At 43.5% G+C, this 72,089-nt stretch overlaps 1 protein-coding gene across 1 annotated transcript; it reads right to left on the bottom strand.

The window, feature by feature from the left end:
* Positions 1-33,450: 33,450 nt before the first annotated feature.
* Positions 33,451-63,142, bottom strand: LOC132389359 (NACHT, LRR and PYD domains-containing protein 3-like). The gene is made up of 10 exons (XM_059961874.1): positions 63,093-63,142; positions 51,342-51,433; positions 47,432-47,598; positions 42,128-42,299; positions 41,970-42,035; positions 36,582-37,345; positions 35,578-35,873; positions 34,109-34,195; positions 33,783-33,953; positions 33,451-33,625 (listed from the first exon to the last, which is right to left on the bottom strand). The coding sequence occupies exons 2-10, from the start codon at positions 51,349-51,351 to the stop codon at positions 33,451-33,453; spliced, it is 1,908 nt and encodes a 635-aa protein (XP_059817857.1). The 5' UTR covers positions 51,352-51,433; positions 63,093-63,142.
* Positions 63,143-72,089: the final 8,947 nt, after the last annotated feature.

The following is a 72,089-nucleotide window of genomic DNA, read 5'->3' as shown; positions in this document are numbered from 1 at the left end:
TTATTTTGTGGCTACCTGCAAGGATGCTAATCACAAGGTTGTGTGTTGTATTCGTAGGCCAAATAAAAAAAATGAACCAGGTTTGATTGGATCTTGAGTTCCATTTGTTATGGACTATGCCTTTAAGGAGAGAGAGCGAGAGAGGGAGAGAGAGAGAGAGAGAGAGAGAGAGAGAGAGAGAGAGAGAGAGAGAGAGAGAGAGAGAGAGAGAGACAGAGAGAGAGAGAGAGAGCGAGACAGAGAGAGAGAGAGAGAGAGAGAGAGAGAGAGAGACAGAGAGAGAGAGAGAGCGAGACAGAGAGAGAGAGAGAGAGAGAGAGAGAGAGAGAGAGAGAAACTGAATACAGCGTTACGAAAAACAGCTGTCCTACTGCTGACTGCGTTGCTGGAGAGAGAGAGAGGAGGAGTTACATGATGGACCCCTGGTGTTCAGCGTGTGTGTATTTAAACAAGATCAACTCTTCCAGTGCACACGAGGGTGGGCTGAGGATCGATCAGTGGCCATCAGGGTGTGGGTCAGGGTGACCCTGTGCCAACTACAGGTGTGTCTAACCCTCGCCTGAAGACGATACCTTAGTGTAGTCATATTTGGCTAATATGACGGATTAGGAATACAACGTGAATATCAAAGACAACTTTTTAGTTGGATTACAAATAAGTCTCTCTTACCTCAGTTCCGGTGGATGGAACGGAATTTTCTTACATACCATCGGAAGACTGTAACTCCTGCCACCTGAGCTTGATTGAGTTTGGGAACTTTATTTTTACACCTATATATGCAGAACACTGCTAACCCCTGGTTAACATGTTTTAAGTTAATATATTACGCAGATCTTATTAAAATAGTGATTGCTAATAGCACAACCGGGCTCCAGGAGTGTTCTATTGCGGAAGATACTTTTACATTGTTGCGTGCACGTGACACTGGGCTTTGCCTTTGAAACGCCACCGGAGGAGGAGAACCAGGAAGCGTCGCACCATCTCTCCATCTCCACCCGCCAGACCGTCTCTGCTCCTCCCCGCTCTGCTCATTCAGTCTTTCAGCCCCTCAACACTTCCCTCACCAACAGTGACCCTAACCACAACTCTCCTCTCCCTACAACTCTTACTTTTCCGCTCAACCCACCCAGTTCCCTCGATCCTGCGCGCCACTCTTTTCTCTCCCCCTCTTTCTCGAGCTTTACGTACCAATCTCCCTTCTCTTTCCATTTCTCCCCATCTGTCGCCCTGTCTCTATAGCTTCTGTACACCGGTCTTTCTCAAACTCTTTCCCCCTCCACCTCATGCTCTCTCACTATCTCCCATATGCACCAGATCTCTCTCGCCCTGTTTCTCTCGTCTTTCTCCACTCTTCCTCTCCCATCTCGTCCCTCTCCCGTTACCCTCTGTCTCTCCATGCCTCTGGTTCATCGGGATATTTTCTGATGAAGGTACGTTTTACACCTGAACCAAATAGGAGCCATCATCGTTGTTGGCAGGTTTGCTAGAGCTGCTCGGGAGGGTTCAAACTAATTTGTCAGAGGGAATGGGACCGGGAGAGTCGGGCTGACGACGGGGTAGTTGGTTTAAAAACGGACGCCGTGCGCAGTGATCCTGTTAGCAAGAAGTGGCCGATGACAGGGCAAAGGTGTAGCCAAGGCGATGTTGCAAAGTAAGAACTGGACAAAATCAGAACGATTGGTGAATACAGGACTGAAGATGTTTTATTCAAAGCACACAGTGTGCGGAATAAGGGAAATTAATTTGCAAGCGTGACATTTTGCGCATCACCGAATCGTGGCAGAAAGAAAGTTATAGCTGGAAGCTGAACGTATAAGGACACATATTGTATCGAAAGAACAGGGAGATAGGCGGTGTTGATGGGATGGCTGTGTTGGTAGAAAAGATGAAAAACAGTGAAATAAAATCATGGAGAAGAGGTGTTATAGTATCGGAAGTAGAAAAAATCTTTCCGGGTAGAATGAGAATCTGCAAGGGAAATGGACACGGATGGAAGTTCCACACAGACCTCAGAACAGTAGCAAAGACCTGGATCACACATTACAATGGGGGAATAGAAAACACATGTCAAAAGGGCAATCTAACTATAGTCATGGGGGATTTTAATATGAATGTTGTTTGGGAAAAACAGGTTGCCTCTGGATCTGAAGAGAGATACTCCGCAGAAGAACAACGAGATGGCATTTCAGAGAAGCTCGTGTTTGATCCACAAGGGGCTGAGCTAATCTGGATAGGGCGTGTGTACTGACCCGGATTTGATCAGAGAGGTTTCGGCAGAACACAATAAGATAACTTAAAAGCCATAGGGGGAAATGTCAAATATGAAGGAAAGCTAGCCAACAATAATAAGGAGGATACCAAAAGGATTTTCAGATATATGTGATGCTGTAGTTAAGATTACTACTGCGAACGCTGCAGAGGGTTACATTTTGTAGCTTTCTGTACAAGCGATCTGTCCTGTTGGTAGTGTTTGGGTTTCAGTTGCACAAAGGGAAAGTGATGCTCAACCAATGTGTCAGCCAATCAGGTTGGTGGAAAGCGAGAAGGTTCTAGAGAAAACTGGGCGGATTGAGATTCGTGAGAGACACTGGTGGGCGTCAGGGTCTCTTGGCTGATAGAGTACTGGGGAGAAAGATGGGCAGTGGGATTAGTTTAGGTGCAGACACCGTACTGTGCTGACATATGGGGCAGTTGGAACAGTTGAGAGGATGATAAAGAGGCGGGCAGTAATAACTGTTTAGAGGCTGATACTGCGGAGAAAGCGGGAACTGTGAGATGAGTTTAGGGACTGATACGGTGTTGTGGAAAAAGAGGGGGCAGTGAGATTAGTTTAATGGCTGAAACAGTACTGTGGAGAAAGAGGGGCATTGGGATTAGTTTACGGGCGGATACAGTGAGATGAGCTGTGATTACAACAGGTGGAGAATCAGAGTGGAGAGGCCGCTTTAATCTCAGTTTATCTGCTCAGTCGATGAACAGGAGTCGCACTGACACGAGGTGAGTTGGAGAGTTGGGTCTGATGGAGTTTGAAACAATGTCCCCTTTGCTGGAGGAATGACACTCAGAATTTACAACCCTTAGTCACATCACAATCTCCATTGTGTCAGTTTCACGATTAATTCACTGAGGTAATCACAGTGTTGTAATCGGAGATTGCACGCTGACGTAATCAGGTTGGAAAAGATGTTTATTTTTAAAGCTGTTCAAACCTGTCCCCGTGGAATCGCGGAATAGCATTAAAACCCCAGGTATAATTCATTCTCGACATTTCATTCCGAGAGATCTTCTGTAGCACACAGAGCCAGATCACTCTCCGGAGAAAATGCCTGCATTGTTTGATAGGTTCCGACCTGTGTATAAAATGTTGAACGTGTTTATTGTCGCTATTGGAGTTCCTGGTGAGTGAGCACAGATATTCGTGTCTGGCACTTTGTTCTGTTAACAGGTGTACGTCTGTTTGGGGACATTTTACAATCTTCCCGCTTGATGCTCGTGGCAGTAATATCCATCAGTGATATCGATCCAGACTCTTCAATATTCTGATTTAATGACAAACGGAATTAAAGTCCTGTCTCTCCTCTAACTCACGGGATTGACTCGAACGTTGTTCTTGCATTTGATGGAACTTTGTTCAGAGTGGTACCAATGCTGGGGACAGGCAGCTCTCCGGGAATGTGAGACTAGGAATGTTATACATTGTAGTCTTGGCTGTCTATGAGTTATTGACCGGAGTGAATACTTAGTCTTTAATTAAACACTGTCCATGTTGTGCCAGTGTTGGGAGCAGGGAATCCACCGGGAAGGTGTGACTGGGATGTTTTTCTGGCACCTTGTCCATGTTGTGCCAGTGCTGGGGATAGGCAGCTTTCCAGGAAGCAGAGTCTAGGAGTCTTTCAGTGACACCGTCTCCAGAGTTGTCCCAGTCTTGGGAACGGGCAGATCTCCGGGACAGTGTGACTGGGAGCGATTTCCAGAGACTGAATTTCAGTCATTGTGTTAGCGATCAGATTGAACCCTTGCTCCTGTGTCTCTCTTCTCCCTGTGGAACCTGTCACAGTCGCATTCTATTGTCTGTTTGTCAATGACTGGGTCTGATCTCCTGAACCTGAGATCACGGATCTACTGACGTGGATTATCGAAATGAGCTGCGCTGGAGAACTAATCCATTAACGGAGCCACTCGGCATCTGGTTATTATGTTGTCCCGCCTTTCCCTCAGAAACCCGACCCAGCACGGTGCACCATTCGGCCCTGACGAAAGATTTTGAGTGTCAGTTCAATATCGCAAAAAATGCTGAGTTCTGTGTTCCTGTTCCGGCCCCATCATGTCCCTGGAAATCAGTGAAAATGGCAGAATCAGCGACAAGATTCACGTTCAGTACCGATCGTTGCTGTTCTTGCAGCTCGTGTTAAACCCCGAAAATTACCGTCACATCCCTTATCTCCACATTGAAGAATGCACGTCGGAGAGAGGCCGTTTGGTTTTGGATGCCGTTCCCCGCATCTACTCTCCTGACCTCTGTCTGAAACCCGAACCTGTGTCCATTCCCGGAGAACGTGTTTAATAATGTCCGGTGTTTGTTCTCTACTCTCTCCCTGCAGTGAATTTAGCGGCGATTCTGATCCTGTCCCGTGGAAAGTGCGGCCTCTCTACCTGCACCACTCGCTACCTGGTGGCCATGGCAGCGGGAGATCTGCTGACCGTAGTCATAGAGGTCCTTGTGCGTCAAGTCTTAGATTATTACTTTCCGTGGAATTTTCTGAGGATTACACCTGCCTGCAGGGTTGTCGAGGTACTGAGGCTCACAGCCACATACTGTTCTGTCTGGTTCACCGTGACCTTCACTTTTGATCGGTTTGTCGCCATTTGCTGTCAAAACATGAAAACAAAATATTGCTCCGGGAAAACTGCGGCTGTGGTTCTCTCAACAACCGGCGTGCTGTCCTTTCTGAAAAACGTTCCCCGCTACTTTCTCTGGGAACCCGGACAGATAATTAACAATGTACCATGGTTCTGTAAACTCACAGCCAGCACTTCCACTGACCTCGGATGGGTAGTAAACCGTTGGCTCGATATACTTTTAAATCCATTCATCCCTTTCGTTGTGATTCTGATGCTCAACGCTCTGACGGTCAGGCACATTGTTGTGGCCAGTCGTGTCCGGAAGGGGCTCAGGGGTCAGAGCAAGGGGGAGAACAGCAGGGACCCGGAGATGGAGAGCCGGAGGAGGTCAGTGATTTTACTCTTCACCCTCTCCGGCAGCTTCATCCTCCTGTGGATGACGTGGGTGTTGAATTTCATGTATTATGAACTCAAAGGAATACGATTCAATTTCAATGATTCGGAATGGGTCTTTCACCTCGTCGGAGCCTTGCTGAAGAATTTCAGCTGCTGCACGAACACATTTATTTACGCGGTAACTCAGTCGAAATTCAGGGAGCAGGTGATCAGCGCAGTGAAATATCCGTTCACCTCGGTGATTCAGATCATTAATCAAGCCGCGCACTGAGCGGAGTCTGGAGGCGGCCGCAGTGACTCCAGTCCGGACCCCAGATACTCACATTCACCGCCGGGTCTCTCATGTGTTTATCTCATGGAGAGATCTCCCATGGACCGGCAGCTCCTGGACATTAGGAGCAGCAGGGATGTGGACCAGAAGCGGATGGAGCAGAACGGGAATAGGCCTTTCGGATCACAGCGTGTCCTGAACCGATTGACCTGGTAATTTCATGCCGAGCTGAACTATTCCCGTCTGCCCACAAAAATTCCATATCCCTGCATTTTCCTTATATTCCTGCGGATTCCAATATCCTCCAACGCTTCTTCCTCTACCATCGCCCCTGAAGTTCATCCCAGACACTCACCACTATGAGTGCGAAAACAAAACACTTGCAACGCACATCTCATGAAAACATTATGGTTGAACTTGTAAATTACTGTGTTGTACAGGTTGTTTTCTTTCCGCATCGATCTCGGGAAAAGATACAAAATGACACTAAACTAGAAAAATAAAAAAATAAATTGTGAGTAAACAAGTTTGACCTTTCTCCCTTGGGACAGGATTTGGCTCGAATATACACCCGTCGCTTTGCACATTCGCTGAAGGGTCTTTTTAACCGCCGTCTGTATGACCAAAACTTTACTATCACGCGAGCATACAAAACCATGAGGAGATACAAAAAATCTTTTAATTTTGTGTAAGCATGTGGCCGTTAAGGAGGTCGTGGTGGGTCTCTGAAAGAGCATTAAGCCAGATATGTTTCCAGTGCCTGGCGGGATTTACTTCAAGTTTTTGAGAGGGAGTAGATGGGTATACTGCAGATTTGACCAATGCATTTGGTTTCTCTTTACGCGCAAGCAAGATTCCAGAAAGCCAATAATAAATGTTATTGTTAATTTAGAAGCGAGATGGTTGCTCTTGAAAAACATAGACCAAGCTCACGTCACGGGTCGGTCAGTTACTTGGCAGGATTCTTAAGGAGAGTTTGTAGAGTTATCGAACAGTACGCACACAAACTGACCCCGGGAAATTATAGGCCGGTAAGTTTGACGTCAGTTGTGGGTAAATTATTGGAAAGAATACTAAGAGGCAGAACCTACAAGTATTTGGATAGACAGGAAGAGTCAACACGGTTTTGTGCTTGGTAGGTCATGTTTAACAGATCTATTAGAGTTTTTCGATGAGGTTACAAGGAAAGTGGATGAAGGGAAGGCTGTGGATGTTGTATACATGGATAGATTTCACTCACCCTCTCAAACTCGATCGAGAGGAGTTTCTACCCTGTTTGATCAGAATGTATTCAACATAATGTAAGTTCTGATACAAATGGGCGCTTTTTTATTGCTTAGGCTAGTCTTGAGAATAAACTAATCGTATTTGCGAATGTATACGCTCCAAATACAGTTGACCCCGTTTTCTTTGAACTTCTTTTCTCTTTTCTGCCTGATTTGAATCGGTATTCCTTATTGACGGGTGGAGATTTTAATTTTTGGCTTGAACCTATATTAGATCGCTCTTCAAGTAAAACCCCTGTCACTAATAAATCAGTCCTACTTTTTAAATCTTTTCTATTTCAATGTGGTATTCTCGGCGTGTGGTATTTTTACACCCCCAGAAAAAGGAAAATTCATATTTCTCTCAGGTTCATCATATGTACTCTCGGATTGACTAATTTTTTTTATAGATAGAATATTTTTTCCACTGGTTCGATACTGCGATTATAAGGGTATTGCTTTGTCTGATCATGCACCTGTGTTTCTGACTTTACGATTACCTGTTTACTCTGTACCAAATAGAAGTTGGCGTTTTAACTTATCATTGTTATCTGATAAAAATTTTCTAAAGTTTTTGGAAAACCATATTACTTTTTACTGTAAATAAAATTTTAAAAGAGATACTGCTGGTAATATAGTCTGGTATACTTTGAAAGCATATATTCGTGGAGAAATTATCTCTTACTCTACCTAAATATAGAAAAAAGCTGATAAAGAAAGGTCTGACCTAGCAGCGGTATTAAAAGATCTTGATCGAAAGTATGCCGTATCTCCGGATCCAAGTATATATAGTAAGGAGATTAAAATCCAATCCAAGTATAATCTTCTGGTGACTTACCCAATTGCACGACAGCTGTTGAGAGATAAAACTCAATTTATATTCACGGGGATAGAACAGGTAGTTTATTAGCCAATCGCTTAAAATCTTTTACAGATGATCGTCAAATCACAGAGATTTTTAAAGATAATGGCACTAAGATATCCTACCATTCTGAAATTAATAACGTATTTAAAGACTTTTAACTTAAGTTGTATCAGTCTGACTCTTCTTTAGATGATAGCTATATGAATGTTTTTCAGTAATATCAACATCCCTACATTGTCTGCAGATAGCCTAACACAGTTAGATCAGCCTATTTCCAATGAAGAAGTGGCTGAGGCTATACGTGCTTTACATTCTGGTAAGACCCCAGGTCCTGATGGCTTTCCTGGGGAGATTTATAAAACTTTCATTACATTATTTACACCTTATTTATCCTCTGTTTTATCAGAGTCCTTTAAATCAGGTAAACTCCCTCAATCTTTTTATGAAGCTTTTATTTCACTTACTCTTAAAAAACTAAATATTCAGCTGAATGTTCTTCATACAGACCGATCTCTTTATTAAATATTGATGCAAAAATTTTATCAGAAATCTTAGCTCGAAGACTTGAAAATATTTTACCATCTATTATATCACATGATCAGACAGGATTCATTAAAAATCATTACTCACATTACTCACATATGTCGGTTATTGAATGTGATATATTCACCATCCAAAAAATAACAGAGTGTATATTATCATTAGATGCAGAAAAAGCCTTTGATAACATTGAGTGGAATTATATTTTTAAGACCTTACAAAAGTTTAATTTTGGGCCTAATTTTATTCGTTGTGTTAAAATTATTTACTTGTCTCCTACCGCTCAAGTTATTCCTAACTCTCAAATTTCTAAGCCCTTTAAATTACAGTGGGGACTAGACAAGGTTGTCGTCTTACTCCTTTACTTTTTGCTTCAGCTATATGCTCTTAGCAATAGCATTTCAAGAATCTAAGGACATTTCTGGTATATTGAGGGAAGGTATGACTCATAAAATTTCATTATACGCTGATGATATTTTACTCTTTAACTCTAACACTGAAACTTTTTTACCTTCGGTTCTTTCCTTAATTTCCCAGTTTAGTTCTTTTTCAGGATATAAGCTGAACTTACATAAAACAGAGCTATTTTCTTTAAATGACCTAATGTCATCAAATGCCAAATTTCTGTTCCAAGTTGTTACAAGTCAATTTCCATATCTAGGTGTAACAATTACTAAAAACTTCAAGAATTTATATAAAGAAAACTTAAACTCCTTATTGAATTATGTGAAAAAGACGCTTTCTAAATGGTCTCCTCTTTCTTTATCCCTAATTGGCCGAATTAATTCGATTAAAATGAAGATTCTCCCTAAATGTTTCTATCTCTTTAAGGCCTTACCTATTTTTATTCCTCAGATCTACTTTGATTCTTTAGATTCAATTTAAACATCTTATATTTGGAATAATAAGCAAACTCGTTTAAGTAAAGTTTACTTACAAAGAAATAAAGAGATGGGTGGATTAGCCCTACCCAATTTTAGGTTTTACTATTGGGCTGCCAATATAAGGAACATTACTTTCTGGTTTTATTATAGTTATCGTAAATATTGCCAATCATGGCTCTCCTTAGAAGTTAATTCTGTAAAAAAATTCCTCTATTGTCTCTCTTCTTGGATCATATTCTTCTTTTTCAGCAAATAAAATAACAGATCACATCATTGTTAAGCAAACTTTAAGGATTTGGTCTCAATTTAGGAATTATTTTGGTTTAGCGATTTTTTCATTATCTTCTCCCATTCTCCTTAATTATTTTTGTTATCCCTTCCATGACTGACAAAGTCTTTAAGGATTGGGATGGACTCGGTATTAAGTGTTTTGGGGACCTGTTTATCTCAGGATCTCTTGCTTCATTTGACCAATTGTCAACTAAATTTGCACTCCCAAAGACACATTTTTACAGATACCTTCAAATTAGAGATATCTTACGTTTCCAATTAACTACTTTTCCTATAGGCCCTGATAAAATGTACTGGACGATCTTTAAACTTTAAAACCTTTTGTTAATGGTTCTATTACCGGTATCTATAGCTTGTTGATTGAATCTAGACAAGTCTTTTTAGATAAAATAAAAAAAGCTTGGGAGGGTGACCTAAATTGTCAGATTTCTAATGATAGATGGAATAAAATTCTTAAACGGGTTAATAAATCATCTTTCTGTGCTCGTCATACTCTGCTACAATTTAAAGTGGTTCATAGAGCTTACATTTCTGAACAGAAGCGGTCCAGTTTTTATCCGAATGTTTCGCCACTTTGTAATAAATGCAACTCTGCTGATGCCTCTTTAATTCATATGTCTTGGTTTTGCCCTAAATTTGAAAAGATTTGGCGGGAAGTATCCCAGCCCTTCTCACAACTTTTTAGGGTCCAATTTGACCCAATTCCCCTGACTGCCTTGTTTGGTATTATTGCAGATAAAGATATAACGTTAAATACTTCTAACCTACAGGTTTTAGCTTTTACCTCTCTTTTAGCAAGGAGGACAACCTTGCTTAAATGGAAGGAGTTTACTCCTCCTAAACATCTTCAATGGCTACGTGATATTATGTCTTATGTAAAATTAGAAAAGATCCGCTACTCAGTCTTAAATTCGAAACAATCGTTTTATGATATCTGGAGACCTTTCCTAAATTACTTTTCCAATTTTTAAAGTTTAACAGTGCACAGACTTTTATGTATATTTTTATCTTCTCTTCTTAAGCGATTATGTTTTCTTTTCTAATTTATCCATTATAATCCATCAGCATTTTTCTTTGGTAGTTGGTAGGGTGTTGACTTTTTAATATACAAAATGTATTTTATGATGTATGACCTATCTTTAAATTTTTGATTGCAGAGTGGTTTACCTTTATGTGTTATGCTATAACATTTTGATCAATTTTATCACAATATATGAATGTACACAAGTTATGTTGAGATGTAGCTATGTGCTGCACTCTTGTTTTTTTCTTCTGAACAAAAATATTGTAAAAAGAAAAAAAAGACGACTTGACCGGATTTGATAAAATGGTGCGGGCGAGGAAATGTCTCGCTGGAAGGTGACAGGTGATGCCAGGTCGGTGGGAAAGCTGAAAAGCAGAAGAAAATAGAGTCTAATAGGAGAGGAGAGTGGAGAATCTGAGAAAGGAATGGAGCGATGGTCCCAGAGAGAAGTGATAAGGAGGTGAGAGGACGTGAAAAGTCAGAGAGGAAAGGGGGGGGGGTGGAACGGTGTCAGGGAAATTTGTTCACCGGAAGGAGAGATCGATATTGAGCTATCAGGTTGTGGGAGGGTCTACCCAGACAGAGTATAAGTTGCTGTTCCGGACCCTGAGGTTGGCCTCATCTTGGCAAGGGATGGGCTGACACGGCGGAACAGGAATGGGAATCGGAATTGAAATGTTTGGACACCGAGAAGTTCCGCTCAGAGCGGAGAGTTCGAAGGTTAGTTTATTATTAAAACAGTTATCCATAAATAACGCTGAGTTCTTTCCTTCTCCAGAAAACCACGAAACAAAGAAAGACCATGAAAGTCGCACAGAGAGGAAAAAAAAAATGAAACTCCTAATGCCCCCGCATTAAAAAGGACGCCCTCCCGATCATTATCCCCCAAAACCGACCCCTCGCGCAAAAGAGGGAAAAACAAGATCGAACCCCGATAAAGATAGCACTCCCACCCCTCACAACTGCGGAGGAGCCGGTGTCACCAGTGTGGAGGGGCCGCATCGGGAGCAGCGGACACAACAGGCGACCCCAGAAGATTCACAGGTGAAGTGTCGCCTCACCTGGAAGGATGTTTGGACAACGGAGAGAGTTCGGCCGTCCGGCCCTTTCACTGTGACACCCCGAACTCCACATCAAATCCGTCCAAACGAATCTGGCTGAACTTTAATGACCAATAAATATAATTCCTGTCAGCGATCAGCTGTCTGAATGATCCCCTGACTCTGAGAGGAAGGGGTCTCTATGGTCCACACTGTCAGGGTGTTGAGTTTACCAGGAGACAAAGACTGCAAGGACGAGAGGTTTTCTGTTGACGAATACACGGTGTGTGGACCCCGCTGGCAATGTAGGCGTGTTGTAATATTTGTCAGTGAAAAACACGTTTACAGGTCATCGACTGTACAATGTTGGTTATCCACATTAATATGAAATTAGCAGATAGAGCGAATAGCAAAAACATTTACTCTCTCCGGTTCTTAACCTCTGGATCACTTTTGTTGTCTGTATTGCTGCGAAGCCCACGGCGAACTATATTCGCTGCTATATTGCATCTAGTGGTTAAAACGTTGAACAACAGAATTAAATCAACTGGTAATAATGGGGTCATGATGGTGTCAAATAACTCGTAACCTCTCCACAGGAATGACGTATAGTACTCGGTTTGGGGCTTCCCTGGTTCTCCTGCAAAGTAAAATGGAAATGTCTGAACACAGATGCCTCCGGCCACTGCCACGATCACCCCACGGTCGCTGTTCTCTCCGTACAATATCGGGGCCGCAGCTTCTGAAGGCAGATCGCGACGTAGCGATCGAAAGTGAAAGCGACAGTCAGCCAAACGGAAGAATCCAATGTTGCAGTCCCCAGAATAGGTTCCAGAGCTCGCAGCTGAGATTTCAACATGAAGACAGCATACATGTAAAGATTATTGATTTTATACAATACAACACCAAAGAGAACGACCATCAGATCTGCTGCCGCCATGGCCACGAGGTAGCGACTGATACATTTGGAGAGCCCACAACTTCTGCGAGACAGGATCAAAATCGCCGCTAAATTAACTGAAACAAAAGAAAAAATTTCATTGCTTAATGGGTCTCGAGTGCTCAGCGTGACTTTATTTGCATGCTAAGGCTGGTACTCCAGATCGCGCCTCTGCCCGAACTGGCAAGTAACCATCGTAAGGGTACTCATCAACACTAAGCCCCCGAATCTCAAGGGCACTGAATGATGTCAAAGGTAGATGTGTCAAATACTGCTTGTAAAAGCCTGCGCTGATTGAGCTGGTTTTTGGTGATCGATCACCCTGACACCCCTTCAGCGACAAGCAAATGAGCTCTCGCTGGTTTCACGCCGTGATGACAATGGTCAAGTAGGAATGCGGCTCGACCTCCGATGGTTTTATCATATAGAGAACAGACAGCAGTGTATTTGGATCAGATCAGTTGAGACATCCTTTATTATCTCCTGGCTCTGTGTCCTTCGCTCTGGTGTTGGTTTATGATGCTCTCGTGTTCTTTCTCCACATTTAGTGGGGACTGGTTGCACACGATTGGACAAAAGGCACAGGCAGAGAAAGCGAATAAGTACTTAGGCATGAAAATAATGAGATAGGAGATAAATTAATATCAAGCTGCTTAAGTGGTAATGGAATCATTCAATTCGTCTGGATTAAAAGGAGTGTCTTTTCCTAGAGAAGTTCAGAGTTGAGGTTGTCAGATGAATCTGTGGCTGAAAAATGTGGAAAGTGCAAAGGCAGTTTTTTTTAACATTGGCACCTCTTTACTCTGGAAGTGATCTGCACAAGGACAGTTTGCATTGTACGGTAGAGGGGCAATAACCCGAGGTTTGCTATGCTACGATTAAGTTGACCAGTGGATGGATTCAGCAGCACAAGGGAGGCAAAAGAAGCAGGAAGGCGATGCAGAAGTCAGTCGGAGTAACTTCAGCAGACAAGCAAGGCAGCAGAAAGTCAATGACTCGGGCAAAGTGATTTGAATGTATTGAGAGAAGAGATAGCAATGCGCCATTGTGGTAGTACACCCATTTCAGAATCGTTGCGGAAAAGAAGAATGTAAGACCATAAAACATACAAGGAGGATTAGGCCATTCGGCCCACGGGGTCTGCTACGCCATTCCATCATGACTGTCTCTATTATTCCTCAACCCCATTCTTATGCCTTCGCCCGGTTACCTTTGACTCCCTGATTACTCAAGAACTTGTCATCCTCCAGCTGAAATATAAACAAAGTCTTGGACTGCACATTCACCCGGGCCAAGGTATTCGAGAGATTCACCAGGTACTGGGGACTTTCTCCCCCTAATCTTTGTTTAAATTGGATGTCCTCTATGCTGAACCTGGGACCACTTGTCCGAGACACCCCCACTATCGGAAACATCCTCTCCGCATCCACACACTCACTGCTAATGGAACGGACTCTCTGTAGGTTTCACTGCTAATGTTTCTCTGTCGCAGCAGTGTTTGGGTTATAGCGAGAGATGGGGGGGGGGGCTTTGGAATTTCTGCTATCCAATGAGAGGCATGTTGTTTCTTTCCTGTGGGGCTGAGAAAAGGGATTCAAGTTTTTTGGCGAGAGATTAAGAGAGAAGATGCGAATGGAGGGAATTGGTAGACCGTCGTACGGAGTGGACTTACAGCGAGGGTCCGAGTGTCGGCAGGGAACGAATGGACGGAACCATGAGCTCCAACTTTGCACATTAGACTGTTTCATGAGAATGGGCCCTTTTCCTTTTCAGTTTCTTTACGAACCATGCGGTCAAATTAAGAATTATAAAGCTAAATCGTTTGATTGCATATTGTGTACTGTTTGTTATTTCCTGCTACTGATTTGTAACAGAATGAAACATCATGCAGCATCCACCCAAACAATATTTCTTAAGTCTGGCCGGGGCTGGGGCTGTCCTCCCCGAGATGAAGCCGCTAGCCGAACCTAGGATCCCAAATCTAGGGTTGGGAACAGTGGAATCTGAGTCAGCTGGAAAATAGTCTGCAAAATGGCCGATGAAATTTAATGCAGACAAGTGTGAGGTGTTGAACTTTGCGAGGACCAACCAGGGCAGGTCTTAGACGTTGAGATTTACCGCGCTCATGAGTGTGGTATAACGAGGGGATCTGGAAATACAGTTACAGAATCCATCGAAAGTGTCGCACAGGTAGATATGGCCGGAAAGAAGACCTTTGGCACATTGGCCTTCATAGATCAATATGCATAAGGCATTTGTGAGAACTCAGTGTATTGTGTGCAGTTTTGGATATCTGCCTACCGGAAAGGTTTAAATAAGTTTGAAAGTGTTCGAAGAAAATTTACAAGGATGTTGCCGGGACTACATGACCTCATGCTCTTGTACCCACTGCCCCAATCAATGAATGCAACCATGTAGTACACTTCTGCCACTCCGATTATGCGTCCATAGCGTTACGATCCAGCAACAATGAATATATAATTGAGACAGGTTTTTATAACTAATAAAACATTTATTAAACTCTGCTAAAAAAAATAACCAAACGACTAACTTAACTGGAAGACGGCAGCTTGAACAATTCTTAAATCGAGGAATGCGAACTCAGTTCTTTAAAGTAGTATTGCAAAAAGTCCAACATGATTTACAGTCGGTTATGAGAGACTTTCTTTGAAGTAGTAAATTCTTTTTCATGACCTTACAGCTGATCCCAGCCGGAGTAGGTCTCGCCCGAAGGATATACGATCGAAGGAAATAAAACGTCTTAAAGGCAATGACCTTTTCCTTTTGGCGAATAACTCACTGCCCAGTCCTTTCTGCTCTTACAGCAGGGACTAATACCTTCCGAACGAGGATCAAGTAAGGTCAAACTTGTTTACCGCCGACAAAAACAACTTTTCTCGATCTTTCGGGTTTTCCGAAATTCGATAATTCTTCACTCTCCGACTGGACTTCAACTGGCAGTACAAACAAGCTGGATGAACTCGGCAGGTCCGTTGAAAGGAGAAGTCAACGTTTCGAGACGAGAGCCTTCGTCAGGACTGAAGAAGGAGGGGGGGAGGGGCCCTATAAAGAAGGTGGGAGAGGGTGGAATGTGCCAGGTGAAAAACCAATCAGAGGAAAGATCAACGGAGGGAGGGGATAGGCAGTAGAGGTGAAGAAGGAATCTAAGTGGAAAGCACTATGTGCAGTAGAAGAAGGCCGAATCATGAGAGAGTTGATAGGCAGCTAGAAGAAGAGACAGAGTGAAAGTGGGATAGGGGAAGGGAGAGGGAGAGAATTACCGGAAGTTGGATAATTCGATATTAACACAAAGGGGCTGGAGACTACCCAGATGGTGTATGAGGTATTGATCCTTCCTCTGATTGTTTTTCACCTGCACATTACACCCTCCCCCCACCTTCTTTAGAGGACTCTGTCCCCTCCTTCTTTAGTCCTGACGAAGGGTCTCGGTCCGAAATGTCGACTGCTCCTTTCAACGGATGCTGCCCGACCTGCTGAGTTCATCCAGCTTGATTGTAGGTTTTGAGTTGACCACAGCATCTGCAGTGTACGTTGTGTTCAATTGGCAGTGATTTTAAGAACTGCCGGCACAACAATTCTTACAGTAGAAATTAAAACTCCACTTTTCAAATGAAACTGTGCCATAAAATCAAGTACGCAGCATAACAGATTCACTGACGACTTAAGCCACGAACTGACCTGCGTCACAGGGAGGGGTTCTCCTTTTATACCCTGTTGAAGAAAACAATCACATGACGTCTCACAGGCGGGAAAATTACATCACTCCACCATCACAGGACCATTACATCATGTCCAGCAGAGCCTCAACTACATCATGCGACAGTCACAAGATACTCACGGGTACGTAACACCTCCCTCCAAATAAAAAAAATGATCTGTCATGAACAAAATTTTAACAATTAACTATTTACAAAAGAAAGCATGCAAATGTATAAAATTTACAACCTACACAGTATACATCGTATTATACAGCATTTTATAACATAGTATACAGGAGTGTTACAAATATTACAATATTACTCCATAAAAAAATACATGGTACATTCAACATCGAGATAAACAATCAGCTATCACATTATCTTTGCCATTAATATGTTATCAAAATATTGTACTCCTGTAACATTAAACCTTTGTTGCTAAATTGGAGTTTAACGTATTTCCTTAATCAAGTCCGGACCTACACCATAACTAAGTTAAGTCACAGTGGCATTTCGGAGCTCACTTTTTAGCGAAATTAATAATTAAGTTGGCCTTTAAAAGCTTTTCAAATAGTTTCTCCACCGCAGTAATGAGTGCTTCCCAAGTATTATTTCCTGTAACTAAATCGTCAATATAAGCATCTGTATCTTTTAATCACAGAGTTTATCAGCCGCTGGAAAGTACCCGGAGCATTCTTCATCCCAAAAGGAAGAACATTATATTCATATAACCCAGATGGAGTTACAAATGCAGAAATCTCTCTACCTCTATCTGTGAGTGGAACACACCAATGCCCTTTCAATAAATCAATCTTTGTAAGGAACTTTGCTTTTCCAACTTTATCTACTCAGTTGTCCACTCCAGGAACTGGATACGCATCTGTTTTCGTCACAGCTTTCACCTTCCTGTGGGCCGTACAAAACTGATACTACCGTCTGGTTTTGGCAGCATAACACAAGGTGAACTCCAATCCAAGTTAGAAGGTCGAATAATATTATTCCCTAGCATATATTTAATTTCTTTCTCAGCAAGTTCACGTTTTTCTAACTTCATTCTATGTGGATGTTGATTTAAGGGGTTGCCTTCTCCAACATCTACATAATGTGAAGCTGCAGTGGCTCTTCTAGGTACGACTGGAAAACAATTCATATATTTAATAATTAATTGTTTCAACTGCTGCCTGTTCTAGCAGTAAATGAGCTAATTTCTCATTAATATTTTCCACAACGGCTGAGTTTGTAAATCTGACAGAAACAACGTTGACTTCAGAATGAGTTTCAGATGAATCATCCATTATGTTCCTAGTGAGATCAGACTCATTATTATTGACCACAACAGTCACAGTCGCAGACGAATATGGTTTTATCATATTTATATGGCAACGTTCTGTTGACCTTCGACGATCTGGAGTTTTTATCACATAATCCACATCATTGATTTTAGACACAATTTCATAAGGACTATGAAATTTAGCTTGTAAACGATTCGTTTGCACTGGGAAAAGAACCAGCACCTTATCTCCAAGTTTAAACATCCTCATCCAAACTTTTTTATTGTACAAGGTTTTCATTTTCTCCTGAGCCAATTTTGAATTTTCCCTGGCTAAGCTACAAGCTTTATGTAATCTGTCCTTAAAATTTAAAACATAGTCCAACTAATTAGTGTGTACGTCTTTATTGATCCATTGTTCTTTTAATAAAGCCAAAGGTCCTCTAACTTTATGCCCAAACACGTTCAAATGGACTGAAACCTAATGAATCTTGTACCGTCTCCCTTACTGCAAATAGAAGTAAGTGTATACCCTCATCCTAATCACTTTCATTTTCCACACAATATGTCCTAATCATAATTTTGAGGGTCGAATGAAACCTCTTCAAGGCACCATGCGATTCTGGATGGTATGCAGACGAAGTGATTTGCTTAGCTCCCAATTTATAAACTATCTGTTCAAACAATCCAGACATAGAATTACTCCTTGATCAGATTGTATTTCCTTAGGTAACCCAAAATAAGTAAAGAATTTTATAAGAGCCTTTGTTACATTTTCAGTTGTTATATTCCTAAGTGTTTCAGTCTCTGCAAACCTAGACGCAGTGCACATGATAGTCAGCAAGTACTGATAACCAGTTTTTCTGTTCGGTAATTGACCTACACAATCCATAATAACTTTAGAAAGCGCTACACCAAATGCTGGAATAGGTTGTAATGGAGCCACAGGTGTAACTTGATTTGTTTTACCCACAATTTGACATGTATGGCACGTTCTGCAAAACGTCGGCACAGCTTTTCTTGAACCAGGCCAGCAAAAATGTTTTTAAATCTCGTCCACATTTTCCTTTACTCCTTTATGTCCACATTTTGATAAACTTTCGGGACAACTACCTGGTGAACAACATTCCATTCATCACTTGCAGCAATTGTAGGCTCATCAATACTCCTTTCTCAAAATAATATGCAACTGGCACCTTAACAATTTCACTATCTAGAAGAGCTTGTTCTTCTAATTTGATAAACTCATGATATCTACTCTGCTCTGCTATCATTGCCTTCCGAGACAGAGACAAATCTTCATGGTCAGACTTACTCCAAGAATCTTCTTCAAACAATGAAGGTAAAAAAGTTTCTGACACATCCTCAAAACTCGAATCCTGAGTTGAACAGTCATGGGTAACAAACTTATTCTGCTCATGAATCTTTTTAGCCATAGCTCGAGTTGCAACACAGGGAGAATCTGTGTTCGAATCTATCTGTGGTTCCTCTGACACTATTGTCAAATACCTCTCAGGAAATACTTGGCCACCTGCAAAATCATTTCCTAACAATAAAAAAAATATCCTTCACAGGTAAGCTAGGTTGTAGCCCGACTTTAACAAGTCCTGTAAATAACACTGATTTTATATTTAATTTATGCAAATGTACAGGCATAATGGCACTTCCAACACATAGTATATAATTTATCTCATCAGTATCAGACTCTTCATTAAACTTTAACACACTGTCCAACATCAGTGATTGAGAAGCTCCAGTATCCCTGAGAATTTAATTGGCACCGGAGTAGATCCTTCTTCCAAGGATACAAACCCTTCAGTTATAAAATGATTATATACCCTTTTAACTTGGCCAGACTAAAAAAAAACTCATTTGTTTTTATCAAACCCTGTGAGTTTACAGGTGTTTCAGTATGTTGCACACAAACATCACGGACTGCTTCCTTTTCTTTCTTTTTCAATCGGAAACAATTAGCTATTACATGACCAGGTTTCTAACAATAATTACAAATGGGACCAAATTGTTTTTCCTTCACAGGTTTTCCTTCATCCTTACCTTTCTCACTAACTTCTGATTTAATTTCTGATTTACCTTCATTTACTATGTTATTTTTCCTTTTAAAAGTTCTGCCCTGAGGAAATTTATTCTTATGGATTAAAGCATACTCATCATCTAATTCAGCAGAGTCCTGCAAGTGTAGCAGTGTCTCTCTCATTTAAGTATGTCCTTACTTCAACTGGGATGCACCTTTTAAATTCTTCCATTAAAATCAGCTCTTCCAATTTATTATATTCCCCATTTACATTTTTAGAGGAAACCCGCCTCTCAAAACACAGAGTTGTATCGTAGGCAAATTCCACATACATTTTTTCCACAGATTTCTTCAAATTTCTGAATCTTTCTCTATATGCTTCTTGGACTAAATCATACGCCTTAAATATGTGCAGTTTCACAGTATTATAATCAAGTGCTTGCACAACATTTAAAGTTGTATAAACCTGTTGTGCTTTGCCTTTAATTACACTCTGCAACAACACTGACCATTTCTCTGTCGGGCACTCTGAAATCAGAGCAATCGTTTTTAAATGTTGAAAATAATTCTCTACCTCTGTTTCACTAAATGGAGGGAACAATTTAATTTCCTGACTAACAAAAAACGTTTTCTAGAAACAGGAGACTGATTGTCGGACCTTAATTCCGCAGTAGCAAATTCAAATTCCCTCTTTTTTATTTTCAGCTTCTTACCTACAACGCAACAAGTCAGCTTTACTTTGTTGTAATTTCATTTGTTCGATTTGTAGCTGCATCTCTAGAGTACTTATTGGAAACATATCTAAAATAGACTCATCAAAATCACCCCATTCTACATAGTGTGTCGCAATTTCTCTCTGAATGACAGGCTTCGATGAGGTTCTTGAAATACTTTTAAGTTCCAACCTACTAGCAATCTCAGATACAACACTCTTCTTCACCTTCACTAACAACACCGCGTCTGGCGATTACAGGAATTCGTCAATATTCATTGCTGCCGAATACCACTCACAAGGCAATCAAACAAAAGAATCGGGTATTCCCCTTTTACAAAACACCGATTAAATATTAAACAAGCATTTAATTTGAGATATGTTGCATCCCGGACGAGCCCCCAATTGTTACGATCCAGCAGCAATGAATGTATAATTCAGACAGGGTTTTTATAAAAAATAAAATATTTATTAAACACTGTTAAAAAAATCCCCAAAAGTAAACAAAACGACTAACTTAACCGGAAGTCAGCTGCGATACGGCAGCTCGAACAGTTCTGAAAGCGAGAAATGCGAACTCAGTTCATTAAAGTAGTATTGCAAAAAAGTCAAAATGATTTACGCAGACATTAAAGCAGAGACTTTCCTTGAAGTAATTAAAATCCTCTTTCGCAACGTTACTGCTGATCACAGCCAAAGTTTACTTTGCCGAGGGATTTACGATTGAACGAAATAAAACAGCTTAAAGGCACTGAAATTTCCCTGACGAAACTCTGCATCCAGCTCTCTGCTCTTTTGGCAAACGGGAGTTATCATGGACACAAGTCACTAATTCCTCGTACAGATTAAATAAAGATCGAATCTGTTTCACCGTCGACTTCAACTTTTCTCAATTCTTCCAGCTTGCCGATCTTCGATAAATCTTCACTCTCCGATTGGACTTTAACTGGCAGTATTGTAGCAAACCTGCCGGTAATAACCTTTGAAACTTACGGCAGAAAGTAAAACTCCACTTTAAAACAAAACTGCGTCATAACATTGAATACGCAGTAGAACGGAGTCACTGGCGAATTCAGCCACGAACTGTCCCACGTCACAGGGAGGGGCTATTCTTTTATACCCTTTTGAAAAAACTATCACATGAAATTAGGTTACTCCACCATCACAAGACCATTACATCATGCCCAGCATAGCCTTAACTATATCAAGGTCATGTGGCAGGCACGAGGTACCCACGGGTACGTAACACTTGACAGAGCTGCAGAGGATCTGGAGTTGTGTAATGAGCCTGATCTCAACGACAATTTGACTCCTTAACAACCCTATCAGCCTATGTAGCTACTTGCAGAAAGCGATGAAATTGGACCCATTGATCCCTCTATTCATCAGAACTTGGTAAGTGTGAGACCATGTTCTTTTGGGTTTTGTCCTGAACAGTGTACACTTCTAATTTGGCTGGGTTAAACTGCATCTGCCACTTCTTTGCCCATATCTGTAACAGTTCAACAGGATATCCCACTGCATTCTTTGCCAGTCAGTGATGCTATCAGACCACCAATCACAGTATCATCTGCGTATTTACTGATGCACCCATGTACATCTTCATCCAGGTCATTTATATACATCACAAACTGCAGAGATCGCAGTGCAGATCCCCGTGGAACTCCACTAATCACAGACCTCCAGTTAGAATCAGCCCCTTCAACCATTTCCCAGTGAACTTGTTCTGAATACAATCCCCAGGCAACTTAGGTCTGGATCAAACTCCCCTGACTAAAATTCATGCCGACAACATCTATACCTCATCCTTCACTAATTAACCTCGTCAGCTCATCAAAAACTCCATCGTTAGTGAGTCTAGACTTGCCCTGCACAAAGCAATGCTGACTGTCCCTAATTAGGCCATGTTTTTCACAAATGACCATAAATCTGTAAGAATTCTCACCATTAACTTTCTCACCACTGATCTGAGACTCACCGGTCTATAGTTTCCAGGTTCCCTTCTTGAATAACGGATCAAAATTAGCTATTCAGTAGTCCTCCAGGACCTTGCCTGTAGTAAAGGTGGACACAAAGACATTGGTCAAGACCCCAACAAACTCTTCACTTGTCTCTCTCAATAAGCTGGTTTATATCCCATCAGGCACTAGGGAATTGTCCAACTTAATGCTATTTACGAGACCTTACGTTCTTCTTTACTTTCAAATGCTCTGGCATAGTAATACTCTTGGCACTTGTCTGCCAATATCTACCTCCTTCTGCTTAGTAAATACTGATGAAAAGTTCTCAGTAACGACCTGACCAACATCCTTCGCATCCAAGCAACTGTTTGCCCTTTATCCTTCAGTGGTCCCACCTTCTCCCTAGTTCCTGATGTATGTGTAGAATGCCTTGGGATCGTCTGTAATCCTACTTGCCTAGGACTTTCAATAGCCCATCCTGGATTTCGTAATTCCCTCTAGCGTTCTTGTTTCTTTTTAATTATCTAGTCTCTGCTTGATTCTGGCTTCTGAAGTTTTATATATTTTTCCTTTTTTATCTTGACATCCCTCGACATCCCTAGCTCGCTGACCTTGCGATCTTTGTCATTCTTTCTGACGGTAAGATAGATATCCTGTGTTAAGTGCATTTAGACTTCAAACACCCTCCAAATGTTGAATGTGGACTTGCCCCAAAACAGTTTTTATTCCCCTTATTATGTCTCTCTAGTTCCTGCCGATTGTTCTCGTAATTTACCCTTTTCAGTTTGTTACTCTCTCGCATGGTCCAGGCATATCCTTAAAGAGAGTTAGATAGTTTATTGATGCTAAAGGAAATTGCAGAGCCACAGTAGCATTACAAGTGCACAGATATACAAATATTAGAAGATAAGTACGAAAGAATAATACTTTAAAAATAAGATGTACAATTTTACAATTCAAAACTGACAAGATTTCCAAGTTTGCACCATCCAGATAAGAGGTAATGGAAGTATTGTACTGGTTGTCGGCGATAGCAGTGTCTGGTAAACAGAACTCTGGTTAACAGATGTTAATAACAGTCTGACAGGAGGGCGTCATCACTTCCCTGGTTACAGGTTGACTAATTTCAGTGACCTCATATAGCAGTCTTTGGAGCAGCGCGGTTGTCTTAGTCTATTACTGGAAGTGCTCCTCTGTTCAGCCAAGGTGGCTTGCAGAGGGCAGGAAACTTTGTTTAGAATAGCCAGGATTTTCCTGAGGGTCTTCTGTTCGACCACAGACTCCAGTGTGTCCAGTTTAACTCCTATAATAGAGCCAGATTTTCTCATCAGTTTATTGAGCCTGTTGGGATCACTGTGTTGACGTCATTGCCCCTTTTTAACCACCCTACCTTATGAAGAACCATTGAGGGATCTATGGATTTGGACCCTGTTATGCCTCTGTTCCTCTACACTGCGGACAATTTTACCATTAGCACTGCATTCTGCCACAAAATGCGTCCATCTAGAGTGAGGTTCTTCACGCCTTTCGAGGTTGAAGTCCATCTGCCACTTTTCAGATCAATTCTGCATCCTTACGCTGTATTCTATGATAATATTCGAAACTATCCACAACTTCATCAAGCTCCATATTATCTACAAACTTACAAACTCCTCCTTTCTACTTTTCCTCATCTAAATCATTCATATATATAAAAAAACACTAAAATTAGGGGATCCCGGAACAGATCTATGCAGAAAACCACTGGTCAACAAGCGAGAACCTCTAGCGAGAAAATGCCTTTCTGTGCCTTCCATGGACAAGTCAATCCTAAATCCACCAGAAGGAGACTGTCATGCTGAACCTTATCAACTGCTTTACGAAAGTCGATTTATACCAGATCTACTTCTCTATCTTTATCAATGTCCTCGACGAGACTCGTGAGACTTGACTTGACCCTCACAAAGCCAAATTGACCTTCCCCAATCAGGTTCGGTTTCGCCAAGTTCGCGTAAATCCCATCTCTAGTTTGTCCACCACTGAAGTAAGACTCACTGGACTATAAACTTCCCAGCATCCTTACTCACTTCCTTGAACAAAGGGATAATACTTTCCACGCTCTAATCTCTTGGCACTAAATCTGCGGACAGTGATAACACAAAGATGGTTGTCAAATGCGCAGAAATCTCTTCACCTTCTTCCTGCAGTAACCTGGGGTTATCCTGACCACACAAGAGTACTTCTCTATGCTAATGTTTTTCAAAAGACCCAGTTCATCCTCTCTTTTGATCTCGACATTTTCCAGCAGATCTGCCCATTTAACACTGTCTGCATAAACGGAAAGACCCCTTGACTGATAAATATTGAATTAATATCTTCATTAAGAACCTACCCTATTTCCCTGGACTCCAGGTACGTATTCCAACTTCTATCCCTGCCAGCCCTGCCCTCACTCTAGTCATTCTCTTTTTCACATAATTGTCGCACGCCTTGTTTTTTTTTCTCACAAAGACATTCTGAAGACACTAACCCTTTCCTCCTCTTGGCCAGATGTTGCACATCTTTTGTGAACCATGGCTCCTTCTCCCGACGATCATTTCATTGCTCAATGAACAATCCTACCCAGAACCCCATGCAAGTGCTGACTAAAAATACGTCCATATTTCCGTTGTGCATTTCCCAGAGCATATCCCATTCCGATTCAATGCTCCAATGTTCCAGTCTAACAGCTTTATTATTCTACTCAATTAATAACTTTTGAGAATGACTTGTGGCTGTGGTGAGGGAGCGGGGTGGTGGGATCAGTTTGGGACTGGCGCAGGGCTTTAAGGTGTGAGCGGAGCCGGAGACTAGTTGGGGACTGACATGGACCTGAAGGAAATGAACAGGGCAGTATGTTTTGTTTGAGGACTAACGGTAGTGTGAGTGAGACTGCCACGTGGCTGTGGAATTAGCGTGTGTTCCCTGTTTTGAAGAGATGCTGCTGGAATAAAGAGAATCTCATAATTCGATCATTCCATAATTAATCATAATTAGTCATTCCGTGAATGATTAATGTGATCTAGCGAGTTAAACTTAGACCAGGAGCTTCGCGTCAGTGCGCTGATCCACAATTTCGGGCTCTCATCCTATTCTTCTTCAGAGCGCTATTTGTCGGAATCCTCAGCTCTGGAGCAGCGCAGGTTCCACGAGTGCCGAGAACCCCGGGTCCCCACTCTCCCTTCTGCCCCACGCATCCTTGATCAGTCTGACGGTGAGGAAAATAAAGTCCCTGGAAAATTATACGCTTCCACCTCACCCCGCGGACCCTGCTTTCAGCACCCAATCAACTTCGAACACCTCAGAATGGCTTATCATTATCTCCCACTCGCTGGAGAAGCGGGTGAGAGGCTGGAAAGTCCCACGCACTTCGGTAAAGCCTCCTCCACCACGCGGGAAACCGAGGCCGAGAAAAACGCCCCAAATGGCGCCTATTCCTGTTGGGTCTGGAAGGGGAGAGAATTTATTTTGTATATACTCCTGGGGCAATCCCGCTCCTTCAGCATCCTTAGCGCCTGGAACAGCAGCCCGCGGTATGTCCGAGAGTTTCGGGTGTCTTCGATCCCGGAACAGTGGCTAGGTACCAGCAGTTCCCCAATTTGAAGGAGAGGTAGAAGGCAGCGACGGGGTAGGGTGCTGCTCCGGGGTGTAGGCCAACACGACCGGGGCCAGATCCTCGCTAAGGGAGGCGACGCTCCCTCCTGAACTTTGCCGAGCTCACGTACACAGACATTTTTTACACAGACACAGAGAGGAGTCTGAACAACACCCTACAGTTGTGCGAATCTCTATTTCGAGCACACATGGAGTATCCTGTGCGTTTATTGTCATCTCTCGTTTATTGTCGGGAGAATGTGATTAAGCGGGAGAGGTGCGAAAAAGATCCACAGGAATGTTGCCCTTGTCTGACTGTTTGAGATACAAGGGTAGATTGAATGGGCTGAGATTGTTTTCATTTCCCTTGGAGCACAGTAGGCAGATGGGTGGCTGGACAGACGGTTATAAAGCTATCAGAAATGGAGAAAAGTTAGAAAATCAGAATAATTTCCCTCAGTTTGCAGATGTTAAATACAAGAAGGCACACTGTAACTTTAAAATGATAGGGTCAAGTAACATTTCTTTTCGTATTTTTATACTACAGAGTAACGGGGGCCATGCATGGGCTGCTGTGGGAGTGATGAAAGGAGATATGATAATATTTTAGTGGCTTTTAGAAAGGTATATTTAAATGCAGGGATTGAAAGTATATGAAACACACGAGAAGATTAATTTCCATTTGGCATTGTGTTCAGTGTAGACATTCTGGAAAGATGGACTCATTCCAGTGCTGCTTTGTTCTATATTCCTGATGAGTAACACTGACAGGAACATTTGCCAGTGACTCAGACAAATGTATCTTTAGCAACGAATGTGTCAGCGGTATGGTGGGTTACCTCCCTGGTCTCTGAGCCAAGGGAGTCTCTAACCGGTGCACGACCCATTCAAGAGAACTGCAAATAATTAGAGGTCGTGATCCACTCGCAGTTATTATCTATTTTCAGGAATAAACTTGAGTTGTGTGCTACCGAATTAAGAGGTAGACTAGTGCTGTGGTTAATTATACAGCTAATCAGATGATGCTGGAGCAAGAAATTCAGATCCAGAGATTATAGGACTTTATTTCCGGGCAGGTCGGACTGCGGTGAGGAGTAAATAGTACAGCTATACTGGAGTGGAACGAATATCCTCACAACCAGGTTTGCAGGTACTAGACCAGCAGGGTTTTAACTTGTAGCAGAGGGTGCGGAAAGGAACCCGAGATACGGTTCAGCAGGTCGCACTCAGTTTAAGTTATGGGCGAGGCCATGTCATGATGAACAGAAGTCCGACTGCGGCCAGTTTAACGGTCATGGTGTATACAGGGATTGATGTATGTTTATTTCAATGCAGGGAGTATTGCGCTTAAGACAGAAGAACTTAGCACAGTGATGTGTCCATTAGAGAGACTTGTGTGAGAGACGTGCAGGATTGGCAACTCAGCGTTCCACTTTACAGAGGATTTAGATGGTCCATATGGAGGTAAAAGTGGTGAGGGAGCTGCACGGTAGAATTGCCCGGCGGCGGTGGCATCCCGAAATGAGAGAGGTTTAATTGCAGAACTCCCAATAACCAGGAAGAGAGAGAGAGAGAGAATAACAGATGTGTCGGCAGGTTACGGGGTGAATTAAAGATATCAGAGCGTGAATACTCTCTCCAGAATCACTGGGACACCTTAAAAACTGATCCAGGCAGAACACCACTTGAGAGGGGAGTGGGAGGTGATGATGCAGAAGGCTCCACAGTGGTAGGAGAGCAGAGCTGTGAGAGACAGACGCGATAATGAGAGGTTAGAGAGAGTGAAGTGTTGATAATCATGGAGGGATGCGAGCTGAAAGTGAGAACGGGAAACCTGAGGCAGGGAAGGTGCTGTATGGCACTAAGTGACACATGCTGATCGCTGAGCAGAAGTGCAGAAGCGGTCATGCACAGGTCTGCACCTACACCCACCGTGGCAATGGCAGAAAGCAAAGGGCAGCTTTTCTGATGCAGTTGCCGCATTCTCCATTTCGCCACGTCAAACTGCAAAGCACAGAAGAAGCCATTTACAGTAGAACTTATTCTTCGAAACCCCAACAAGTACAGACCGATCACTTCGGTTCAGTCACTACCGCACCGACCGGAGAGAAATCTCACCTCTTCCACCGAGCACGCGCTGCCTCCCCACCTCCCCCCGCCCCACAATTTCTCTCCTGTCCATCTGCTGCGAAACAAAATGTCAGAGCCTGATGTTCCCGCTATCACGTCAGCACCTAGATGTCCTTTACATCGCTGGAGGTCACGTGAAAGGGAGACAGCATCCTTGTAGGAGGGGCAAAGTGAGCTGTCCATCACAGGAGCCGCCAGGATCCTACATATATTCTAGACTACGGAACCTCATAGATGAAACAGGGCTTTGCCGAAAAACATTTGAATTCAATATCTGTGGAAATATCATAAAACTTACATCTCACAGAGAAATCTACATTGAAAACCAACATATCAGAAGGCAAGTTACAAGCTGCACTTCAGATATTTGACATGCGTATACTGGTTTCTAAACAATATTGACACTCGGTACCTGTGACATGTACAGTGAATCTGAAGGGCCCTTAATGGAAAAGTAGGCGATAACAGTCTCAGCCTATGAATTCCGAACAACGTTTTATGAGCTGGTTGAATTTGTTTGTATTTGGCCGATATCTCACTAACCCAGAGGTTCACGACCAGGGGTCCATTGACCCATTGGTTTATTGCATTATTGCGGTGAACCACGAACCCGAGGTCTCTGAGAAATCTACTGTCATTGGTACTCAATATAATATTGTCAAATACACTGCGATACAGTGAAAACTTTGCTTTCCAAACATTCAAGCATTTCACTCAAAACATAAATCTACTACAAACGGAAAAAGGAAACAAATTAAGAATATATTACTACAGATACAAAGAAATTGCAATGAAAGGAAATCACACAGTTCATGACCACACCTTTAGCAGTGTTGCTGAACAGAAGCATCATGGTGTGCAAGTCCCTCTCTATCTGAGGGTGCATGTACAGGTTGATAGGGTGATAATGAAAGTGCATGAGATCTCTGTCCTTATTGTTTCAGGCATCAAGTTCAAGAACTGAGAAGTTATATGGCAACTTTGATGTTTCGTTTTAGGGATGCACAGTTGGAGATTGAAGGGTGGACAGACAGAGATTTATAAGGTTATGAGAGCCCGTAGATTACACAGATTTTGTCTCAGCCCCGATACTGATATCACGTATTGGCCGTGTAAGTGGGGAAGTTCGAAGAAGATGTATGGGGAATATTTATACGGAGAAAGCGGGAGATGTCTGCAATATGCTATCAGGAGTGTTTGTGGCAGTAAATACGGGTCAGGCTCTCTGATTGGCACTTGCACTTCAGCATAGGTGCCATATGTAAGCAGATTTGATCAGCTTAGTTTAGTATTTAAATGTATGTTCAGCACAACAACATGATCCGGAAAACCTTTTTGTGCTGTATTCTCTGCGAGCACAGAAGGTACAAGGACTATGATAACTAATGCTGGGAGATCAAAATACATCACGATCAGACAAGAGCATCATTCAAGGATCTTATGACAAGACGATACATAACTATGTTGTCCGCTGTACATGGCAGCGGGGAATTCAGAAAGATTCATGGATGGAGGCCCGTCCGCGTTCGCAAGTCCTACTCGGGTTTGATTTCACAAAATACAGCATCTCTGTCACGATGGGCTCTCATAGTATCGGCACGTAAGTGCAGAGGACAGACAGACTGCGATGCAGAGGCAGCGACGAGAGTTTATTTGCTATAATTCCAAAAGATCATTTAGCTGATTGAAAACCATTTCCCATTCCTCAGCCTAATTACCTCGCTGATGAAGATCCTCTTGGAAGTATTGATAACTTTGGTTACTTCTCTTCCGCTAGGTCTAAGATAGTGCTGGTCCACAAGTCAGGGTTCTAAGCGGAGGGCGACTAATTATGGGGGAATTAGATAGAATCTCGCATAGCTTGATTGTGTGAGCCTGTTTGAAGGGAAACGACTGAATGGTAAGTAAAAGTCTTAAATGAATGGAATAGAAAATATTTACCAGCAGCAGGTTCCTGTTAGCGTGAAGGGTAAACATGACGAGTTGGGGCAACATTATCTGACGAGTTTCATTCATTATCTGGAAGTGGAAGTTACCAGGAACGTTGATGAAGGAAAGGCTGTGGATGTTGTCGATATCGGGAATACACTCTTTCGGTTTTAGGCGGTTGGGATCGAATGAATTCGTGGATGAATAAAAAATGATTACTATGCTCTTTGTAATGCGGAAGCAATTCAGCCCAAAACGTCAACTGTTCTCTTTTCAATAGATGCTGCCTGGCCTGCAGAGTTCCTCCAGCATCTAGTGTGTGTTGCTCTGATTTCCAGCATCTGCGGAACCTGGCAATTCAGATTAAGGAAAGTCGAATGAGGTTCTACAGCTGTATTAGGAATAAAAAGGTATCCAGAGATAGCGCCGTCCCCTGAGGAATCATTAGGACAGCCAGATTGGGATACGCGACAGGGAACTGTGCGTGGTAAAACACCCGCTGTGGGATAGATGAATAATACTTTTTGCGTTAAAATACCCGGTGTGGGATATGGAGACAGGAAACCGAGTGCAGCAAAACTCCTGGTGTGGGATAGGTGACTAGTACCTTTTGTTTTAAAACTCCCTGTGTGGGATAGGTGACTAGTACCTTTTGGTTTAAAACTCCCTGTGTGGGATAGGTGACTAGTACCTTTTGTTTTAAAACTCCCTGTGTGGGATAAGTGACTAGTACCTTTTGGTTTAAAACTCCCGGTGTGAGATTGGTGACTAGTACCTTTTGTTTTAAAACTCCCTGTGTGGGATAGGTGACTAGCACCTTTTGGTTAAAAACTCCTGCTGTGGGATAGGTGACTAGTACCTTTTGTTTTAAAACTCCTGCTGTGGGATAGGTGACTAGTACCTTTTGTTTTAAAACTCCTGCTGTGGGATAGGTGACTAGTACCTTTTGGTTTAAAACTCCCGGTGTGGGATAGGTGACTAGTACCTTTTGTTTTAAAACTCCCGGTGTGGGATAGGTGACTAGTACCTTTTGGTTTAAAACTCCCGGTGTGGGATATGAAAGCAGGAAACCCAGTGCAGCACAACTCCTGGTGTGTGATCTGGAGATCATAAACCTCTTTCTGATCATCTCTGACCTTTAGGAAAATGGGCCGTAGTTCTTTCACTCCGATCATGTCCACTGTGTCCGCCAGGGGTTTGGGACCTATCAGTCCTACAAAGTCGTCAACATCCACACAACCCCCGACTGCGGGAGCATGTGTGGGGACAGAGAGTGTGGAGAGAGAGGTACAGGAGGGAGGAGAAGAAGAAGAAGAAGAAGAGAGAGAGAGAGAGAGAGAGAGAGAGAGAGAGAGAGAGAGAGAGAGAGAGAGAGAGAGAGAGAGAGAGAGAGAGAGAGAGAGGAGTAGAGATTGTGGGGGAATTAAGAGGATTGAAGGACTAGTTATGTGTTGGGGAAGGACAAAGTTTGGAGAATAATGTGGAGAAAGGTGTGGAGAGAGGGCGCTAGTGAGAGGGGGTTGTGACAGAGAGGAGGGAGAGCAGTTTAGAGGGAGGAGTGGAAAGAGACAGGGGAACGAGGTGGGGGGGTAAGAAGAGATAAGCAGGATAAGGGGGAATACATAATAACGGGATGATAAAATATTCTGTTGAGTATGTATCTAAATCGTGTCCCGGGAAGGCTCAGTGCCCATATCAGGATAAACTTGGTGGGAGACGAGGAGCATGGAGAATGTCGGTGGGTGGTGTGGGGAAGCGGGGAGATCGCGGGGGTATGGTAGCAAGGTGTGCTAAGGCGAAAGGGAGCTTGGAGAACGTGGGGAGGTGGTGTTATGGGAGAGAGGAGAGGGCAGGATCTGTGAGTGTCGGGTGACCAGATCCTGGGTACCAGATTCCATGAGCCAGATGTGAGATGCGACCGTGCCAATGTGAGGAGCTGTGGACCACTGTCATAGTTCACAGGGTGGGAGGGCCAGCAGTAACCTCGGGTCAATGATTCTCCTCAAATAAATGTCCAACACCAAGACAGGAAGTGACAGCGGTTTATTGATTTCATCATGACAAATGTAAATTCAACAATGTTTGACCTGTTAAAGTGCGGGAATAAATAAGCAGCTCCCAACTCACTCACAGTCACAAACAATTAACTGACCGGCGACAATAAGTGACAGGTTGAATGAGTGACAGTCCCATTTCTCAACGTAACTCTGTATCCTCCCTGCGTTTCTTCCTTTCATCATCAAGATCCAGTGTCACGCAATCCTGCCACTTGGAGATGGCCCACGCCTTCATTAACGAGGCGCAACACTTGCCTATCTTGGCACCTGTGTTCGGGTTTGAACAGTGGGAAATCATCTCTCTTGTGCTTCTTCAAATCAGTGTCACACAATCCTCCCACTTTGACCTGGCCCACAACGTACCCCTGATGGAGAAGTCAGGTGAGTTTTTTTTAATGCAGAGAGTGGCGAGTGCATGGAATGGCCTGCCGTCGACGGTGGTGGAGGTGGAAACGATAGGGTCTTTTACGAAACTTCTGTACGGCTACACGGAGCTTAGAAAAATAGAGGTCTATGGGTAGGCCGAGGTTGTTCTAAGATAGTGAACTGTTCGGCACAGCTTTGAGGGCGAATGGCCTGTATAATGCTGCAGGTTTTCTATGTTTCAATGATTTCATTAAACAGGTCCTACATTTGTCTTTATTGGGATCTTCTTCCTTCTTACACAAGTGAGCTGGATTGTAGGGATGTGGCGAGGGCTAGTCGGGTGTGGTCATTGTATCGGGCAGATGTCGGAATGCACTGTCCTCAACAGAGTGAGCAAAAGTATTCTCTGCCCCGACAAACAATCCCAGTACACTGGTTCCCAATCTGAGACCCACCTCTTGCTTTTCTTGTGTCTGTATTTCTCCAGGACCTCACTTGGGGGAGCGCTCAGACCGGACAGCCGGCGAAACCAACGCCGCTGAACCTGAGGTGGAATTACACGTCTCAAAGACCATCTCTGACGTTAGAGAGCAAGAGGCTGGAGATGGGGTCCGTTAGAACCGTTGAGACGTAAACCTGGCGCGTGGCTATTAAACGGAAGGACTATTGTTTAAGTGTGGGCAGGAAATTGGCCGCCCTGTCTCCATCTCGCGGAAAGATACACATTCACATGTTCACAGGATCACTCTCAGTCCAGGTCTGGGCTCCTGCAAAGACCTCAGCTCTTTCTGTGCAGTCCAACTGATTTGATTCTCGTCCAGCCTGAAACAGATGGAAGAATAAAGAGGGAATCAACAGATCACACAACAGTGTTAGGAACACGGGACTGGGGTTAACGTATCAAAACCTTGACAGACCAATATAATCAGAAAGCTCGTGCATCTGTTGATATTTTATCATATTTAACATCAAAACAAACACTCACTTGATCCGCTCCAGACTTGGGAGCGTCAGTATGAGACGGCGGAGAGCGGGGACAGATCGGTGTGTGAACGAGTTTGATCCCAGGTCCAGCTCCGTCAGTGATAGTTTTGTACTGAGAGCGGCGACAAGATCCTCGGCACCAGAATCTGTGAGACCGACCTTCTCCAGCCTGGAGATGAGAGAGAGTGAGGGTGAAGGACACAGAGAGACAGGAGACGGTACAAATCCCCACTGTTTATCAGTAACACAATTACTGATCACATTAATGTTCAGAGTCAGACACCCAGTGACTGTAAACACAAACTCCCACAGTCTGATACTTACTCCAGTTTCTGTATTTTACACTCCGGGTTCCTCAGAGACGCAGACACCAGTTTCACTCCTGAATTTCCCAGTTCATTATCACTCAGGCCCAGCTCAAACAGTGATTGGTTTGTACTGAGAGCGGAGACGAGATCCTTGGCACCAGAATCTGTGAGACCGACATCCCTCAGCCTGGAGATGAGACAGCGTGTGAGGGGGAAGGACACCGAGAGACACGAGACGGTACGAATTCTCAGTGTTTATCGGTAACACAATTACTGATCACATTAATGTTCGGTGCCAGACACCTAGTGACAGTAAACACAATCTCCCACAGTCTGGTACTTACTGCAGTTTCTGTATTTTACACTCCGGGTTCCTCAGAGCCGCAGACACCAGTTTCACTCCTGAATCTCCAAGTTTATTCTCACTCAGGTTCAGCTCCGTCAGTGATGGGTTTGTACTGAGAGCCGAGACGAGATCCTCGGCACCAGCATCTGTGAGACCGACACGGATCAGCCTGGAGATGAGAGAGAGTGAGGGTGAAAGACACAGAGAGACAGGAGACGGTACAAATCCCCAGTGTTTATCAGTAACACAATTACTGATCACATTAATGTTCAGTGTCAGACACCCAGTGACTTTAAACACAATTTCCCACAGTTTGGCACTTACTCCAGTGTCTGTATTTTACACTCCAGGTTCCTCAGAGCCGCAGACACCAGTTTCACTCCTGAATCTCCCAGTTTATTGCGCCCAAGTCTAAGGACAAACAGACAAATTGATGAACAAATTGATTGAAAACGTGGGTCTGAGTGAATTTCTCTCAATTGGATATTTCAGGAAACATTAAACTCTTCAGTAAATCACTGATCGGAGTTCCCATCACTGTCAATGTCCCTCACTGTCCAGCTCCTGGGTATTCAGTAATGACAGTAATTTAGTCTGTCGGTGTATATGCCCCATATTCTGTCTTATTCCCCGACGGGTAGAAAAAATGTTGCATACGTGATAGTGATCAGTGAGGACTTGTAGGTAGGATTTTCTTTTTCCATGGGAGATAGCGAAAGTGATGGGAAGAGGGATCCCACAGCTGGAAGTGAGGAAAGAGACCGGGGAAGAGACAGCAGATAGGAAGAAGAGGGATGGGGGAACAGCAAATCCGCACAGGAGGAGGGGGGATGACAAGAGTGATTCAACAGAAGGAGGCTGGGGAAGAGAGGTTGCACTGAAGGAAGAGTGATGTGGAAGAGTGTTCCCACTGAATGAAGGGAGATGGGGGTCGGCAAACCCCACAGGAGGGGAATGAGAAGAGTGATGAGGGTGATGAGGAAGAGAGTTCCCACAGAAGGAATGGGCATGGTGAAGAGGGATCACACAGCAAGAAGGGAGATGGGGAAGAAAGATCCCCACTGGAGGAAGAGGGATGTGGAAGACAGACCTGAAGGAAGGATGGGGAATGGGAAGCAGATCACAAACAAAGGAATGGGAATGTAGAACAGAGACCCCCAACAGGATATAGCGGGTGGGAAACACAGAACCCCACATAAGGAAGAGAGATTCCGCAGGGAGGATAGAGATGAGAAAAGATTATCACGGAAGTAGATTGCACGAAGCAGGATGGTCTAGACTTCGACCCACGATCTGGAGATGAAATGCCCACATGGGATCAGGGTATCTGGTAGTGAGCAGTCACACAGGTGGACTGATGGTGATAGTCACACACGGGGAAGGGCAGGGGAAGACAATCTCTATGAGGGATTTCTCTCGCACTCACTGAGACTGTTCACTGACGCTCAATTGTCCATGACCTGGTAAAAGGCATGGACAGAAAGTCTGACCCACCTGCTTCAGTCAATGTCTGTAACAGTGAGAAGGAACATTGACAATGGACATGTTACAGGCAGCGAGAAACACAGCTATTGCTCTGATTTAACCAGTGGCTGTTGTTCACTGATCTGATTAAGCCTCCAACATTTCTTCACAAGGAAACCTCCCATCCTTGAAGAACTATTGACAGATCCCTGTTCATTTGTCACAATTCCTCACAATCTGATTTACTGTAGTTTTACCCAAATCCCTTCACATTGAAGCAACACAATTGAACAGTTTCACAGTTCACAGTGAGAGATAAATCAAGTTACCCCAGCTCCTGGCATTTGTGCAGCCCGGGTCCCAGCCGCTGGATTCCTTCACACTGAATGTGGCATTCGAAAAGGTCGAGGCGTTTTATCGTATCACAGAGTCCGATGCCATGAGACAGGACCGCACAGTCAATCGGGGTCAGTGTCATTCCACTGAATGAAAGTGTTTCCACAGATCCCAGTGCGGCCTGAGCCAGTCCACGATTCTGAGACTCAAACAGGTAGTGCAATGTGTTCAGGAGGCTCCTTTTACCAGCTTCACTCACCGTGTTTCCACTCTGGTATTTAACCTCGTCCTTCACCCAGTCAATCACCCGGCAGGTTGTTTCATTAGGAAATGGACCCAGAAACTCCTCCAGGCACCGAGCTGTCATTGGGGAGGAGAGACCAGCAACAAAACGGAGAAATACATCAAATCGCCAATCGGTCATGTTTTGGGTTTCAGTGAGGAATTTCAGGTTATCCCCGGGATGTGGATTCAGGAATTGTGCGACTGCAGCTACAAACTCTTGGATGGTGAGGTGTGGGAATGTGTACACCACGATCCGGGCAGAATCATCTCTCTCCAAAAGCTCCATCAGGAATCCGGACAGGAACTGGGAAGGCTGCAGATTGTACTTGATCAAATCTCCATCTGTAAACACAATCTTCCTCTCGAACACTCCTCTGAAGGCCATCTGACCAACCCTGAGTAACACATCACGGGGATTCTCAATCTCACGGCCGTGGTTTTTCAGGATGTTGTAAATATAGTAGGAATATAGTTGGGTGATGGTCTTGGGAATTCGCTGTGGGTCCCTGACACTTTGTGTGAAGAAGGGGCCCAGTGCCAGAGTGAGGATCCAGCAGTAAGACGGGTTGTAGCTCATGGTGTACAGGATCTCGTTCTCTTCCAGGTGTTTGAAAACTGCTGCTGCCACCGTCTGATCTCCAAAATATCTGTTGAAATATTCCTTCCGTTCCTCACCAACAAATCCCAGGATTTCAGCCCAAACTCTGATATCCGCCTTTTCCAATAAATGTAACGCAGTGGGACGGGTGGTCACCAGCACTGAACACCCTGGGAGCAGCTTGCCCTGGATTAAACTGTACACAATGTCAGACACTTCACACCACCACTCCGGATCTGGGCACTGGTGTTTGGGTTCTGTATCTCTCCGACTGTCAGCAAAATCGATTTTGTGTTTGAATTCATCCAAACCATCGAATATAAACAGCAATCCCTCTGGGTTCTTCCAGACCTCTCTCAGGATATTCCCAAAGTAAGGATATTGATCCAGAATCAGTTCCCTCAGGTTTATTCTACAGTTAATGGTGTTTAAATCCCGGAATTTGAAACTGAAGACAAACTGGAACTGTTGGTATATTTTCCCCGTGGCCCAGTCATAAACAATCTTTTGTACCATTGTTGTTTTCCCGATCCCTGGGACTCCGGCCACGGCTGCTGAACATCCCGAAGTTGATGGTGTGAAGAATCTTTCCATTTTGTCCCAATGACTATATGAGTTAGTATTCTGAAACAGTTGATCAGTCCGGATTTTGTCCAGCTCTCTGCGGAGACGTTTCTGTCTCCACTCCTCGTGGTCTTTGCCTCTTGCCAGCAGCTCATGTTCCACCAGTGTCCGATCTCGAACAGTAGAAATGACCGTGAGCTCAACGTATCGATCAACCAGCTTGAAAACCTTCACCTTCTCCCTCATCAGGATCGTGTTCACTCTCAGTGTTTCAGTTTGTGTCCGCAGAGTCTCCTTGTGATTCTGTTGAACATCTTAGGATGGACAGAAATAGTTTGTCAATGCCAGATAGGATAAACACGAAACACTCTCGTATTTACCCTAATAATAAAGACATTGTTTAAGTGAAATTCGGAGATCAGAGATTAGAGTGTTTGAAAGAGAACGACAGCCCAGAAACAGTTCTGATCTGATTCAGATCCGTTGTTAAAGTCTCCACTTTCCCCTCTGTTGGTAGTTTCCCCGGTGTTCCAGCGAGCACCAAGTGCACACGTGATTCTGGAGAGGAGAGTGTTGTTGCTCAGCTTCTGCTGATCTGTGCAACCCTGCGCAGGGGGGTGGGAATGTCAATTTACCTGTTCTACAGACATTTACATTTCTCACATTGGACCTGATACTCTTGACACTCTTTTAAGTTTAAGCTGTCAGTACTGAGGCACAGAAAAGTAACATAGTTTCCATTTCCTTTCCAGGCCGAGCCAGTTAGGATATAACACACCACGCACAAGTCTACAGTTTCTTATTGTCCGAGGAGCTGGTGCATGATCTCAGACAATACGCCCCTACCACACCGCTACAGTCCCCTCTGTTCCGAGGAGCTGGGACGTGAACTCAGACAACTCCCGGATGATGCGCGGAAGAGTGGAATCCTGAAGTGGATGTCAGCAGTAATAGGGGACTCTATAGTCAGGGGGACAGATGGGCAATTTTGCGGACACAAAAAGGAGACACCGTTGGTACTTTGCCTCCCAGGTGCCAGGGTCCAAAATGTTTCTGGACAGGCCCACGAATGTTGAAAAGGGAAGGGCACGAGTCCTGGTAAAAATTGGTATCAATGATATAGGAAATGAACAGGGAGGAGCGTGGATAACAGAACATAGGGAGTTCAGAAAGAAGCTGAGAAGCAGGAAATCAAAGGTACTAATCTCGGGTTCACTGACTGTGCCACCCGACAGTATAGGAATAGAATGAGCTGTCAGATAAATGCATGGCCGAAGAATTAGAGCAGGGAAAAGGGATTCAGGTTTCCAGATAGCTGGGACCATTTCTGCGGCAGGTGGGACCTGTACAAAAGTACCGGGTTGCACTTGAATCCGAAGGGGACCAATATTCTTGCAGGCAGATTTACTGGAACTAATATGATAGGCGGATGGAAACCAGTATGACAGAGCCGAGGATGAGCCAACAGGATTAAATGCAGACACAGCCAGATGTTAAATTGTACCACAGAGTCCAAATTCGATTTTAGTTGGTATGACGCTGTGGGCATCACTGTTGTGGCTGAAGGAAGATCTTGGTACGGAGCTTAACATCAAAAGGTATACTTTGTATCGAAATGACCGGCAGGAAGACATAGGTGGTGATGAGGCTGTGTTTCCGAGATGGAATTACATCTTCAGGAAGAGGGGCATATGGTCCAGAAGGTTGAATCTTTGTGGGTGGAGATAACAAATTGCAAAGGTAACAAAAACGTTATGGGAATCATGTATAGGCCTCCAAATATTCGCTAACACGTGGGTTTGTGATTGGAAAGAGAGGGGGGAAAGGCATGTAATAAGGGTAATTGTACATTTGTATGAGCGTACTTCAATATGCAAGTGGAATGTGAAATCAAGCATACTTACTGTGTCGGTTCGCAGGAGAGGTTATTTATTGTGATTGTGCATGAGCCTACTTGGGGAAAGGCTAGCTTAGATTGGGTGTTGAGTAATAACCCAGATCTTGTTGTTGCGTGGCTCGCAGAGCTGACTTGTTAGCTTGTAGATGTGTCATTACCCAGCTAGGCAACATCATCAGTGCAACTTCGAATGAAATGTTGGTGATCTATATTGATCACCTTTAGTGTGTCCTGTGATTCGTCCTGAGTGAGTGAGTGAGTGTCAATACGGAAGCAAAAGTGAGTGGCAAGGTGGATTATTGGAAAGCATTTAAAATCTAACAAAAGACAACTAAAAGAGCTATAAGAAGGGAAAAAGATGAAATCTGAGGGTAGACTAGACAATAATATGAAGCAGGATAACATGTTTTTTTCAGTTATATAAAGAGAAAAATGGAGTTGAGAGTTGATATTGGGCCATTGGAAAATGATATTGGCGAGCTAGTAATGGGGAACGAAGAAAGAGCAGGTGAACTTAAGAAACATAGAAACATTGGAAACCTATAGCATAATACAGGCCCTTCGGCCCACAATGCTATGCCGAATACATACTTACATTAGAAATTACCTAGGATTACGCATAGCCCTCTATTGTTCTAAGCTCCATGTACCTTTCCTGGAGTCTCTTAAAAGACCCTATCGTATCCGTCTCCACCTCCGTCATCGGCAGCCAATTCCATGCACTCACCCTTCTCTACGTAAAACAGAACTTACCATTGACATTTTCTCTGTTACCGATAAGCACCTTCAATCTGTGCCCTCCCGTGCTAGACATTTCAGCCCTGGGAAAAATCCTCTGATTACCCACACGATCAATGCCTCTCATCATCGTGTACAACAATATCCGGTCACCTCCCATCTTCCGCCGCTCCAAGGAGAAAACGCTGAGTTCACTCAACCTATACCCATAAGAAGTGTTCCCCAATCCTTGTAAATCTCCTCAGCACCCTTTCTATAGTTTCTACATCCTTCCTGTAGTGAAGTGACCAGAACTAAGCACAGTATTTCAAGTGCGGACTGCTAAAGCATACTTTGCATATATCTTCAGTGTGGAAGACGGTCGCAGTGTGCCAGAGGTCCGTGAGTGACAGGGAGCAGGAGTGACTGCCATCACTATTAATCTGGTGGCAGGCACTGAAAATCTGCTGAGCAAACTGAAAGGTCTTAAGGTGGATAAGTCAACTGGGCCAGATGGACTATATCACAGGCTCCCAATAGAGGTTACTGAAGAAATAACGGATGCTTTGGTCATCATCTTTCGATAATAACTTGATTCTGACATGTCCCCGGAGGCCTGGAGGATTGCAAGTGTCACTCAACTCCATAAGAAGGGAGAGGGGCAAACATAAGGGGATTATAAGCCAGTTCATCGAGCTTTAGTGGTTGGGATAATGTTGGAGTCTGTTATTGATGAGGACTGATGATAAAATAAGTCAAAGTCAGCATGGTTTCTGTAAAGAGAAATCTTGTCAAACAAATCTGTTGGAGTTCTTCAAAGACAAAACAGACGCTGTGGATGTCACGTACTTGGATTTTCAGAAGGGATTTGATAAGGTGCCACACAGAAGACTGCTTAACAAGGTTAAATACTATGGTGTAACAAGAAAGAAAACGGCATGGGTAGCAAAATGGCTGAAGGCAAGAGGAGTGAATGGGAATAAAAGGGGGGCGATTTCTGATTAGCTCCCGGTGACAATGTGTTCCTCGGGCACCACTGTTTTTCAGGTTGTTTGTCAATGATTTAGATAATGAAATTGATGGCTTTGCGGCAAAGTTTGCGGATGATATGACCACTGGAAGGGCAGGTAGTACCTACTTGAAGAAGCAATGTGATTGGAGTAGGACTTGGGTAAATTGTAAGAAAGGGCAAAAATGTGCAGATGGAATACAGTGTTGGGAAATGCATGATATTGCATTTTGGTAAAAGGAAAAATTGTGTGAAGTTTCAAACATCAGAGGGGCAAGGGAATTAAGAGTCCTCGTGCAAGACTCCGGAATGTTAATTTATAAATCGAGTCTGTGGTAAAGAAGGCAAATGCAATGTTGGTATATATTTGAATGGGAATAGAATATGAAATCAAGGGTATAGTGCTGAGCCTTTATAAGACACTAATCAGGCCGCACTTGGTGTCTTGTCAACAGTTCTGGGCCCCATATCTTAGCAGGTATGTATCGTCATTTGAGAGAGTCCAGAGGAGGTTCATGCGGTTGGTTCCGGAAATGAAGGGGTTAACATATTTTGGCAACTTTGGGTCTGTACTCACTGGAATTTAAAAGAATGCGGGGATCTCCTTGAAACCAACCGAATGTCAAGCAGTGAACGTGGGAGTATCCACTGCTGGAGGGCGCAGCCTCAAAACTGAAAGGCAATCCTTTAGACTGGAGCTGAAGAGGAAATCTTTTAGCTAGCGAGTAGTGATTCCGCAGAATACTCTGCCTCAGACAGCGGTGGAGGCCACGCACATGGGTATATTTAAGATGGAAGTTGATAGTTTCCTGACCGGTCAGGCCATCAAAGGATATAGCGAGAAGGCAGGTTTATGAGGTTGAGTGGGATCCGGGATCAGCCATGATGGAATGGCGGAGCGGAGTCTGAATGGCCTAATGGTCTTATTGAGGATTAACAGCAAATCTCATCTCATCTTTGGAGCCAAGGCGGGAGGCTTCGCATGCTGGTGTTGGATGTTCCAATTCCAGAGGTTTAGCCTCGGTTTTGTCAAATCTCCAGATATTCGGCACCAGGGAGAGGGGAACGCCGAGACTTCCTGTCTGACCGACGGGAATGTTTGTTTCTACAACGGATACTGGCCTCTGGGTGCACAGCCCGAGACCCAGAAAGTGCCAGATGTGACAAATCCAAAGGGTTTCCTGTTCTCCAGGCACAGGAAAAAAAAAACAATCTTCCAAACTTTGACAATCTCAAAACAGTCCTCTTAATTCAGGTATTCAGACTCTCAGAGTGAAATAAATAAAGACTTTGAGATCTCCGTTCCATCACTTACCTTTCAGATCCTTGGGCACGACAGATAAACCCCGTTCAGTGTCCATGTAGGCGAACTGGCCGTCACCTGTTCAAACAGATTAAACGGCATGAAGTCTGTTCTGTGCAATACTATAAATTCATCAGCATTTACATCTGTAACAAAAGAGTTCACCCTACCACGTTCCTGTATTTCATTCAATATTCTGCTCAGCTTCGGTAAATGGTGATGTAGTTGCACGAAGGATTCCCACATCACCCTCCGAGCCCCGGAGCCCTTCTCCATCACCAGATCCAGGAGGAGTTTGGAAGCGCCCGATCGGTTTCCCTTCTCCGCGAGCACAGTCACGCTCTGCAATGAACAATGGGGAATATATTGAGGAGCGGAAGGATGGATACAAATCTAACCTGAACATGGACTGACCTGGTAAATTCTGCTCGCCACAGATCACTACCAGCCATTGAAGTGTTTATTGCAGGGGTAAGATTTTATAAGAAGTGGGTGGGGTCAGTCATTCTCTTCTGAACGCCATAGACTGCGTGGAATCATGCACTTGGCAAGTTTTAGTGGAACACACATCGCATGAGTGAGCCAGAAATAGAGTGGGGATCTGAGGCTTTGTGTCAGAGAGGGTCCAGTGAGGAGTGGTGGGGGCTTTAGGTAGATTTTAGATAGTTTTTATCTTTCCTTTTCACGGTTAGAACAGTGAGAATACCAGGAAGGATAGTGGAAAGCTGTTCCAACAGTGTGTGACAAGGCAGGGAGACCTCCACTGTCCCCGATAACTGCACCTTCTGGAATTTTATACTGCTGCACCTTCTTACAGACTGTGCTCAGGAATTGCTGGAGCTGGAGCAGGATGAATCGAGGATAATTCGAGAGCGGTTATACAGGGAGGGAGCTATATCCAAGGTGCAGGACATAGGTAACTGAGTCACCGTCAGCAGGAGGAGGGGGATTGGTCAGAAGGGAATAAACAAACACCGTAGGAAAACCCTCTGTAACAGGTATTCGGCTTACAGTTGCGAGGTATGAACCAGCAGAGGAAAGCCACCGCGATTGTCCCTTTGGCACTGAGTTTGGTTTTGTGACTCAGAAGGGGTGAGAAGAGAGAACTGCACTGATGGGGAATACAGTGGTTAGAAGAACAGACAGGGGATTCTTTTGACGAGAACAATATTTCTGGATGGTTTGTTGTCACGGCCAGTGATATCTTGCAACGAATCTGAAGCTTCCTTAAGGCCATGGTGAGCAGCCAGTGGTCGTAGTCCACGTTGGTGCCAATGACAAGAGTTGGAAGTGTAATGAGATCCTACAAATTGAGTTCATGGAGCTGGATGCTAAACTGAAGTGCAGGACCTCGGGGGTTGTGTTCATAGGATTGCTATCCTTACCTCGTGCTAGTGAGGCCTGAAATAGGAAGATAACGCATTTTAACACGTGGCTGATGTGATGGTGCACGATGGAGTGCTTCAGATGTTTGGATCTTTGGGCTCACTTCCAAGTAAGTTGGGGCTTGGACACACGTGATCGTTTTACACCCGAACTGGAGGAGGATTGCTACCCTTGCAGGAAGGGTTGTTAGCGCTGCATGGGCAGGGAGAGGTGTTAAACTTGAATTGCAGGGGGGATGAAGAACCAGAGTGGATAGTGGAGTGATTGTGTGGGAAAGATGTCGTTAAGCCGAAAAACAAAGTCAGGAGATTAAACAATGAGTATTGTGAAACTTTTTTTTTCCAAAATGCATATTATTTCAATGCAAGGAGTACTGTAGGAAAGACAGATCAGCCTAGCGCATGGATCAGCACATTGAGTTACAGCATTGTAATCATTGATGTGATTTGGTTGGAGGAGGTGCAGGACTGTCAGCTCAGCATTTCAGGGTTCCGTCGAGTTAGACACGGTTCGATAGAGCGGGAGGGATTACAGATGGAGGGGTGGCATAACCAGTCAGAGAAAATGTCCCTGCATTGCTACGACATGACAAACTGGATAGCTGGTCCAGTGAGACTACATGGGTTAAACTATGGAATAAGAAAGGAACTACCACGTTAGTCAGATTATATTATAGAGCACCATATAGTCAACGGGATTTACAGGAACAAATGTGCAGGGAGATCACAGAAACAAGAAACAAAAGATTCTGATTGTAGATAATTAAATTTCCATTTATTGTCTGGCACTCCGTGTGAAAGCACTGGATGGAATAGTGTCGGTCAAATGTGTCCAGGGGAGTTTCTGTAATCAATATATTCATGTGACAACTGGAGAGACGCACTCTGGAATTCCGATCAGGGTACAAGACAGGGCAAGTGACAGAGGTGTGTGCAGGGGAACACTTTGGATCTGGTTATCATAATGCCATTATTTAAGGATTATTATGGAAAAGATTGGCTCTTGTCCGCCTGTTAAGATCCTAAATTTGAGAAAGGAAAATTTTAATGGTGCCAGAAAGGATCTGACGAAAGCAGATTAGGACAGGTTGTTTTGTGGTACAGATGTGCTTGATAAGTGTGAGGCCTCCAAAACTGATATTTTGAGAGTACAGATTTTAAATCCATAAATGACCACAAGTGGAGAGTTTGTACGTTCCCGACAGAATAAAAGGCAAGGTTACCTTCGTGTAGGGAACAATGTTTTTTTTTGTGATATCACGGCCCTGAGCGCATCGCAAGTATAGGCTTGAAGAATCAAATGAGGTACTTGATGAGTACAAGAAGTGCAAGCGTTACTAAAGGAGGAAATCAGGAAGGCCAAAATACGGAATGAGTTTGCTCTAGCAGACAAGGGAAAAGAGAACCCGAAACCCAGACATAAATTCAAAATTCAACTATGTTTTGAACAAAAATATAGCAACGGACTAAATTGGTCCTCTTAAAGTTCGGAGTGGGCCTTTATGCATGAAGCTGGAAAAGGTGGGGGAGATTTTAAATGGAATGTTTTGCATTTACATTTTCTTGAGAGACATACAGTGTCTTTAGATTAAGGTGAAACAACAGTGAGTTCGTGGACTCTGTACAGATTACAGAGGAGGAGGTGTTTGCTGACTAATGCAGAATAGTGTAGATAAATCCCCAGGGTTTTCCTTCGTACCTTGTCTGAGGCTAGTGCAGAGATTGCAGGAGCTCCAGTAAAGATATTTAAAATGTTAGTTGCAGAAGTATTGGAGGGTATCAATGTTGTTCTGCTGTTTGAAAAGGATGCAAGAATAAGCCAATGAATTATAGGCTGGTGAGCCGAACACCAGTGGTGGTAAAGTTAATGGCAGGTATTCTAAGGGACTCGATATGAGTATTTGGATGGAGAAGGGTTCACTAGGGATAGTCAACACTAATTTGCTCCTGGTGGATCCTGTCTAGCCAATCTAATGGTTTCTCGAGGAAGTGAGTGGATGTTGTCAACATGGACATCAAGCCCTTTGATAAGGTTCCTCATGGGAACCAGGTCAATAAGATTAAGTCGCTTGGCATTCATGACACGGTAGGAAGTTGGTTTAGATATTGGATTCATGAGAGAAGCTAAGAGAGGTAATAAAGGTTTGCTTCTCTGACTGGAGGTCTATGACTAGTGGTGTGCTTCAGGGATCGGTACTGGGTCTGGTGTTTTATGTCACATATCTAAACGGTCTGGATGACATGTGGTAAACTGGGTCAGTAAATCTGTGGATGACATCAATGTAGTAACAGCGAGGAAGTTTAGCAGAGCTTACAGCAGGACTTGAAACAGTTGGAAAAAGGTAGAATGGAGATCAGCAGATAGAATTTAATCAAGACAAGTGTGCGGTTTTGCACTATTTGAGGACAAACCACGATAGCACTAAGGCATTGAGCAGTGCGGAAAAACCAAAAACAAAAACAACCAAAAACTAATCCAAAATTGCTTAGAAGTCTTGTCAGCCGTAGATGTTCTGGTAAAACCTTTAGGATATGGGCATTCATAAATCAAAATATTAAAAACAGAAGTTGAGATATTATGTCGAAAATGATGTTTTAGAGGCTAATTTGAAGCAATGTGTGCACCAACCTCTCGGAAGGATGTCAATAAGATTGAATGAGTGCAGAAAAAGTTACAAAGGGTTGTCAGGACTTGAGCGCCTGAGATATAGGGAAAGTTTGAATAGGTTAGGACTGTCTTAGAGTGCAGGAGGACCGGGAGAGATATGATAGAGGAATAAAAGTTTGTAAATGGGATAGTGACGGTAGATGCGAACAGGCATCTATTACTGAGGTTGGGTGAGACTGGAATTGGAGGTCTTGGATTAAGGGTGAAAGATGACAGAAAATTTGAGGCAGAAAATCTTCACTCAGAGGCTTGTGAGAGTATGGAACGAGCTGTCACCGGAACTGGCATATGTGCATTCTATTTGAACATTTAAAATTATTTGGTTAAGTACATGAATGAGAGGGATATGGATGTCTCTAGTCGCTGTGCAGGTCAATGTGACCAAGCATATAATAGGTCAGTGTGGAGCTGATGGGTCGAAGAGCCTGCTGCTGTACTGTAGAGTTCGATGACTATGGCTAAGTCAAGCTATGACAGGGTCACCGTTGATTTTCCCTGGGGTAATCCCCGGTGAATCGCAGCAGAGAACTGGCAGTGAGGAGCTGACAGCAATTGCAGGCCTTTTCTGCGTGTCAGAGAGACCAAAGTCAAATGGTGGTAATGCAGAGAAGGAAGTTTGGATTAAAATTGTCAGCTGTCTCGTGTGGAATGTTAGGGCTAGGGATCATGTTTGGCTCTTTACTAAAATTCAATCTGGTGAGCAATAGGTGAATGTGTCCCAGTAACACGAGGACCATTAGAAAGGCGTTTCTTGGTAATTCCAAGTTAGCTGCAGATGCTTGGACTATTTTCAATTGTAAGATTTTGCAGTTCCCAGTGTTAACATGACAGACTGTGATAATTACAAACTCCAAATGGAACAGTCACAAAGAACAGAAGGTAATTGAACCGTGAGGCATGTTTGGATATATGATCAAATGAACTAGGGTTAGTAGTTGAAAAGTGAGACGATATTCAGTACTGCCTGTGCAATTGACGATGTGGTTGAAGGTAGGCTGGAGAAATGAGCTGAGAAATAGGTCACTATATATTTGATTTGTGGGAAACGCCGGAGGTAATCAAAAGAGTCTGATGAATGGTCATTAAGGGCAAGCATTGGAAACATGAGTTGATGTCAGAAAGAGTGGTGTAAGGTGGTTCTCTGTCCACTTGCAATGTCTGCCAAGTGTCACATCACTAAATTCACTTCTCCGTCATTGTCTGTATCCTAACCTGTGTAAAAGTGAATGTGTTCAGAAAAATGGACAGAGGCCTATATTGTTTAGTAAGAGTTCAGGATTTCTTGAAACGAAAACTCCATTCTTGATGTCGACCACAAACATTGAAGGATTTTCATACCCCAGAGATGCCGTTGTGCCGGTTCTGTCGGTCTGTGTTAGATTCAGTCAGTCCAACACTCAGTCTATGTCCCTCCCACTTACGTGATACTCTGGCCCGGAGAAGTGATCCTCGCCCATTAACATGAAGCCGACTCCCTCCACACCCTCCTCAATCGCCTGCTCCAGTCGCTCCATGTAGAATCTCGACAACAGGAACAATTGGTGATCCTCACAATTTGACAGGAAGGCGGAGATTCCGGAGTTCAGATCTGTAGTCAATCATAGAACATAAAATAGTAGAGTGTACCTTGCGCCTGCGGACACGATGCTAATTTAAACCAATCCCATCTTCAGGAACATAGTGAATATCCCTCCGTTCCCGGCCGACTCATGAGTTCAAACGCCTCTCAGATGCTGCAGAGTATCTGTTTCCAGTCCCTCCCTCGGCAGCTCATTCCAGACACCGATCACTCTCTGTAGAAAACCTGCATCATAAATTCCCTTTACACTTGACCGTCTAACCTTACACCTATTCACTCCAGAGCTTGACATTTGCATCGAGTCACAGACTATCGAACTGCGCTATGCCTCTCATACATGTAAGAAACCTCTGAGATAAGACCTCAGTCTCCGACGCTCCAGAGAACGCAATCCAAGCTTGCCCGATCTGTCCCGGAAGCCAATATCCTGTAATAGACAACAGACAATAGACAATAGGTGCAGAAGTAGACCATTCGGCCCTTCGAGCCTGCACCGCCATTTTGAGATCATGGCTGATCAACTACTATCAATACCCGGTTCCTGCCTTGTCCCCATATCCCTTGATTCCCCTGTCCATAAGATACCTATCTAGCTCCTTCTTGAAAGCATCCAGAGAATTGGCCTCCACTGCCTTCCGAGGCAGTGCATTCCAGACCCCCACAACTCTCTGGGAGAAGAAGTTTTTCCTGAACTCCGTCCTAAATGACCTACCCCTTATTCTCAAACCACGCCCTCTGGTACTGAAATCTCCCAGCATCTGGATCATATTTCCTGCCTCTTATCTTGTCCAATCCCTTAATAATCTTATATGTTTCAATCAGATCCCCTCTCAATCTCCTCAATTCCAGAGTGTGCAAGACCAGTCTCTTTAACCTCTCTGCATAAGACAGTCCAGACATCCCAGGAATTAACGTCGTGAATCTACGCTGCACTTCCTCTACAGCCAGGATGTCCTTCCTTAACCCTGGAGACCAAAACTGTACACTATACTCCAGGTGTGGTCTCCCCAGGGCCCTGTACAAATGCAAGAGTATTTCTACTCTACTTCTACTCAATTCCCTTTGTAACAAAGGTCAATATTTCAGTAGCCTTCTTCACTGCCCGCTGTACTTGCACATTCACCTTCAGTCACTGATGAACAAGGACTCCTAGATCTCTTTGTATTTCTCCCTTACCTAACTCTACACCGTTCAGATAATCTGCCTTCCTGTTCTTACTCCTAAAGTGGATAACCTCAGTGTTATTCACATTAAATGTCATCTGCCAAGTATCTGCCCACTCACCCAGCCTTTCCAACTCACCCTGGATTCTCCTAACATCCTCATCACATGTCACACTGCCACACAGCTTAGTATCATCAGCAAATCTGCTTATGTTATTTCAATGTCTTCATCCAAATCGTTGACGTAAATTGTAAACAGCTGTGGTCCCAATACCGAGCCCTATGGCACCCCACTAGTCACCACCTGCCATTCCGAGAAAAACCCATTCACCGCTACCCTTTGCTTTCTATCTGCCAACCAGTTTTCTATCCATGTCAATGTCTTCCCCCCGATACCTTGAGCTTTGTTTTTACCCATCAATCTCTTTTGTGCGACCTTATCAAATGCCTTCTGAAAATCGAGGTACACTACATCCACTGGATCTCCCCCGTCTGACATCCTCGAAAAACTCCGACAGATTAGTCACACATGATTTACCCTTGTTAAATCCATGCTCTATCGGCCCGATCCTATCACTGCTATCTATATATGCCACTATTTCAGCCTTAATAATGGACTCTTGCATCTTCCCCACCGCCGACGTCAGGCTGACATGTCGATAGCTCTGTTTTCTCCCTCCCTCCTTTCTTAAAAGTGGGTTAACATTAGTCATTCTCCAATCCTCAGGAACTGATCCTGAATCTAAGGAACATTGGAAAATGATTACCAATGCATCCGCAGTTTCCAGGGCCACCTCCTTTAGTACCCTAGGATGCCGACCATCTGGACCTGGGGATTTGTCAACCTTCAGTCCTATCAGTCTTTTCATCACTGTTTCCTTCCTAATGTCAATCTGTTTCATTTCCGCTGTTACCCTATGTCCTTGGCACATCCAAACATCTGGGAGATTGCTTGTGTCTTCCTTAGTGAAAACAGATTTAAAGTACTCATTAAATTCTTCTGCCATTTTTCTGTTTCCCATAACAATTTCACCCAGCTCATTCTTCAAGGGCCCAAAATTGTTCTTAACTATCTTCTTTCTCTTCACATACCTAAAAAAAAGCTTTTGCTATCTTTATTTATATTCCTGGCTAGCTTGCGTTCATACCTCATTTTGTTCTCCCCGTATTGTCTTTTTAGTTAAGTTCTGTTGTTCCTGAAAAACTTCCAAATCATCTGTCCTCACACTCACCTTAGCTCTGTCATACTTCCTTCTTTTAATGTTATGTAATCTCTGACTTCCTTTGTCAACCACTGTGGCCCCTTTCCTCCCTTTGAATCCTTCCTTCTCTGGGGGATGAACTGATTTTTCACCTTGTGCATTATTCCCAAGAATACCTGCCATTGCTGTTCCATTGTCTGTTCTGCTAGGCTATCCTTTCAGTCAACTTTGGCCAGCTCCTCCCTCATGACTCCATAGTTTTCCCTGTTTAACTGCAACACTGACACCTCCGAGCTGCCCTTATTCTTCTCAAATTGCAGATAAAAACATCATATTATGATCACTACCTCCTAATGGCTCCTTTACTGCAAGATCGCTTATCAAATCCTGTTCATTACATTAATCGTGGTGAAACTCGTCTGCACTCTCGCCAGAGCCTCCACATCATTCTCGTGGTGGCTACAAGATCTGTTCACAATGCCGTGATTGTCTCTTAACCAAAGCTCATCCAGTTACAGCACAACTTTACATACTCACACCTCAACTCATCGTTAGCACGCTACCAGTTGTGTTGCCACTTGCAGGGAGCTATGCACATCCACCACAAGACCCGTCTGAACATCAGCCTTCCTAGTGGCCCCAGCATTCACTGCGCACATCGCTTGCGAACGTGTCCTCCCAAGTTGGAACTACTCACATTTGCCCGAATTAACTGTACCTGGTGACTCTCTGTTCATATTTCTAATTGGATGCTGAATATTTTGACAACAGTCCCAAGTTTACACAATTACACCGAGTTTGTAAATCGACGAATCAGTTCAACTGTGATTCTATATACGTAATTATTTTGAGTAATACATAGTTTATCATGAAGTTACTTCCATCCCACAAAATGCATAACGAGCCAGTGATCCTTGCAGAGACTACTGGTCACAGACCTTCACCCAAAAGAACGCTCCTCCAGTCCTGACTATATTTTATGTGACGAAGACAACTCTGAAATCAGTGTGCAAAGTCTCCGTTGAAGATTCTTCAACCCGGAACGTCGATTGTTCTTTTCCCTGTATAGGAGCTGCCTGACCTGCTGAGCTCCTCCACCATTTTGTGCACTGCCCTCTTTACTTACACTCTTGTTTTACTTTAATCTTATTTCCCAAGGACATTCATTGCCTCGGTGGCACAATCAGATTCCCTGTTTAAAATTTCTCTTGTTCACTGCCTCCTGCACCCAGCCCATTCTCCCACAATAGATCGTTCTTTAATTTGGCCACAGAAAACAGACACTGGGAACTCCCCTCACCTCCATTGAGCAAAAGCCGAAAATCCGGGGAGCGGATTTAATGAGAAAATGACAGCGTTTTAATGAGAAAGAGCCAAATGAACATACCTGTGTCCATTCTGACTCTGACTGACGTTGGTTAATTGTCGTCTTCTTGTCTGTCTTCCGGGTGGAAGAGACCACCTGCTGCTGGTGCTGATCTGAATTACACAAATAAAACGGAGTGTTTGAGTTATTCTGCCCTTCATAATTTAAAACACTTCTGTAAGGTCGCTGTCCAGTCTCCTACATTCCAGGGAGTAAAGACATAGAGTGGCATCCTCTCCGGAGCGCTGAGGTCTTCTGGCCCGGAAAACAGACTTGCAAATCTCTGCACTCTTTCCACTTTAACTGAGCCTTTTCAAACTTACAGCGGGTAGAACAATACTTTGTACTACAAGCACCCTATCACCAACGTCTTGTACAACGGCAGCACAGTGGTTAACATAAGTCTTTACAGTTCGAAGGACCCGGGTTCAATTCCCGCCGATGCATGAAAGAGTTTGCAGGTTCTCAACATGATCGCATGGGTTTCCTCCGGGTGATCCGGCTGTCCCTCCCCCCGCCCCACTCAGTCTTAAGACAAACCGGTGGGCTGGCTAGTTGGTCATTTTAAATTCTCCTGTGAGAAGACTAGTATCAAATTGGGGGACTCAATGCGCAGCGCGGCTCGCTGTATCTCAATAAAAAACAAATAAAATAACTCCCCAACTCCTGCAGTCGGTAACCAGACTGTTGAAGGACGCCGTGGTACACACCTACGCACCATCCTGTGTCGCCCCATTGAGCCAACTGTGCACTTAGCATCCTCGTTTCCTCTGTTCTCTGACAATCTCAGACCATGAGCTGCTTGTGACAATATTCAGAATGAAACTGAAGAGCACCAGGAAAACCAACGTACCAGCAAAGTTTGATGTTGGTAGCATCTCTCAAAAATATGCAGTGGAAAACATAGAAACATAGAAAACGTACAGCACAATACAGGCCCTTCGGCCCACAAAGCTATGCCGAACCTATCCCTACCTTAGAAATTACTAGGCCTAATAGGCCATGGGCCTCTATTTTTAAGATCCATACCGATCCAAAAGTCTCTTAAAAGACTCAATTGTATTTGGCTCTACCACTGTTGCCGGCAGCCCATTCCATGCACTCACCACTCTCTGCGTAAAAAAACTTACCCCTGACATATCTTCTGTACCTAGTCCCTCGCATCTTAAACCTGTATCCACTTGTGGCAAACATTTCAGACCTGGGAAAAAGCATCTCACTATCCATACGTTCAATGCCTCTTATCATCCCCACATGATCAATGCTTCTTATTATCAGGGGGGAAGAACAGATTCATGGATTAAAGCTGGTAGAGAGAAAGCCAGAAGAGCTATGGATAGCAATAAGGAGCATTATACAAGAGGTGAAAACAAAAAGAAGACCAGGGAAGCAAAATGGATTTCTCTGGAAGCTGAGCAACGAAGGGAAGGCCGATGGAGTTTGGGAAAAAAACCTCCAAATCAACACAACATTCAAGAAGATAAAATGTTGAGATAAGGAATCTTACTTAAAGGAGCGATGCAAAGAAGCTGAAAAAAAAAACTCAATTGGAGAAACAAGAGATCTATTCAAGACGATTGCAAAAATCAAAGGAAATTTTCATGCCAAAAAGTATAGTAAAAGACGAGGAAGGGGACAGAAGTAGTAAGCATTAAAAAGAGATGGCAGAAATACACAGAAGAATTGTGCAGGAAATATCCGAATAGTGAAGACACCTGTAACAACCCCTCGTCGATCTAGAGCCAGACGTTCTGGAAAGTGAAGTCGGATGGGCGGTGGAAAACATTGCCAATAGTAAGGCTGCAGGAAGACAGGACTCCAGTCGAATTGTGTAAAACCTTAAAAGGTGATTATGTAGAAGTGTTTCATGCAATTTGCCAGTAGATCTGGTAAACCTAATAATGGTCTTTAAACTGAAAAAAAAAAAATATTTATACCCCAATTCCCAAGGACCAATAGGCTCGGGGAAAGCTTCTTCCACCAGGCCAGCAGACTAATTAACTCACGCTGATTTGAGTATACACTATGTTATATAGACAGTTCAATTTATTATAAATTAATTTGTTTGCACATCGCACATTTAGACCGAGACGTAACGAAAAGATTTTTACTCTTGATGTATGTGAAGGATGAAAGAAATCAATTCAATTTAATGCAGTTCAATTCAAACTTGAGAATAGTACCATGTATATTCATATACAAATCAATGGCATAAATAGTGAATTACAGAGGTCTCAACACTGACCCACACATCCCACTCGCCACAGGCCTCCATTCGTTAAAACCATCTTCAAACATCTCCCTCTGCTTCTTGTTCCCAAGCCAGGTGTGAATCCAGCTCGCAAGCTCCCGGTAACTCCCACGTGACCGAACCTTCCCGATCAGCTGCCATGTGTGATCTTGTTACAAACTTTACCGAAGTTCAGATGTACAACATCACTGCCCAACTTCACCTAACTCTCTAGTTAACTCTTAAAGAATCTCCAAAATACTTCACAGTTATGATGTCCTATTGGGCAGTGTTCACGGTGATTTCCCCATAACCAATGCCCAACATCCCGGGATTTCAGCTTCACTGCAGACTGAGAAAATTCCGATCCCAACTGCAGAATTACCAACCTGGAATAAAGCCCGTATACTGCCAGTTCCATATCCTCAGATTCACCAGCCCAATATCATTATACATACAAATACGCTTTGGTGCCGGTGATTAGCCGTGGTGTTCCTGCCATTTCCAATTCACAAACTAAGGTGGAATTGCAACCTAATGACCCCCTGCCGGGGCCGGTGCTCAGACTGTTTCCCCGCTCTGTATAGAGGATGCGGATACAGTTCAGACTGATCCCAGCAGCTAAACCTAGCACATTTGATCACAATCTCTTGCTGTGTGGGATCTTGCCCAGCACAACTGGCTGCCATGTTTCCTGCAGTGTCGCAGGAGCAAAAGCCTTTGCCAATATTTTCACCTCCTTACTTTAAATTTCCTGCAACTATAGTATCTTCTCCATCTTCATTTTAATGCACAGATAGTAACTGATTGCCACCCTAGACTGTCAATACCATCCCACCCCAACTAATTTGTTAGTTCTGAGTTCATTCTGACCCTGGTGTAACACATCACATATAGTCAATGCTCACAGCATCCTTTCCTCCCACTATCATTCTGTTACGTTTGCCCCTGAGGCCACTGTCTCTACGGTGAGAAGCGATGACCACAGAGCGATAAAAATTGTAACACTTGCTGCACTTCGGGTGATTTTGATGAATCGATTTTAGAGTCGTTTCCAATAAGTAATATAGAGATACAGTTGCCAATCGAACAAATGAGGTTGGAACAAAGTAAAGCAGAATTGGAGGGTTGTAGTTTCGAATTTGATAATAAAAAAGGGAACCTGAATATGCGATGACGGAATTAAGGTTTGGGAATCAGTCTTCTGGTTCTAGAAAACCGGTTGTTGCTAGTCAAGAACTTAAATTGGTCCTACAATTTAGGGAAACCGAAGTGGAAACATATTTCCAAAATTTTGAAACAATTGCTCAGATTTCAGCGTGGCCGAAAGACAAATGGTCAGTGTTGTTACAGTGTGTAACTAAGGCAAAGCACAACAAGTTTATAACACTTTAACTGTTGAGCAAGCACTAGCTTATGGTATTGTGAAAAAGCATATTTTGAAAGCATACGAATTGGTCCAAGAAACGTTTAGAGAAAGATTCAGAAGTTTGAAGAAGTCTGTGGTAAAAACCTATGTGGAATTTTCCTATGATAAAGCTGTGTGTTTTGAGAGATGGGTTTCTTCCAAAAATGTAAATGAGGACTATGATACATTGAAAGAGCTGATTTCAATGGAGGAATTTAAAAGAAGCATCCCTGTTGAAGTAAGGACCTACTTAAATGAGAAGGATACTGATACATTGCAGGACTGTGCTGGATTAGCTGATGAGTATGTTTTAATCCATAAGAATAAATTTCCTCAGGGCAGAATTTTTAAGAGGAAGGAAAACCTGTGAAGGAAAGACAGTTTGGTCTTATTTGTAACTATTGTAAGAAACCTGACCATGTAATAGCTTACAAATTCCTACTGAAAAATAAAGAGAAGGAAGCAGTTCCAGATGCTTATGTGCAACATACTGAAGCACCTGTAAAATTGCAGGGGTCGATAAACACAAATGAGATTTTGTTAGAGTCTGACCAAGTTAAAAAGGGATATGATCATTTTATAACTGAAGGGTTTTTCTATCCTTGAAAGAAGTATCAACTCTGGTGCCAATAAAAATCCTTAGGGATACTGGAGCTTCTCAATCACTGATGTTAGTCAGTGTATTGAGGTTTAATGAAGAGTCTGATACTGGTGAGGTAAATTATATACGAGGTGTTGGGAGTGATTTTATGCCTGTACATTTACATAAAGTAAATTTAAAGTCAGGGTTAGTTACAGAATTTGTTAAAGTAGGATTACAGCCTAGCTTACCTGTGAAGGATATTTCTTTATTTCTCGGTAATAACTTGGCAGGTGGACAAATTTTTCCTGAAGTGCATTGGACAATGGAGTCAGAGGAACCAGAGATGATTTCTAACACAGGTTCTTCCTGTGTTGTGACTCGAGCTATGGCTAAAAAGATTGATGCGCAGAATGAGGTTGTTACTTATGAATGTTCAACTCAGGATTCGAGTTTTGAGGATGTGTCAGAGACTATCTTACATTCGTTGTTTGAACAAGATTCTTGGAGTAAGTCTGACTATGAAGATTTATCTCTGTCTCGGAAGGAGATGATAGCAGATCAGAATAGAGACCCAGAGATTATAAAATTAAGAGAACAGCTCTACTAGATAGTGAAATTGAGAAGGTGTCAGTAGGATATTACTTGGAAAAAGGAGTGTTGATAAGGAAGTGGAGATCACCTACAATTTCTGCAAGTGAGGAATGGAATTTTGTTTACCAGGTAGTTGTCCCTAACGTTTATCGAAATAAGATTTTGACTTTAGCTCATAGTGTGCCTTTAAGTGGACATCAAGGGGTAAGGTAAACTGTGGACAAGATTTTAAAACATTTTTACTGGCCTGGTCTAAGAAAAGATGTGGCGATGTTTGTAAAACGTGCCATACTTGTCAAATTGTGGGTAAACCAAATCAAGTTACACCAGTGGCTCCATTACAACCGATTCCAGCATTTGGTGAACTGTTTTCTAAAGTTATTATAGATTGCGTTGGTCCATTACCGAAGAAAAAAACTGGTTATCAGCAGTACTTGTTGACTATCATGTGTACTTCGTCTAGGTTTCCAGAGGCAGTACCAGTTAGGAATATAACAGCTAAAACTGTGACAAAGGCTCTTATAAAATTCTTTACTTATTTTGGATTACCTCAGGAAATACAACCTGACCAAGGCAGTACTTTCATGTCTGGATTGTTTCAACCGATACTTTATAAATTGGGAGCTCAGCAAATCACTTCGTCTGCATACCATCCAGAGTCGCAAGATGCCTTGGAGAGCTTTCATTCGACCCTCAAGAATATGATTAGGACATATTGTGTGGAAAATGAAAGTGATTGGGATGAGGGTATAAATTTTCTTTTATTTGCAGTAAGTGAATCGGTACAAGAATCTTTAGGTTTCAGACCATTTGAACCTGAGAGGACCTTTAGCTTTATTAAAAGAACAGTGGATAAGTAAGGAAGTACACACTAATTTGTTGGACTATGTTTTGAAATTTAAGGACAGGTTACATCAAGTTTGCAGCTTAGCCAAGGAAAATATAAAATTGGCTCAGGAGAAAATGAAAATTTTATGATAAAGAAGTTAGGATGAGGATGTTTAAGCCTGGAGATAAGGTGTTGCTACTTTTCCCAGTGCAAACGAATCATTTACTAGCTGGATTTCATGGTCCTTATGAAATTGTGTATAAAATCAATAATGTGGATTACGTGATACAATCTCCAGATCTTAGAAGGGCAACACAACTTTGCCATATAAATATGATAAAACCATATTTTGAGAAACAATCCGTTACTGTGACTGTTGTGGTTAATGATAATGAGTTTGATTTAACTAGGAACATGACAGATGATTCATCTGAATTTCATTCTAAATTCAATATTGTTTTTGTTAGGTTACCAAATTCAACCATTCTGGAAAATATTGATGAGAAACTAGCACATTTACAGCTAGAGCCGAAACAACAGATGACGAAATTAATGTTTAAATATAAGGATTTGTTTCCAGATGTTCCGAGAAGGACTACTATACCTTCACATGATGTAGATGTTGGAGATGCCAAACATATTAAACGACACCCATACAGGATGAACATAGAACAATGTGAACTTGCTGAGGAAGAAATTAAATATATGCTGGAGAATAATATTATTAGACCTTCTTACTCGAATTGGAGTTCACCCTGTGTTAGGGTGCAAAGATCAGATGGTCGTATTATGTTTTGTACGGACCATAGGAAGGTGAAGGCTGTAACGAAAACAGATTCATATCCAATTCCTAGAGCAGATGATTGTGTAGATAAAGTTTGAAAAGCAAAGTTCCTTACAAAGATTGATTTATTGAAAGGGTATTGGTGTGTTCCATTAACGGACAGAGGTAAGGGATTTCTGCATTTATAACTCCATCTGGGCTATATGAATATAATGTTCTTCCATTTGGGATGAATGCCCAACGTACTTTCCAGATGATGATTAACTCTGTGATTCAGGAATTGAAAGATACTGTTGCTTATATTGTTGATTTAGTGACAGGAAATGATACTTGGGAAGCACACATTATTGCGGTAGAGAAATTGTTTGAAAGGCTTTCAAAAGCCAACTTAACTATTAATTTAGCTAAGAGTGAATTTGGACATGCCACTGTAACTTACCTTGGTTATGCTGTGGGTCAAGGTAAGGTAGCTCCTGCTCAGGCAAAAGTTCGGGCAATTTTAGAGATTCCCATTCCAACAGGGAAAACATATTGCCACAGATTCTTGGGATTGGTCGGATATTATCGAAAATTTTGTAAGAATTTTGCTAATGTTGCCCTTACATTAACTAACGTTTTGCAGAAGAATGAGAAGTTTGTGTGGATAGTGCCTTGTCAAGAAGCATTCGAAAAATTGAAAAAAATGATATTTCAACAACCTGTGCTCAAGGCACCTGACTTTGAAAAACCTTTTTCATTAGCTGTAGATGCTAGTGATGTGGCTGCAGGAGCAGCATTAATGCAAATGAATGAGGGTGATGAGGTGCATCATCCAGTAGCTTACTTTTCCAAGAAATTTAATAAATATCAAAGAAACCATTCAGCAATAGAGAAGGAATTTTTATCTCTTGTTTTTTCTTTAGAATATTTTGAGGTATATGTTGGTACAACCAAAAATCGCTTATTATTTACACTGATAATAATCCGTTAGTTATTCTGAGTCAGATAAAAAAAACAAAAACACAAGGTTATTAAATTGGAGTTTGATGTTACAAGTGTAAAATATTGTGATAACTCATATTAAAGGTAAAGATAATATGGTTGCTGATTGTCTATCTCGATGTTGAATGTACAATCTGATTTATTTTAATGGAGTGTTTTTTTTTACAATTGTAACACTCCTACTGTATTGTGAGTTGTAAGATGTTATATGATGATACTCTATTGTATATTGTGTATGTTATAAAATTTATACATTTGATTTTCTTGTAAATAACTATTAAAATTTTTGTTCTTGACAGATCAAGATGTTTTTATTGGAGGGAGGTGTCAAGTATCCGTGACACGTGACAGTGGTGTACTTGTCACGTGACAGGTGATGAAGCTATACTGGACTTGAGGTAATGGTTATGTGATAGTGGAGTGACGGCATTTTTCCGCCAGTAGAGCTCATGTGACAGTTTTTTTACAGGGTATAAAGGGAGGACCCCTCTCTGTGATTAGGGGCAGTTCGTGCCTGGATTTGCCATGTTGACTTCATGCCACTGCGTGATTTAATGTTATGTCGCAATTTAGTTGAAAGATGGAGTTTTATTTAATGCTTAAAGTTTAAAAGGCCATTGCCAGCAGTTTTTTTATAACACTGCTAGTTAAAATTCAGTGGAGCGTGAAGATCGGAGTTCGGGAGTTAAAAGATCGAGGAAAGTCGATTTCGACGATGAAATAGGTTCGACCTTGTTTGTTTCTCAATCGGAAGGAATTCGTTGACTGTGCTCGTGTTAATCCCCGTGAATAGCAAAAAGGATTGAGTACAGTTTTGTAAAGGAAAAGTCAGTGCCTTTAAGCCGTTTCATTTTTCATCTTCGTAAATTCTTCGTGGGAAAAGTGTGGTTCGACTGGGAATCGCAGCAACACGACGTGAAACAGAATTTAAATCGTCTTAAAAAGTCTCTCCCTTAAATGGACTGTAAGCATTTTGAACTTTTGCAATACTACTTTGAAGAACTGTTTTCGCAACATCGCTTTAAGAACTGTTTAAGCTGCCTCACAGCAGCTGATTTCCGGTTACGTGAGTGTTTTTTTTTACTTTTGGGGGTTTGTTTTTCAGTGTTTAATAAATGTTTTATTTGTTATAAAAACCCCTGCCTCACTCATATATTTATTGTTGCTGAATCCGTAACACTATGAAAATGGACAAGGGAGAGCCAGTGAATGTAGTGCACCTGCACTTTCAGAAAGCCTTTCATAAAGTCACACATAGGAGATTAGTGGGAAAAATTAGGGCACATGGTATTTGGGGCAGTGTACTGACATAGATTTAAAATTGCCTGGCTGTCAGGAAACAAAGTGTAGCAATTAACGGATCCCTTTCGGAATGGCAGACTCTGACCAGTGGGGTACCGCAAGGTTCAGCTGTTTCCAATATACATTAAAGATTTAGATGATGGGATTAAAAGTAACATTAGCAAATTAGCCCGATGACACAAAGCTTGGTGGCAGTGTGAAATGTCAGAAGGATGTTATGAGAATGCAGTCTGACATAGACAGGCTTGTTGAGTGGGCGAATGTATGGCAGATGCAGTTTAATGTGAATAAATGTGAGGTTATCCAATTCGGTGGCAAGAACAGGAAGGCAGATTACTAACTAAATTGATAGTCAAGTTAGGAAAGGGGAAATACAAGGAGATCTAGGTGTTCTAGTACATCAGTCAACGAAAACAAACATGCAGGTTCAGCAGACAGTGAAGAAAGCTGATGGCGTGCTGACCTTTATAACAAGAGGAATTGAGTATAGGAGTAAAGAGGTCCTTCTGCAGCTGTACAGGGCCCTGGTGAGACGACACCTGGAGTATTGCGTGTAGTTTTTGTCTCCAAATTTGAGGAAGGACATTTTTGCTATAGAAGGAGTGCAGCATAGGTTCACAAGGTTAATTTCTGGAATGGCGGGACTGTCATATGTTGAAAGATTGGAGCGACTGGGCTTGTATACACTTGAATTTAGAAGGATGAGAGGGGATCTGATTGATATATATAAGATTATTAAGGAACTGGACATGCTGGAGGCAGGAAGCATATTACCGCTGATGGGTGAGTCCAGATTTAGAGTCCACTGTTTAAGAGTAAGGGTTAGGCCATTTTGAACAAAGATGCAGAAAAACATCCCACCCCAACTAATTTGTTAGTTCTGAGTTCATTCTGACCCTGGTGTAATACATCCCACACAGCCAATGATCACAGCATCCTTTCCTCCCGCTATCACTCTGTTACATTTGCTCCCGAGGCCACTGTCTCTACGCTGAGAGGCGGTGACCACAGAGCGATAACATCTGCAACAGTTGCTGCAGCTCTGGTGGGCTGTTACCCTGGAAACGGAGGAAGTGTCTCACCGAAAATAACCAAAAAAATGAAATAACAAACTCAACTTCAGATGCTATGAGTTACATTATGTCATTATTAAGACATTAGAGGCCACTGTCTCTACGCTGAGAGGCGGTGCACGCAGAGCGAAAGAAATGTGCAACAATGTCATCAGCTCTGACTGGCTGTTACCCTGGAAACGGAGGAAGTGGTTTACTGAAAATGAACTAAAGAGGAAACAACAAACTCAACATCAGATGCTGAGTTCCATTACGACAAAGATTAATACTGCAGCCGTTTTGTAACGTTGAATCTAAAATTCAAACGGTTGCATTTACCCTGCCATATGCCGTGTTCAATTAAATTTCTGGTAGTCCTAGCTATAAAAAAAAGACAACAACAACCCTGGAAAAGATGAAAAACAACACTTCACAAAGACGACAAAGTTTGAAAGAGAGATTGCTGAAATATTTCATTGCAGCAATGGCAGAGGTGGAAATGATGGTAGATATATATCATTGATGTGGTGGGATACAGACTGGACAGGCATTGAACAGGATAGTTTATATACATATATCTTTGAGGTGGTGAGCTGCAGGCTGGACAGAGTTTGACCATGGGCAGAGGATGAGCAGATGGAACCAGATGGAGGAAAGGTATCAAGGGCGCACTCTGATGGTCCTCACGCAATACACAGATCCTGAAGTAATAATACGCACTAGTAGGTAACAAATTCCAATATAACAAAGTCAGAACAAACCATAACAAGCAGAATTTTTGTATATGCTCTTTGTTACTCTACACATTTTATCAATACTTCACATCTTCATACGGCTACTGCTCTTCCTTTAACTGAATGAAATTGCTGGGAACTGTGGACACAGCTGTGCACATCATAGAAATCTAACCTCCCCTCCATGGACTCAGTCTACACTACCCACTGCCTCAGTAAAGCAGCCAAAATTATGAAAGATCCCCACAACCCTGAACATTCTCACTTCTCACCCTCCCATCGGGGCGAAGATAAAATAAAACAGAAACATTCCACCGGGCTCAAGGACGGTGTCCATTCTGCTATTAGAAGCGAACAGCGTGATGCGTGGACTCCTGATCTCACAGTCTAAATCGATGTGACCTTGCACCACATATCTACCTGCACTGCACTATCTCTGTAACCAGAATGATTTGTTTTACCTCAATGTACTGCTGCAATGTATTGAGCTGTGTGGAGAATACCGGAGACACAATTTTCACTCAACCTCTGTACGTGATTAACGAAATAAAGATTCACCATTTCAATCGTGTGGGAATGTTAGAGAGCCTGGGTTTCTCCTTTGGAAATTCCAGAGGGATTGTACACATTTCCTAGAAACCCGGATAAATGAACAAGACATAATTCTCGCATTAATAGGGCCAGATATCGGGAAACACTGTCAGCATTTCGGCAAGTCGTAGCAATGGAGAGAGGATGGAAATAAACTTCCCAGCCCCCCCGAGAGGACGTGAGAGATCTGGATCTCACTGTCCTGCCTGAACGGGGAAAGATGGAGCACTGTCCCGAGAGTTCGATTACTCTGTTTAACCCTCGAGTCTGCAAGAATACAATGGGCCGAACGGCCGCTTCCACTGTGCTGGAAATATGTAAAACAATCATCGACCCCAGGCGTCGATCCAGGTGAAGTTTGGATCCGATACCGTGCCGGGTGATGGAGGTAAAGTTCACCAGGTACATCTTAATGGATGGGTTCAGTCCCGGCATCACCACCTCATCCCGCTCCTGGGACCAGAACACCGGGGGATGAGCGGCGGCTCATCTCAGGCGTTTCGGTGTGACGGTCTGTTAACCCGGACCGACCACGGCAGGTTTTATCCACGAAGTGGGACTGGCCCGCCAGTTCCAGGAAGTTACCGGGACTCTCTGCCCAACAACAGGTTCCCCACTCGGGTTCAGTACTCACCGATGGGAAATTGTCGGTCTCGTTCAGCTCTTGTGACCGACCTCAATACTCACCGATGAGAACTTGATGAATTTGTCCCGCTGACAGTGATCGGTCCTCCGGCTGCCCATCGACGATCCGCTTCAACCGAGAACGGAAAGAAAACCCCGCCCATCCGGAGGCTGTGAGAGTGGGGGCGGGGCCTCGGAAGCGTAAACAGCAGATGCTGCAGATCTGCGTTTGAAATGGGAGCGGGAAACTTGTCGGGTGCAGGGTCTCCCGTCTGAACCGGTGACTCTGCTCCTCGCCCCTCACATACTGCCCGACCTACCTGCCGCAGTTTACACGTTATTTCGTATTTACAACAACTACATTTTTTTTATTTTGCCCTCGGTACCTTTGACGTGCCCATCGCTCCACCACTCTGATCTCATACTTACGGGTTCGATTCCCATCCCGATCCGATACACAAGTCAGACCCGAAAAGGTTTCATTCAAATCACTTCTATGTTTATAACTAATAATATTATTCACTTTACTCCAGCCTCACTAGACAGGATCACTGAGACATCATGTGAGAAACAGCAGGAGGAGGCCATCCCGCCCCTCAAACCATCAACAAGATGGCGACTCCTCTCCCGTCTCAGCCTAATGTTTCTGTCCGATAATTATTTCCTCGATCCCTTCCGTCTCCACTCATCTGTCTTATGTGAAGACGATCATTGATCTTAATTGTCCTCCAGGAATCAGTCTGGTGAATCTCTAAAGCAAACTCTCTCGAACTTCTTATAATCCCCCGTGGAATAAAATATCCTCTGCAGCCCCGTGTTACCCCAATCACTCACCTCCCACTCCGTCACTATTTCCACCTTCCCACCTCCCCCTCACCTGGATCCAACTCTCACTCCCCAGCTCTTGCCCCATCCCCACCCTCACCTCTTTTCTCTGACTATTTCCCGTCCACGCTCAGTCCAGAGGGAAGGTCTCGGCCCGAAATGTTGACGGTCATTTCCCTCCACAGATGCTGTCCGATCCACTGAGTTCCTCCGGCAGTTTGTTCTTTGGTCTATATAACCCGTGTTAGTATGGGGAGCGGGATTTTACACCATATACCAGTTACAATCTCAACAAAGCACAAATAATTGTTACGGTAATTATCATACGTAAACTGTAGAAAACTTGCAAATGCTGGAAATCCAAAGCAACTCACACAAAATGCTGGAGGAACTCAGCACAACAGGCAGTATCCATGGAGAAGAGTAAACAGTCCACATTTTGGACCACGAGCCTTTTTCATTACTGAGGGGTGGGGGTGGAGAAGTGATCTGAATATGAAGGTCGGGGAAGGGAAAGAGGCGAACTGGAAGCTGATAGGTGAAGTCAAGTCATGAGCAGGTCAAGGGCTGGAGATGAAAGAATCGGAGCGTCGTCAATAGGATAAAGGGAAAGAGGGGACCCAGGGTGAAGTGATAGGCTGGTGAGCGGTAATGAAATTTCAGAGTGGGGAATAGAGACGTAGGTGGGGGGATTTGTTTAGTGGAAGGAAAATTCAATATTCATAAATCAGTTTGGAGAGTACCCAGATGGAATATAAGTTGTTGCTCCTCCACTCTCTGTGTGGTCTCATCTTGGCACAAGAGGAGGCCATTGATCGAGACGTCGGAATGGGAATCAGAATTGAAATGTTTGGCTATTGCGGAGTCCCCCTTGTGGCAGATGATACAGAGATGCTCGACATAATGGTTTCCCAATTTATGGCGAGTCTCACCAAAGTAAAGGAGGGGGCATCGGGAGCACCGGACACAGTAGATGACGCCAGTAGATTCGCAGTGAAGTGTTGCCTCACCTGGAAGGACTGTTTTGTGTCTTATTAGAGGTGAGAGAGGGGGTGTACGGGTAGGTGTAGCCCTTAGGACGTATGCAGGGATAAGTATCTGGAGGAAGATTAGTGAGGAGGGATGAATGAACAAAGGGATTGTGGAGGGAGTGATCCCTGTTGACCCCTCTTTGTGACATCCTAAACAGATTTGCATAAATGCCATCCCTACATTCATTAGTCATCTCTCTATTGCAATATAGACATCATATATTCCATACAGTGGATGCTCAACACATCCGGGCCTCCACACCGGCTCCTGAGGCCACTGAGGGGCGGTGACCAGACAGCGATAACAATGCTCAACACTCTGCAGCTCTGGTGGGCTGTTACCCTGGTGATGGAGGAAGTGGCTCAGCAGAACTAACTGAAAATAGGAAATAAGGAACAACCTCGAATACTTTGAGTTTCATTGTGACAAAGATGAATGCTGAGCTCTCAGTCATTTGATAATTGGGAAACTAAAATTCTAATGGTTGTTTTAACCCTGTCTCGAGGTGCCTCCATTAAATCTGTTGGTAGTTTCATCTCTACAGAACTTACAGCAAAGCAGAAGCTGTTCCAAACTCAAAACACATTGTTGGATGCGGCCTGTCTGTTCCAAATGTAAACTATAGGATATTTACAAAGGACATCACACAATGCATTGTGGTGATAACCATTAAAGGTCCATATTTGTTCAATTAAGTAGTTAAAATACCATTATATTCTTGTGCCTGCAATTAACCTATAACTACGATCAACACTAGGCATTGATACAAGTGATATTCAGATCCTGGTACTGGACAGAAGTATGGAAATAATGTCCCTGTATATAACTGAATACATTGAGATTGTGATCTCAGATACTAGACTCCCCTCCTGTTTAAAATATCTTGTCCTATCACTCTATCCAGTACTCAGGATTTCATTGACATTTCTGTTCCCAGAGTCACCACCCCTCCTTTGAGAACAGACACAGAGACACAAAATGCCCTTCATACATAAAACTTTTCATTCCATAACCACTCTTGTGAAATTTGTTAACAACAACTGTAATAAGCACATTTCCACGAATTGGTGGCAGGATAATTTATTGAGAGGAACTGTGCTTTCCTTACTGCCCTGTTAACTTTCACAAGATATCTCCAGGTGTTCAATGTGCCTATCTATGCATGGAGCCGAAAGAGATGGGACAGATTTTAAACAAATTCTCTGTGCCTGTGTTTACTTGGGAGACAGGAAGAGACTGTAGAAATGACGGAAGCCAGTAGAGTCATGGATTGTGCATGGATTACACAACAGGTGCTTGCTCTCTTGAGGTAAATTAGGATGGATAAACCCCAGGAACAGGGTAGAGACTGCAGGAGCCCTGCCGGACAGGGATGTTGCTGGTATTTAAGGAGTAGCGTTACAGGGGTCGGTTGAACAGGTTAGAAATTGATTCCCTGAAACACAGAAGAATGAGGGGAGATACTAGCAGGGGTTCCCAATTTCTTTTATTTGTCATGGACCCCTACCATTAACTGGAGGGTTTGTGGGCCCCAGGTTGGGAACCCCGGCTAGAGGTAAAGACAACTATGATGGTAGAAATAGGGTGAGTGCAGGTCTGGTTTTGCCCCTCATGTTCAGTGTGGTCACGGGTTTGGGGCAAAAAGTGAAATATTAAAGGGGAATCTGATTGGGAACTATCTCACTCAGAGGGCGACACGAATGCGGATGCAGGTTTCAAATGCAAATATGAGAAGTTTGTATGGGTGCATGGATGAGGGAGGTGTTCTGGGATATGGTCCGGATGCATGTGGATGGGTCCAGGCAGAGGAACGCACAGTCTAGATGGGCCGAAAGCCCTGTTTCGGTGCTGTGAGATGGCGAATTTAAATTGAATGTCCTACACAAGTCTATTTACCAGGATACTAAATCATTCCAACTTAATGTTCGAAAATCCTGCAAGCTCAAGGAACACCCTACAGATAAAGAATATCAGTGGAGAGGAACAAAGTTAATGCTCCAACCCCCTGTGTCGGAATGGCTTCAAACATTTTCTGTTTCAATGGCTTCAAACTTGGCAGACGACAGTGAGTGGGAATTTCCAAACACGGAGAGAATACTGAACCCTGGGTAGATAAACAAGAATGCAAACACTGAACAGTTCGTTCCAGGCACTCACTCGTTCTGTGTCTTGAGATTACCTCTCAGGTCTCTCTGGTCTCTCCGCACCATTGTATCTCTGCCCTTCGGCTTCGGACCCCCCAACCCTGGGAAACAATCCTTGGTGTATTTGACTGGACATCAAAGGCAATACAGACTATGTTAGGAAAAAAAGCTTTGACACTACCAGTGATCGCACCTCCCCCGCCCCCCGTGCTTCGAGGCACCCAACACAAACGGGCCACGAAAGCTACCCGCTCCTACGTTTGAATAGATTGCAATAGGTACACTTAATATCAAAGAAGTGTAGACAATATACATCCTGAAATTATCTTTCTTTGCAAACATCCATGAAAACAGAGGAGTGCCCTGAAGATTGAATGACAGTTATATGTTAGAACCCCAAATCCCACCCCCAAGCTCCCCCTCCCATGTATAAGCAGCAGCAAAGCAACAACCACTTCCCCCCCCCTGAGCAAAAAAAGCATCGGCAACCCCCATCGAACAATCAAGCGCGCAGCAAAGCATCAATAAAGACAGAGTCTTGCAGAACCCCAAAGACTACTCGTTCACCTGATCATTCGAAATACCACAGTGTGTGTGTATGTCTCTCACCCTCTCTCTCTCACCCTCGCTCCCACACTCTCTTCTCCTCTCTTCCCCTTTCTCCGCCTCTCTCCCTTTCTCTCTCTCCCTCTCTCTCTCTCGCACCCTGTCTCTCTTCTTCTCTCTCACCTCTGCCTCTGACTCTCTCTCTCCCTCCCTCCTTCTCTCGCTCTCCATCCCCCTCTCTCCGTCCCACTCTCTTTCTCCCCCTCTCTCTCCCTCCTCTCCCCCCTCCAAATAGGGGAAAAAATGTGTCATAATTTCACAGGTGAGCAGCCACTCACTGTAACAACAATGAAAGGACTCTGCCGAGATCCAACCCCTGCGAGGCTGCCAGGGCAGAAACATCCCAGGCCGAGTGCTCCCGCAGTGTGGGCACCAGCTCACTGATGACTTCACGGCCCTCGTCAACACTTCACTCATCCAGGCTTCACATCGGCCAGCATCATCCCTGCAACAAAGAACTATACACCTTCAGAATGAAACGACTACAGCCGGGTGGAACTGTCGCCAATCATCACAAAGAGGGTGAAACGGCTGGTAGTGGCACATATCAATAACTCCAACCCTGCCACACTGGTTCCTCAGCAATATTCATACTGACCGAAATGCTCTGCGGCAAATTCCAACTCTACCATCTAAATACCCCCCTGTGCAACTGGGTGTTAGACGACTGAACCAACCGGCTTCAGAAAGTCAGGATGTACAACCGCTCCTCACTCCCAGTCATCCTCAACACGGGCTGTGTGCTGAGCCCATTGCTGTACACTCTGTTCACACATGACCGCACGTCCAAACACCCGGGGAATCACATTGTCAAGTTCGCCAGCATCACGACAGTTGTGGGGTCCATCACATTTCATGAGATGACATAGAGGGAGAAGGGCTCAAGGCCGGGTACACCTCAACCCACAAACTCACCCCACCACACCCTCACTACCACGAGTTTAACATTTCCTGGCACTCACCATGTGTACAGGCACTGCTTTTCCTAGCGTCACTTTATGGACATACTACCAATGTTTTAAGCTATGATGTGTTCTATAATTCCGATATTTTTCTCTTCGTGATTTTTGTTCCTGCATGAGACCCACAGCAACAATGATTTATGTTCCTCTTTACAACAGTTCACTGGATTGACATTAAACAATCCTGAGTATTGAACCCTGGGGAGAATACCACGACCACCCACATTATCTGTGCACCCTCATGATTTTATAAACTCCGACAACGTTACTCCCATTCTCCTGTGGAATAAAGATGCAGCTCAGCCAACCTCTTCCTATCACTCGGCCGTCTAGTACAGGCATCATCTTAGCCAATCTCTTCTGCGCCTTGATAATGGCTTTCCTACGATAGTATGGGAAAAACACATTCAATTTTCTGTGTAGTCTTACCAACAATTTATATAACTACAATATAATGACCATAGTCGAGATCCCAATGCCTGAATGATGAAGGCCAGCATGATTAAAGCCGTCATTTCCACCCTCTATACTTGCCCGTCCACTTTCAGTGAACTGTACTCCTGTACTCCCAGGTCGCTCTGTTGGACAGCACTCCATGACCTCCCATTCACTATACCAGTCCCACCCTGGTTTGACTGCCAAAAATTACCATCTCTCACTTGTCCAAGTTGAAACCATTTGCCGTTTCTCAGCCTATCTCTATAGCTGACTGAAGGGCCCCTTGAAATTATTTGTAACCTGTTGCAATATGAAAAACACACTTGCTAACAGTGCCAGGCACATTCATGTCAAATCAATGGCATTAATAATGAATTACAGAGGCCCCAATACTGACACACACTTCCCACTCGTCACAGGCATCCATTCGCTAAATCCAATTTCAGTCATCTCCCTCTGCTTCCTGTCATTGAACCCGGTGTGAATCCACCTCGCAAGGTCCCCGCGAATCCCACGTGACCCAACCTTCCAGATGAGCTGCCACGCAGGATCTTGTTAGAGGCTTCACCAAAGTCCGCTTAGACAAAATCTCTGCCCTACGTCATCTATCTCCATCGTTACCTTTTCGGACATCTCCAGAATATTTGTGAGGTACGATGTCCCAAAATATTTGAGAGGTATGATGTCCCACTGGGAATTGCGGTCGGTGATTTCCCCATAACCACTGTCTAACCACCCGAGACCTCAGCTTCACAGCAGATTGAGGAAATTCCAATCCGTGCTGTAGAATTACCAGACTGGATTGAAGTCCATATACTGTGAGTTGCATGTTCTTAGAGACTCCATCCCTACATTATAACCCAGTCACAGTGGCTTTGTTGCCGGGGATTTGCCGTTGTGTTCCTACCATTTTCGATTCATAATCTAAGGTGGGACGGGACTCTAAGGATCTACTGCCTGCGCTGTTGTTCAGGCTGGTAGATTGTGAGAGGATACGGATACACTTCACCTTGTCTCCAGCAGCTAAACTATCTTTGATCACTGTCTTCTTGCACTGTGGGATCTTGCCCAGCACAGTTGGCTGCGATGTTTCCCTCAGGGTAGCAGAAACACAATGTAAAATTATAAAATAAAAAACGCTGGGATGTCAGTACATCAGGGTACATCCGTGAAGGAGAAATGGTGGAAGACCCAGTTTCGGAACTGGGACTGTCCGAGATGCTGCAGATTTGCTGAATGTTTCCAGCATTCAACCATTTTATTTTAAATCTCCTGCAACAGCAGTTTATCTTATTTTAAATGCAAAGATATTAACTGATTGGAGGGTTGCGGATGTTGTTCCTTTATTCACGAAAGGCAGTAGAGATAGCCCAGGAAAGTATACACCAACGAGCCTTGCTTCAGAGTTTGGTAAATTGATCGGGAAGATCCTAGAGGCAGGATTTATGGACATTTGGAGAGGCATAATATGATGAGGAATAGTCCGCATGGGTTCGTCAAAGGCAGGTCGTGCCTTACGAGCCTGATTGAATTTTTTGAGGATGTGATGAAGCAAGAGTGGTAGATGTAGTGTATATGCATTTCAGCAAGGCATTTGATAAGGTACACCATGCAAGGCTTATTAAGAAAGTAAGGAGGCAGGAGGTCCGAGTGGTCATTGCTTTCTGGATCCAGAACTGGCTTGCCAATAAAAGACAAAGTGTTGTTGTAAATGAGTCATATTCTGGATGGAGGTCGGTGACCAGTTCTGTGCCTCAAGGATCTGTTCTTGCACCACTTCTGTTCGTAATGTTTATAAATGACCTGGATGAGGAAGTGAAGGGATGGGTTAGTAAATTTGATGATGACACAAAGGTCGGGGGTGTTGTGGATAGAGTGGAGAGCTGTCCATGTACAGAAGGACATTGATAGGATTCAAAACTGGGCTGAGAAGTGGCAGACGGAGTTCAACAGAGATAAGTGTGAAGTGGTTCATTTGGTAGGTCAAATATGACAACAGAATATAGTATTAATGGCGACTCATGGCAGTGTGGAGGATCAGAGGGATCTTGGGATCCGAGTCCATAAGACACTCAAAACTGCTACGCAGGTTGACTGTGGTTCAGAAGGCATGTGGTGTGTAGAACTTCATCAATCATGGGATTGAGTTCAAGACCCAAGAGGTAATGTTACAGCTATACAGCATCCAGGTCAGACCCCACATGGAGTACTGTGCTGAGTTCTGGTCACCTCACTACAGAGAGGATGTGGAAAACATAGAAAGGGTGCAAAAGAGATATATAAGTATTTTTCTGGATTGGGAGCAACCCTTAAGGGAATAGGTTGGGTGAACTTGGTCTTTTCTTCTTGAAATTGAGGATGAGAGGTGACCTGAGAGAGGTGTATTAGATGATGAGAGGCATTGATCCTGTGGATTGTCAGAGTCTTTTTCCCAGGGCACAGTTTTAAAATGCTTGGAAGTAGGTATCGAGGCGATGTCAGGGCTAAGTTTATTTTACGCAGATAGTGGTGAGTGTGAGGAATGTGCTGCCGGCGGCGGTGGTGGATGCGGATACTTTACGGTCTTTTAAGAGACTTTTGGATAGGTATGTGAAGCTTAGAAGAATAGAGGGCTGGTAACCCTAGGAAATCTCTAAAGTATGTTCATGTTTGGGAGAGCACTGTTGGACGAAGGGCCTGTGTATTATGTTATGGGTTCTCTATGTTTCTCTGCTTCTGTGTTCTCAGTTCATTCAATACAGTCAATGCTCACAGCATCCTTTCCTCACATTATCATGCCGCTGTATTTACTCCCGAGGCCACTCTCCCTGCCCTGAGAGGCAGTGAACACAGAGCGATAAAAATGTGCAACTCTTCTTGCAGCTTTAGTGGGCCGTTACCCTGGAAACGGAGGAAGTGGCTCACCGAAAATAACCCAAAAGGGAAATAATAAACTCAACATCGTATGCTGTGAGTTTAATTATGATAAAGTTTAACACTGCAGCCATTTTGAAATGAAGAATCTAAAATTGTGAAGTGCGCTTCTGACGTGCTGCATTCAATTAATCGTCTAG

Source organism: Hypanus sabinus, unplaced genomic scaffold (assembly GCF_030144855.1).
Source record: "Hypanus sabinus isolate sHypSab1 unplaced genomic scaffold, sHypSab1.hap1 scaffold_547, whole genome shotgun sequence".
Classification (NCBI taxonomy): Eukaryota; Metazoa; Chordata; class Chondrichthyes; order Myliobatiformes; family Dasyatidae; genus Hypanus; species Hypanus sabinus.
This window is presented reverse-complemented; position numbering and strand designations above follow the sequence as displayed.

Bases quoted from the DNA above. Each gene is read 5' to 3' on its own strand.
- LOC132389359 (XM_059961874.1), bottom strand. The intron at 37,346-41,969 runs GTAAGTGATGGA...GTCCATCCTAAG, and splicing joins CGTGCCCAAGGATCTGAAAG to ATGTTCAACAGAATCACAAG. The intron at 34,196-35,577 runs GTAACTTGATTT...GTTTGTCCTTAG, and splicing joins CACAAATGCCAGGAGCTGGG to ACTTGGGCGCAATAAACTGG.